Here is a 68,358-nt window from a genome sequence, read left to right on the forward strand (position 1 = left end):
TGTGAAGTGTCTGACATTGTGTACAGTTTAATCCAGCACAAGCTGCTCCCAGGGTGTTCAGTGCTAGTGACCACCCGCCCCACTGCGTTACATTTACTGGAAAAGGCAGAGATCAGTGTCCGGGCTGAAATCCTGGGATTTGATGGTGAGGAACGGAAGGAATATTTCACCAGGTATTTTGAAGATCAGATGGTGGCAGCAGCTGTTTTCAAACATGTGAAGGAGAACGAGATCCTGTACACCATGAGCTACAACCCCTCCTACTGCTGGATCCTTGTCCTGACACTGGGCCCCTTCTTCACACAAACACACCGGGACCCGCAGCGAGTTCCCAAGACCATCACACAACTATATTGCTACTTTATTTACAACATCCTGAAAAACCACGGCCGTGAGATTGAGAATCTCCGTGAGATGTTACTGAGGGTTGGTCAGATGGCCTTCACTGGAGTGGCTGAGAAGAACATTGTGTTCACAGATGAAGATTTGATCAAATACAATCTGCAGCCTTCCCAGTTCCTGTCCGGGTTCCTGATGGAACTTTTGGAGAGAGAGGATTCAGCCCGGAGCGTTGTGTACACCTTCCCGCACCTCACCATCCAAGAGTTTGTAGCCGCACTCGCACAATTCATGACTGTAGATCGCGGGGATATCACGACACTCCTCATTGAAGCCCATGGCATGACAGACGGGCGATTTGAAGTATTTCTCCGTTTTGTCGCTGGTCTCTCCTCCCCACGGGCAGCTTGGATCCTGGAGGAGTTTCTGGGTAAATTCCCTCATCAAACAACCGGCCGAGTGAATGACTGGGTGAAGGAGGAGGTTAAACGTCAGATTAGAAATGCAGGCAGTGAGTTTGGTAAAAGGAGGCTCCTGAACACGATGCACTACCTGTTTGAGTCTCAGAGTCCTATACTGGCTCAGCAGACACTGGGATCTGTGGAAACACTTTCATTCAATGGACTGGGACTGACCCCGATTGACTGTGCAGTCCTGTCTCATGCCATCAGACTCTGTGATACAATCAAACATCTAGATCTGGGGAGCTGCCGCATTCAGTGTGAAGGTCTCCAGCGGCTGGTACCGGCTCTGCACAAGTGTCAGGACTTGAGGTAACTGTCCATTTGACGCTAACACTGAACTGTAAAATTGTTCCACTATTTTGTTATTCCGTCCAGCACCCCTTCTATGGGGCCGAGCGGCCGTCACTGTGCACAGGGTGGGGGGGGACGGCGGCACCCCTCCTATTTTACCTTCCCGTCACCGGTGGTCGACCCCTTCCACCGCGTCACACGCGCGCGTTGCCGGCCTTCTCTGCACGGGGAACATTTCCCGGTCGGTCGGGGAATGAGAATAAATGGTGAGTCACCAAACACCACATCTACAGAGATTTGTTCAATAATGTGCTGAAGTTGTCAGAAGTTAAACCATTCCTCTGCGGCTTGTCAACGAGCCCCCACCACCGCCTGCCGTCCCCTCCCCCGCATGCCATTCGAGGTTGGTCCGGCCACTGTCTTTTCGGTCCTCGATGCCAAGAGCTCTTTCTGGCAGATACCGCTGGACGAGCGGTCCTCCTACCTGACTACCTTCAGCACGCCTTTCGGAAGGTTCCGATTCCTCCGCATGCTTTTCTGCCAGCGAGGTGTTCCAGCGAACGATGGAGCAGCTGTTTGCCGGTCTGCCGTGTGCTATCATTGTTGACGAAATTCTGGTCTCCAATTGGAGGCGTGGGTTCGAATCCCACTTATGACACCATGTAAAGATGGTCATGAACACACTGTGTCTTTACTACTATTTATTGATAATACACAAACGTTGCTGCCCTAGCTGTACGTGTCTGTCACAGGAGCTAGAGAGAGAGATCAACGGGTGGGGAGGTAGCGAATTATACTTCTGATATGGGGAGTGGTTAGTAGTGGTGAGGTCACTATATTAAAGGTACATGCACATGTCATCTACAGGTGTTTCCTGAAATATGTGTTTGTGCTATCTCAGCCTCGCCGGGCGGCCGGGGTTTGTATCAGTTTGTTTCTTACTCTGTCTGTTTGTGTTTAGACTGGGAGACAACGACCTGCGAGATTCCGGAGTGAAACTGGTGTCTGCGGCTCTGAGGAACCCGCACTGTAAAATACAGAGACTGGGGTAAGTCCCAGACTGTGAGAGATTGTGTTTACACTCACCGGGTGACTGACACTGAACATTAATATGATCAGCAATTGTGTCACTGATAAACACTGGGGATTTGCACCGTCTCCTGTGTCCCTCACCCTCACTCTCTCTCATCTCCAGGCTGCAAAGTGTCGGTCTCACAGATTCTGGAGCTGAAGATCTCGCCTCCACTCTCAGTACACACCACACGGTGATGTGGCTGTGGCTGACTGGGAATAAACTTGGAGATTCCGGAGTGAAACTGGTGTCTGCTGCTCTGAGGAACCCGGACTGTAAAATACATAGACTGGGGTAAGTCCCAGACTGTGAGAGATTGTGTTTACACTCACTGGGTGTGTGACACTGAACATTAATATGATCAGTAATTGTGTCACTGATAAACACTGGGGATTTGCACCGTCTCCTGTCTCTCTGTGTCCCTCACCCTCACTCTCTCATCTCCAGGCTGCAACGTGTCGGTCTCACAGATTCTGGAGCCGAGGATCTCGTCTCCACTCTCAGTACAAACCCCTCACTGACGAAGCTGTACCTGACGGACAACTTCCTCACAGACCGATGTGTCCCCGCTCTCTGCCGTCTCATACTGAGCCTCCCGAGTCTGGAGCTAATCAGGTGAGTGTTTGTGTTAATGTTTAATGTGATAAAATATCAGGGGATCCATCCATCTTTCTCCTGTGAATTTGTTCTGTAAGTGTTGTTGAAATATTAACCCCAGTCCCTGTTATTGACACTGTTGTTTCATCTGTTTATTTCCTCTTTATTCCTCCACTTGTTTCAGGCTGAGGGGGAATAACTTCACTGCGACCGGGGAGGAGAAACTGAGGTCGCTGCAGGAACCCAGACCCGGAGTGAGTGTGGACTTGTGAACATCTCTGGGTGTAAACGTCACCGCCCTGGGGACCTGAATATTGTTGGCCGATTCCCCGCCCTCCCCTTTAAATGGCCGCCCTCCCCTTTAAACCCCAACGCTTCCCGGACCGGCCGGGCGGTGACATCAGAGGCGACCCTGCCTGCTGTCACGTGACCCGGGTACGCGGCGCTGCTGCTCCTGATGCCGGATATCCGGTGCTGCCCTCCAGTGGGGGACGGGGAAATTACAGCAGGGGAGGGCGGGGGGGACCTGTAGGATCCCAGATGTGACTTTATCATCAGCAGCCCCCGCTCTTGCTGCGGGTTGATGGTGACAACTGTATCCATTTCGCAGAGATTAAACATGACTCTGGTGGATTCCAGACGAGGGCATCGAAGATGTCCTCATTCTTCAGGGAACGGGGGTTCCCCTCTTCTACTATAGATGAGGCTCTAACCAGGGTCTCTTCTATACCCCGTAACCCTGCTCTCACTCCCCAACCCCCCACTCGTAACAAGGGCAGAGTCCCCCGTGTCCTCACCTACCACCCTACCAGACATCACATACAACAGATAATCCTCCGACATTTTCGCCACCTCCAACGGGATCCCACCACTGGCCACATCTTCCCATCCGCTCCCCTGTCTGCTTTCCGCAGAGACCGCTCCCTCCGTAACTCCCTGGTCCCTTGTGAGTAGCTGCTAGTTACTGTAACACCATGCAGATGAATGCTGTGAGTGAGTGGACTTTAATAAACGTGTGTTGTACATTGACGTGTATACGACTCGACTCATTACAAGCAGGACAGCACAAGAATGGACCCTTCCGCCCACAATATTTGTGCATGAAAACATTTCAGTATCAGCTGAAGTTACCCACTCATCCAATCCTCTCCCTACCTTGTACTCTTGCTCACTGAAATATTTCTCGTATGCTAGAACGAAGACGACATTCTCCACCGCCTCTTGAATCGCCGCTTCCAGCCTCTGGCGGTAATGCTTTGTCAAATCCAGCAGCTGCCAATCATCACACCTTTCCAGGAGCTCCATCATCGAAGACATTGGAGGAGCTGTGATGAATCAAAATAATGGAATTATCAAGTGTGGTTTGTTTTCCTCCACCCATAGCTGTCACCACCCCCACTCTGCTAAAATGCAGACCACATGACGGAGATGAGGCGCTCCGATCAGCGGGTTGCTGTCAGGCCACGAGCCGGATCTACCCGCATATGCACGGAGGGAGGGAGACCCGGCTGTGATCCTCGACTTGCCCTGAGAATGGTCCCCAGGCTGTTGCTGTAACTTATACCCTGCGGCATCTAAACAATGCGCTAACTCACAACAATTGTCCCTCTCCCACTGTTCAATCCCACGGGTGCATTCTCCTCTTGATTCTGGAAGGACACAATGTCGACACAATTTGACAGAATACACCGTTGCGACATTAAACGCGACTTATTCTCACACTTTAGCTTTAGCATTCAGAGTTCAGAGGCACAGTATGCAAACAGGCCCTTCGGCCCAGCGAGTCCATGCCAATCATCAATCGATCACCCGCTCACACTAGTTTTATGTTATCTCACGTTTTGCATATTAGGAGCACATTTACAGAGGGCAATTGATGTTCATGCCAGCATGCCATAGGGATGTGGGAGGAAACACACGCTGTCATAGGAAAAACATGCAAACTCCACGTAAACAGTGGCCGTGGTTAGAATCGAACCCGAGTCTCCGGAACCGTGAGCCAGCGGTTCTACCAGCTGCACTACTGTGCCCACACTTATTATTGTCACATGTACTGAGAAACAGTGAAAATATTGTGTTTGCATGCTGTCCAATCTAATCAGGTAATACTATACATAAATACGGCCAAGCCAAGCACAAGTACAGCAGGTAGAGTGTAGAGAGTGCTGAATATAGTTTTCTCAGCATGTAGCGATACAGTTTCAGAGAAAACATCCAACGTCCGCAATGAAATAGCTTGTAAAAATAAGGACTGTGTCCCCACACAGGCCACAACTCACCAATGGAAGGATCTTTCAGTAGACTGATAACATCATAATAAGAATGCACAAGATTCACAGCAACGTGGTTCTATACATTCAGAACCCGTTAACTGAGAACACATAGAAACATAGAAAATAGGAGCAGGAGTAGGCCATTCAGCCCTTCGAACCTGCACCGCCATTCAATATGATCATGGCTGATCATCCAACACAGTATCCTGTACCTGCGTTCTCTCCATACCCTCTGATCCCTTTAGCCACAAGGGCCACATCTAACTCCCTCTTAAATATAGCCAATGAACTGGCCTCAACTACCTTCTGTGGCAGAGAATCCCACAGATTCACCACTCTCTATGTGAAAAATGTTTTCCTCATCTCGGTCCTAAAAGATTTCCCCCTTATCCTTAAACTGTGACCCCTCGTTCTGGACTTCCCCAACATCGGGAACAATCTTCCTGCATCTAGCCTGTCCAACCCCTTAAGAATTTTGTAAGTTTCTATAAGGTCCCCCCTCAATCTTCTAAATTCTAGCAAGTACAAACCTAGTCTATCCAGTCTTTCTTCATATGAAAGTCCTGACATCCCAGGAATCCGTCTGGTGAACCTTCTCTGTACTCCCTCTATGGCAAGAATGTCCTTCCTCAGATTAGGAGACCAAAACTGTACGCAATACTCCAGGTGTGGTCTCACCAAGACCCTGTACAACTGCAGTAGAACCTCCCTGCTCGTATACTCAAATCCTTTTGCTATGAATGCTAACATACCATCCGCCTTCTTCACTGCTTACTGCACCTGCATGCCTACTTTTAATGACTGGTGTACCATGACACCCAGGTCTCGTTGCATCTCCCCCTTTCCTAATCGGCCACCATTCAGATAAAAGTCTACTGTCCTGTTTTTGCCACCAAAGTGGATAGCCTCACATTTATCCACATTATACTGCATCTGCCATGCATTTGCCCACTCACCCAGCCTATCCAAGTCACCTTGCAGCCTCCAAGACAGAGGGTTGTTCTTCTGGCTGGGGGTCTGTGGCAACACTGGGGTGCACAGCTTTAAGCTGAAAGGGGTGGAATTCAAAGAAGATGTGCGGGTGAAGTTATTTATACACAGAGGATGGTGGGTGCCTGGAAGGCGCTGCCAGATGTGGTGGTTGGGGCATGTACCATCGTGGTATTGAAGCTTTTTGATATGCAGGGAATAGAGAAATATGGACTGTATGAAGGCAGTGGAGATGAGTTTCATTTGTCCCGGGTGCCCCCCCACGGGTGGCCAAAGAGGTCGGCAGTCAGACACGAGATGTACCCCCAGGCCCACAGCCAGCACAGAGAAACAGCCCTAAACCCAGCTCAACTCTGCCTGTCCTGCCAGGTGAACCTGCCTGGACTTGCGGGAAATATGGAAATATGGCCAGCGCGGAGAAGCAGCGCTGGTGTCCCATCAGTCCAGTCAGGGCTGTAGTTAACCCTGCGAGACAGGCAGAGTTGAGCTGTATTTAGCACTGGATTGAGCCTCCGAAGTCTCGCGCGTGTGAGTGTGCCGCCAAAAAATTGTGTCCCCCGTCCCCTCCATGTTTTGATAGCGAGTTCCGCTCTTGATTGTTGGGATATTTATATCTGACGTAATTCTACAACACACCGTCGTCTGTCCTCGTTGCCGAGGCCACTGGATCTCCTCCCTGGTCCGCTCCATCAGCCATGATGGTGACTGCCGTTCACACGTTCCGCTGCTCTGTAATAAACAGATTAAAAGTCGGTATTAGACAACAATTGCAAGGAGCAGGACAACACTTTCAGCTGATGACATCACACGCTGTACAGCGTGTAGGAAGGAACTGCAGATGTTGGTTTAAATCACAGATAGACACAAAATGCTGGAGTAACTCAGTGGAACAAGCAGAACCTCTGGAGAGAAGGGTTTTTTTTTTAAACGGGTGACGTTTCAGGTCAAGACCCTTCTTCAGACTGATCCAGTCCCTCAAACACATGCTTGTCTTATCAATAAATCAACCCCCTAAATTAATGGAACAAATATACATTGGAGACGGCACAAATGGCAAAGTATCTTTCCAGGAAATAAGATGGGGGAACACGTAGTCTGGGTAGCTCTGGAAATTAGGTTTATTTGGAACAATACATGAACATATTAGGAGCAGGAACATGACCCTTTGCCTCAATTGTCTGTAGGGGGCGCTCCTCTGTGTGCAGCCATGTCAGCAGCGCGTCAGTTTTTTCAACTTTTTTTTATTTTTTAGTATGTTTTAAAGTATGTATTTAATGTTCCTTCGTGTGTTTTGTGTGGGGGGGTAAGGGGGAAACCGCTTCGGTCGCCTCCTCCATGGAGAGGCGACCTTTTCCAGGTCGCCTCCCCCGTGGCTTAACATCAAGGATCGGCGCGGCCTTTCCCGGAGACGCGCCCGGGGCTTCAGCGGCGGGCGCAGCGTGGACTCTCGATGTGGAGCGGGTGAGCCCTCGCTGGGGCTCGCTGGAGGGGAGCGCTCCGTTTCGCTGGCGCGGGGCAGCCGGCAGCCTGAAGTCGCAGCCTGAAGCCGCGGTCTGCTGAGCTCCAGCGGGTGCGGCGTCTACAGCCCGGGATCCCTCGTGGGGGACCCGGGGGAAGAAGAAGCCATCACTGCCGGCCCGCGGCCAACTTCTACCGCGGGCCCGGCGTGGACTTACCATCACCCCTGGAGGGGAGCTTCGACCGCCGGCCCTGTAGTCTACGGTGCTTCTGGCTGCGGCGGAGACTTTAAATCTCGACCGCCGGCCTGCGGCCTACACCATCTTAAAGCCACGGTCTCCGGTGAGGAAGAGCCGATCCTGGACTGACTCTGGACTATGGTCCTGTACACGGGGGGGGGGGGGGGGATGGAGGAGGACTGGCCAAATTTTTGTGCCTTCCACCACAGTGATGAATGCTGTGGTGGATGTTTGTGTTACAGTTTTATTGTGTGATCTTTATTATTGTACTGCTGCTGACAACCCAAAATTCCACCGACCCTGGTTGTGTGGCAATAAATTATATCTATCTATCTATCTATCTTGAGTTTGATATGCCTTTTTGTAAGGTTGCAAGGGGTGGGGCATTCTGAGGAAGTGTTAGAGTGGGGCATTCTGAAACCTTGGGTAGATGTTGTATAGAAACATAGAAAATAAGTGCAGGAGGAGGCCATTTGTCCCTTCGAGCCAGCACCGCCATTCATTGTGATCATGGCTGATCGTCCCCTATCAATATCCCGTGCCTGCCTTCTCCCCATATCCCTTGACCCCACTAGCCTCTAGAGCTCTATCTAACTCTCTCTTAAATCCATCCAGTGACTTGGCCTCCACTGCCCTCTGTGGCAGGGAATTCCACAAATTCACAACTCTCTGGGTGGAAAGTTTTTTTCTCACCTCAGTCTTAAATGACCGCCCCTTTATTCTAAGACTGTGTGTGGCCCCTGGTTCTGGACTCGCCCAACATTGGGAACATTTTTCCTGCATCTAGCTTGACCAGTCCTTTTATAATTGTATATGTTTCTATAAGATTCCCCTCCCCCCCCCCACCCCATCCTTCCAAACTCCAGTGAATACAAGCCTAGTCTTTACAATCTTTCCTCATATGAGTCCCGCCATCCCAGGGATCAATCTGGTGAACCTACGCTGCACTGCCTCAATCACAAGGATGTCCTTCCTCAAATTAGGAGACCAAAACTGTACACAATACTCCAGATGTGGTCTCACCAGAGCCCTATACAATTGCAAAAGAACCTCTCTACTCCTATACTGAAACCAAGACCAAAGAGATGGTGGTTAAGTTTGGCAGGTCCAAGCTCCCCCTTCAGCCGGTTAACACTGCAGGGATGGACATTGAGGTGGTGCAGACATATAAATATCTGGGCGTGCACCTGGATAACAAACTGTGTAATATGTGCTTTAAGAATTTCACTGTACAGTTACATTTTGGACTACTGAACTGGTGAACAAACATCTGTTCCTCTCAGCACTCAGCTCTCCAACTGATTCATCCTTAACAAACAGGATTATCCCTTGCTATCTTGCAGACATTCTCTATTATCATAGCTGAAAGATACAATTCTGCATGAAATGGTCCTGAACTATCCCAGCTGTGGACAGGTGATCTCTCCCTACCTTTAAACAACCTCTAGCATCTAAATCAAACGTATTTGTTTATCTAACTGCTGTGTGTGATCTGGCCAAGTACAAATGACTAGCATTTGTTACCAATGTAATAAAGACAATGTGTATTTACTTTATTGATTAAATTAGTGAATGTAGAAAACAGTGGAAGTGCAATGTTGGATGATCCATTATCAGAGCTGGGACTGTAATCAAATGCTGATCAAACTGCTGAGTGTTTCCAGTATGTTTCTCTTTTTCATTCAGATCTTCTGGAAGAGCAATATTTTTTTTAAATGTCCATGCCCAAAAAAACGGTTGTGAAAGTCACACGTCATCCTAAAGTGGTCAATAGATTTGTGCAAATATCATATTTCAAGTCACATACCCAATAGTCAGTCCCAACTCATTTGAATAATGAAATGAGAATTGACATGTACAAAACGCATTCTGTGTTGCAAATCTGAAATCTTCAAAGTATCCTTTCCTTTTACTATCATTCTGCTGCAATTTCTCCAGGGATCACTCAGTCCCTCGGCCTACTCAACATAAATGTTCATGCATGTAGTACATCCGTCAAAGAGAATGCCTACAAGTCCTTGGTCAGGCTCAAATTGGTGTATTGTGGAGCTGTATGGGATCCTTTCAACAACAAGATCACCCTGGAGAAAGTACAATGCCGGGCAGCCCGCTTTGTATGTAATGACCACAAGCACAAATCAAGCCTGAATAATATGCCGACTTCTCTTGGATGGGATACCCTAGAGCTCCGCAGAATCGGGCTAAGACTTATTGCAATTTACAAGCAGATTCACAAAATCACACCATCAAACCTCCCGTCACCCCAGATCACCAACTGCCATGAAACAAGACAAAATAACGGTCCCTACATCATCGACTGGCTAAATTTCAATAAACTTTAGTACCAATGTTCCCTTTACCCAAGGACAATAAGGTAATGGACCCAACACACGTGCTGCTCCCGATGTTAAGTCATTTAAAAAGGGGATTGAGCAACTAGAACTCCTCAACTTGGTGAAAAAGGCCCACTTCAAAATGTAATCACTACTCTACTCACTCCGACTTGCACCCGATAACCACTGATGAGGTGTCTGCGCAGTGATCAACTAGACCTAGAACCAGTCTTATCTGTGACCACAGGGCGAAAAAAATGGGCAACTCTCCGTATAGAAGGCTCAGAAAGGCCTTTACTCTGGTAATTGAGGACGTTTCATCAGCAAAAATATCTGAAAGCGGAAATAACAAGCTGACGGTTTCATCCCAGAACGCAGACGCCCGACTCATCACCCATACCAAATCCTGGCATCACATCACTCCAGTCCTCAAACATCTTCACTGGCTTCCCATCTCTCACCGGATCACCTACAAAATCCTGATCCTCACCTACAAAGCTCTCCACCATCTGGCCCCCCCCCCCATATCTCACTGACCTCCTCTCCCCCTACCAACCCTCACGGTCCCTCAGATCCACATCAGCTGGTCTCCTCTCCATCTACAAGTCCAACCTCCGCAGTTTTGGGGACAGAGCTTTCTCCAGGGCAGCTCCCAGGCTCTGGAAATCCCTCCCCCAACTGATCACAATGGAGCCGTCCACTGGGGAGCGGCGGACAAAATACTCACCGATGTCAATCTGCTGTCGTCGCTCCCCACAGCGGCCCTGAGTCTCCCCGCCCGCCCGCCGGGACAGTGGGGCCCTGCTTTCGACAGCGGGACCCCGCTCCCCCGGCGTGGACAGTGGAGTCCCTCTCCTCTCCCCTCTCCCCTCTCCCCCCTCCTCTCCTCGCCCCGCTGCCCCAGCCCGTGGACTCCCTCTCTTCTCTTCTCTGTTCACCCGCCGCTGCAACAGGTCGGTCGGCAGGAAGGAAGCGACGCCCATCCGGTGACTTGCCAGCTTGTGCACAAACCCACAGATGCTGCAGGTCTAAACTCAAACCCACAGATGCTGCAGGTCTAAACTCAAACCCACAGATGCTGCAGGTCTAAACTCAAACCCACAGATGCTGCAGGTCTAAACTCAAATGGCGGATGACGGTTTCATCCCAGAACGCAGACGCCCGACTCATCACCCGTACCAAATCCTGGCATCACATCACTCCAGTCCTCAAACATCTTCACTGGCTTCCCATCTCTCACCGGATCACCTACAAAATCCTGATCCTCACCTACAAAGCTCTCCACCATCTGGCCCCCGCCATATCTCACTGACCTCCTCTCCCCCTACCAACCCTCACGGTCCCTCAGATCCACATCAGCTGGTCTCCTCTCCATCTACAAGTCCCACCTCCGCAGCTCTCAATGGAGCCGTCCACTGGGGAGCGGCGGACAAAATACTCACCGATGTCAATCTGCTGCCGTCGCTCCCCACAGCGGCCCTGAGTCTCCCCGCCCGCCCGCCGGGACAGCGGGACCCCGCTCCCCCGGCGTGGACAGTGGAGTCCCTCTCCTCTCCCCTCTCCCCCCTCCTCTCCTCGCCCCGCTGCCCCAGCCCGTGGACTCCCTCTCTTCTCTTCTCTGTTCACCCGCCGCTGCAACAGGTCGGTCGGCAGGAAGGAAGCGACGCCCATCCGGTGACTTGCCAGCTTGTGCACAAACCCACAGATGCTGCAGGTCTAAACTCAAACCCACAGATGCTGCAGGTCTAAACTCAAACCCACAGATGCTGCAGGTCTAAACTCAAACCCACAGATGCTGCAGGTCTAAACTCAAACCCACAGATGCTGCAGGTCTAAACTCAAACCCACAGATGCTGCAGGTCTAAACTCAAACCGGATAACACAACCTCAAGTTCCCATTTAGGTTACACACCACGTCTACTTTAAAATCTCGATGAGTCCAAATGGTGAACTCTCTCCCCAACAGATTCTGTCACATGTCATGGGTGGAATTGGCTGCTCACAACTTCTGCTCAAATAAAACGAATGCTGTTCCGACATGTAAACACAACTCAAACATTTACCTCACATTTCTAATTCCAAGAAAGGTTACAATTTGCAAAGTCACGGGCAGTTCGGTGGTTAATTGGAATAAGTCCGGAAATTATTAACTGTATTTGGAACTTTGATAAATGATTGGAAAGGCTAAATTTCACGGAAGCATCAATTGCGGTGTATAGAGTAATGAGATGAGGGATGAAAGGAGGAGGAGCAGTTTAGCACGGTGATACAGGAATTAGCTGAAAGATTGTAGACCTGGTGAAACGTTTCTCCCACCACAGGATCAGTACAGATCTGGAACTCATAGAAACATATAAACATATAAAATAGGTGCAGGAGTAGAGGCCATTCGGCCCTTCGAGCCTGCACCGCCATTCAATATGATCATGGCTGATCATCCAACTCAGTATCCCATCCCTGCCGTCTCTCCATACACCCTGATCCCTTTAGCCACAAGGGCCACATCTAACTCCCTCTTAAATATAGCTAATGAACTGTGGCCTCAACTACCTTCTGTGGCAGAGAATTCCACAGCTAAAATTACCTTTGAAGAAACGTATACACTACAATGTGTGCTTGAAGACTGGTTACCAGAAGGTGGGATCTGACCGATGAACTCTTGCACAACCGGCAAAGACACTGTGGGTCAAATAACTGGCTTCCTCTGTCCTCAATGTATTGAAACCGCAAATGACCAACGGTAGCTGGGGGGTGGAGGTACCACTGGTAGACAGTGATGAAGACAGGAATCCCAAGCACAATTATACTGGGTGGAGCTGGACAGCCCTGCATTGTACCATCGTTCCTCAGAGTCAGAAACAAGCCACCCCAGAAACACACCGACCACCACCCCAGTCACAGATTCTGACCTCTGGATCTGGACTCTTCACTCAGGGGAAAAACCAGGAGTCAAGAGTGTTAAATTCTCACATGTACAATGGAACAATTAAATACTTACATGCAGCATAACATAACACCCAGCATACATCCATTCTATGGACATTTCATTCAGGTCACCCCTCATTCCTCTAAACACTAAAGAACAGAGGCTGAGCATCGGTCTCACTACACACGGCAACACCAGTCTGGTGAAACTTGATGCAATATTATTCCTTATTTATGTCGATAGATGTTATCTAATACTCTTGGTGCTGCTGCAGCAAGGCACCATGTTAATTGTATAATAGTACAAAAACATTCACACAATACAGTATTGCTGCTTCATTGTCTGCTGGCGAGGATGGCCTCACATTTCCCACAGTCACCCCATCTGGCACCATGCTGTCACCCACCCTGTCCCCACCCTGCCGAGCCCCCTCGACACCCCATCCTCCCCTTCTGAACCCTCTCTTCACCCTCCACACCCCATCCTCACCCTCCTGAACCCTCTCTCTATGTCCTCCACAACCCACCCCCTCTCCCAAACCCTGCATTTTCCACATCCCTTCCAAAACCTCTCTGCACCCTCCCCCCTCTCTCCCAAACCCTCTCTGCACCCTACAAACCCCATGCCCACCCTCATGAAACCTCTCTGCACCCTACACACCCCATCAAATCGTGAAAGGCCTGGACAGAGTGGATGTGGAGAGGATGTTTCCACCAGTGGGAGAGTCTAGGACCAGAGGGCACAGCCTCAGAATTAAAGGATGTCCCTTTAGACTGGAGATGATGAGGAATTTCTTGAGCTGGAGGGTGGTGAATCTGTGGGATTCATTGCCGCAGACGGCTGTCATTAGGTATTTTTAAGGCGGAGGTTGACAGAATCTTCATTCGTACGGGTGTCAGGGTTATTGGGAGACGGCAGGAGAATGGGGTTCAGAGGGAGAGATAGATCAGCCGTGATTGAGTCAAAGAAAAAAATCATCGTCTATATCTCTCGTTTCCCTTATCCGTAACCAGACTGAAGACGGGTCTCGACCCGGAACGTCACCCATTCCTTCTCTCCAGAGATCCTGCCTGTCCCGCGGAGTTACTCCAGCTCTTTGTGTCTAACCATGATTGAATGGCAGAGTAGACTAGATGGGCCGACTGGCCTCATTCAGCTGCTCCCCACAGCAGACCCCTCTCTGCCCGGTGATGCATAAACTCGGGGCATCACTGGGCGGCTGTGGCCGCAGGAACCCCTTCACTGATGAGCGGGGACCCGGTTGACAAACGGCGCCACTCTCCCCGGGGTTTCACCGTGGCGGAGCGGTAGAGTTGCTGCCTTACAGCAAAATGCAGCGCTGGAGACCCGGGTTTGATCACGACTACGGGCGCTGTCTGTATGGAGTTTGCACGTTCTCCCCGAGACCTGCGTGGGTTTTCTCCCAGATCTCCAGCTTCCTCCCATATTCCAAAGACGTGCAGGTTAGGGTAATTGGCTTGGTGAATGTAAACATTGTCCCTAGTGGGTGTAGGATACGTTTGTGACATCCAGTGGTGGTGATTATAGGCAAACATACAGATACAGAGCAACGGAGACGCGCTGTATCCCCTTGCTACCCCCTCACTATCTACCACGCTCCTCCTACTCCCCCCCCCTCTCCTCTCTCCACCCTTTCTCTCCCTACCCCCCTTCTCTTTAACCGCCCCCTTCTCCTCTCCCCCCCCCCTCTACTCCTCTCCCTCCCTCTCCTCTACCCCCCTTCTCCTCTCCCTCCCTCTCCTCTACCCCCCTTCTCCTCTCCCCTCCCCTTCTCCTCTCCCCCTCCCCCCTTCTCCTCTCCCCCTCCTCCTCCTCCCCTCCCCCTCCTCCCCTCCCCCTCCTCCTCTCCCCCTCCCCTACCCCATCTCCTCTCCCCCTATTCCTCTCCCCCTCTCCCTCCTCCTCTCCCCTTTCTCCTCTCCCCCGCCACCCCCCTCCCTTCTCCCCTTCCCTTCTCCTCTGCCCCCCATCGCCTCTCCTCTCTCCCCCCTCCCCCCCTTCTCCTCTCCTTTACCACTCTACCCCTCCCCCTTTCTCTGCTTCCCCCCCCCCCCTTCACCTCAGCGCGCGAGGCCAAGCATGCGCGCGCAGCCGCAAGACGCTCGCTCCCGTCCAGCGCCAACGGGCCGACGCTCGCTCCCGCCCCCACGATCTTTGCCCCCAACTGTATTACACTCGCTCCCGGGCGAGATAAACTGTATTACACTCGCTCCCGGGCGGATAAACTGTATTACACCTCGCTCCCGGGCGGATACACTGTATTACACGCGCTCCCGGCGGATAAACTGTATTACACTCGCTCCCGGGCGGATAAACTGTAGTACACCTCGCTCCCGGGCGGCCCAACTGTCGACGACCCGTTAACCTCCCGCCTCCTACTCTTTATCCCCCCCTCTCTTTCCACCCGACCACTGCCCCCCCCCCCCCACTAACCGTTGATCGCCGCTGCTAAGTTGACAGCTGGAAGCGATAGTGAAGTGAAGCATGAATTTGAAGCAGCCAAGTTGCCGCCGCCGCCGCTGCATTGACACCGTGAGCCCGCGCTCGCTCCACCCGGGATAGAGATGGAGCGAGAGCGCGTGCGTGTGGGGCCAGAGCGCGTGCGTGTGGGGCCAGAGCGCGTGTGTGTGGGGCCAGAGCGCGTGTGTGCGGGGCCAGAGCGCGTGCGTGTGGGGCCAGAGCGCGTGCGTGTGGGGCCAGAGCGTGTGTGTGGGGCCAGAGCGCGTGTGTGCGGGGCCAGAGCGCGTGTGTGCGGGGCCAGAGCGCGTGTGTGGGGCCGCTGTCCATCTTCAAACGGCCGCGGGAAACGGCGCGAGGCCGAGTGACGTCAACACCTCCCCCCCCCGCCCAAAGCTCCGGTTGTCGACGCGCGATCCCGGCATTTCCGCCGTCAGTCTCCGTCTCCCTCCATCTGTGTCCCTCTCTGTCTGTCTGTCCATCTGTGTCCCTCTCTGCTCCACCCTCCTCCTACGCTCCCCCCCCACCTGTGTCCGCCCGCACCCTCCCCCCAGCTGTGTCCGTCCGCACCCCCCCCAGCTGTGTCCGCCCGCCCCCCCCCCAGCTGTGTCCGCCCCCCCCCCCCCAGCTGTGTCCGCCCGCACCCCCCCAGCTGTGTCCGCCCGCACCCCCCCAGCTGTGTCCGCCCGCACCCCCCCAGCTGTGTCCGCCCGCACCCCCCCCAGCTGTGTCCGCCCGCACCCCCCCAGCTGTGTCCGCCAGCACCTTCCCCGCCCCACCTGTGCCCGCACCCCCCCCCCCAGCTGTGTCCGCCCGCACCCCCCAGCTGTGTCCGCCCGCACCCTCACCCCCCCCACCTGTGTCCGCACCCCCCACCCAGCTGTGTCCGCCCGCACCCCCCCCAGCTGTGTCCGCCCGCACCGCCCCCCCCCCAGCTGTGTCCGCCCGCACACCCCCCCCCCCCACCTGTGTCCGCACCCCCCCAGCTGTGCAGTGGTGTAGTCTAGTTTTTTGTAGTGGGTATACTGTGATGATTCCCTCCTAGCCTCTTCCACACCCGTCCTATAAACACCGCCACACTCACTGTCGCATACAGTAGCCTACAACCACCATAAGTAATTGAGATTATTCAACACTCGATATTGTCATCAGTTTCTAGGACAATAATCAGTCAAATTAAAATCACCATTAGGCACTAGCATCAAATAAACTATAAAGCATCAATAAATAAATAACTGTTGGCTATATAAACATTGTACTACTGTATATGTAACCGGCCTGGCCTCAGTACTAATGTGCTAAGGAGACGACGGGATACTTGAGTCTTTTGCACAGGACATTTATTGCTGCTGCTGCTGCATGCTCTGTTTAGAGTTTTGAGACAAGAAAAAACAGAGTTAGTCATTTGTCAGAAACAATTACAACTCAATAAAATAAAATACCCTATATAAGAAACAATAAATGCAAAAATACAAAATAAAAACATGTTCTTTAGAATTATGTTTCCCATGCAAAAATACTTAAATAATAAATTAAAATAAATAAAACATCAGCAACTGTTCTAAGACGTCTCACACTCATACGTAATACAGCAAATGGCTGATTTATGGCTGAGAGAAGTTGCCTCATCAATGAGAACAGACAGCTTGCTTGAAGATGACACAATGCTGTCAACTATTTTTGTCTGCATCTTTTTTGCTATGTGTTCCACAATTTTTGTTGAACTGAACCTTGAGTGCAGACTTGTGCCCATGTTGACACCGTTTTTTTCCTGAATCTCAATGAGATCGTCATGGTCAGAGAAAGGTCGGTTCATCTTGGCAAGTTAATATGCTGTTCTGAATACAGCATTTGTCTCAGCTAACAAAGTGTCTGACACAGCTCTCACAAGATTCCCAAGTAAATCCTGTCCACCCTTTTCAGTGAGCTCCTGAGCTATTTCGTGTGCCCTGGACATCTCATGCCGTCTGATCTTGTTTCTCAAGGAGGCCAGGGCTGTTGGTCTGCTTGAGCCTGATGACTGGATCTTAAACATCGCCCACTCCTCAGATATGGAAATTCTTTTCTCTGTTAAGACGCCAGTAGATTTTTTGAGCTGCAAATAGCACAACCTGGAAGTAAACAAAAACATGACTAATTAACATCATACAAGTAGTCTTTTTTGAATCTATATTAGCAATAACACCTTCTGAACTGGATAAGAATCTATTCAAAATAATTGAATGAACTGTAAATAAGCTTCACTGTGACAATATCATTATAATTTAATTGTATAAAAGTGAAATTAATGTATCTTTAAGATGAAAATAAACCAGCTATACTCTCATTTGCATAAAGTTGACCATGTGTTTATACCAGCTTTACAAGTTGGCTGATATTTACCTAACTTTCTGTCCTTCCATTCTAACTAAGAATGCCTGCTTTTAAACTCCCTAGCCTGACTCTCAGTCCATAGGGCTGGCCAGGAGTTATCATCTAGAAGGAACAAGGAGATATTCAGCACACTCACACTCACAGTAAAATGTGTAATAACTACGTTATTTACTACTTTACTACAACAAGATTGAGCTAGCAAGGCCGTTTAGTGAATATATGTGTGGTATTCATTCAGTTTGGGAAATCTCTTATAAGCTAGTAGCTAGTAGTCTAATATCTGCTAAAGTTCACTTGTATACGACTTTCACTTACCCGATACACTGCTGGAATCAGGCTCCGCTGTAGTTCCCCCTTCTTCATCTAACGTCCTAGTGACTGCTGGAGTGTTGTCCGAGGCAGCAGCAGGCTTGTTTTTTTTTTTAAATGGCTAAGGGTAGTTTGTTGCTTCCGCTTCATATTTACTGTTGAGCCGCTGGACATCACCTCGGCGCCGACTGAGTTGATATCGCTGTGGTCTAGGTGACGTGACGTCAGGCCTAGGTCACGGGCGGTCACCACGGGCACGGGCCATGGACGGAAGCCTCTGTATGGCTATTATAATGCTGCGTTCCATTGTACTCGGAACTCGGGAATTTCCGACTTCCGACAAGGAAAAGTGCGACTCTGACAGAGACACAGCGCACAGGTTGAATTTATGAATGAAAGTATGACAGTTCCGTGACAGAACTGTCATACTTTCATTCATAAAATAAACAGAACTTCTGTCACTATCGAAGTGTCATTGCGCATTTCTAAGTGGGCATACGGAAATGCTGGAGCTTTCTGAGTGGGTATACGGCGTATACCTGCGCATCACGTAGACTACACCTCTGCAGCTGTGTCCGCCCGCACCCTCCCCCACCCACCTGTGCCCGCAACCCCCACCCAGCTGTGTCCGCCCGCACCCTCCCCCCCACCTGTGCCCGCACCCCCCCAGCTGTGTCCGCACGCACCCTCCCCCCCCCACCTGTGCCCGCCCCCCCCCCAGCTGTGTCCGCCCGCACCCCCCACCCAGCTGTGTCCGCCCGCACCCCCACCCACCTGTGCCCGCACCCCCCACCCAGCTGTGTCCGCCCGCACCCCCCCCCCCCACCTGTGCCCGCACCCCCCCCCCCAGCTGTGTCCGCCGTTAACCGCCCGGTCGAACTGTTCCCGAACCTTCTTGCCCGTAAACTCCATCAATTGTTCAACGCCCGTTAACCCCGCCCCCAATTGTCGACGCTCCGCCTCCAGCCGTTGACGCCCATTATTTCCCGCCCGCCCGCTCGCGTTGCCCGCTGGGAAGAAGAAGCCGTTTCCAGAAGGTTCTTCACCAAACATGACGTCATTCATTCGGACTTCGCTTCTCCACAACGACGTTCGGATTCCGACTGTAAATGACGTCATAAACACAGGTGTGACGTTTAAATCATCTTGAATCATAACATCCAGTAGACAGACAGACAGACAGACAGAGCGGGACAGGAGGTTGTTAGTTCATCACTACCGCAATACGTCACCAATCTACACCGACTATCACAACACTGGTCCATAAAACACTGGGTTTTTGCTGCTTTTTGTTGTTGTTTGTTTTGAAAATCGTTTTATTTTTGATCACATTCATTATCTCTCCCACCTCCCCCCCCTCCCTCTCTCTCTCTCTGTGGATCTGGTGTTTGGTGACTTTCACCATTTATTCTCCTTTTCTCACTCTCTCTTTCCCCCTCTCTCCCTCTCGCCCTCCTCTCCCTTCTCCCCACCCCTTTTCCCCATCCCCGCACCGTGTGGTTAGTGTGCATGTGAACCCGAATGCCGTGCCCCCCGCAATGGGGGAACCCGTTCTTTCCAGCTGTTCATGCCCGTTATTTCATCTCTCTCCCCTCCATCCAACTCTCTCCCCCCTCTCTTACACCCCTCACTACCCCACTTCATCCTCTCTCTCTCTCTCCTCTCTCTCTCTCCCCCTCTCTCTCCGGCCCTCGAGATAGGGCGGGGGTGGGGTAAAAGGAGCCAATGAATAATATTAATATTTCATTAGACAAGTAATTACTTTTTTTTAAATTAAAAAAAAAACTTTTTTTTAATTATTATTTTTTTTAAAATTAACATTTTAAAAATGTATTTATCTCTAAATTTCGATTTACTGCATTTTTAACAGTTTTTACAGTTCTCCGTTATTTGCTCCGGCAAATTAACGCACATTTTCCTGTTTTTTAAATATTCTCTTTCTCTCCCCTCAACCTCTCTCCACTCTTTCCTTTCTCCCCCCCTCTCTCTCCCCCCCGCTCTCTCCCCCTCTCTCCCCCCCCTCTCTCCCCCCCTCTCCTCCCCCTCTCTCTCCCCCCTCCCTCCCCTCCCTCTCTCTCCCCCCTCTCTCTCCCCCCTCTCTCTCCCCCCTCTCTCTCCCTCCTCGTCCCCCCTCTCTCTCCCCCCTCTCTCCCCCTCTCTCTCCCCCCTCTCTATACCTCGATCTCTCCCCCTCTCTCCCACTATCCCCCTCTCTCTCTCCCCCTCTCTCTCCCCCCTCTCTCTCCTCCTCTCTCTCTCCACCTCTCTCCGCCCCTCTCTCGACCCCCCTCTCTCTCCCCCCTCTCATCTCCCCCCTCTCTCTCCCCCTCTCTCTCCCCCTCTCTCTCCCCCCTCGCTCTCCCCCTCGCTCTCCCCCCGTCCTCTCCCCCCTCGCTCTCCCCCGTCTCTCTCCCCCCTCTCCCTCCCCCCTCTCTCTCCCCCCTCCTCTCCCCCCTCTCTCTACTCCCCCCTCTCTCTCCTCCCCCTCTCTCCGTCCCCCTCTCTCTCCCCCTGTCTCCCCCCCCCTCTCTCTCCCCTCTCTCTCACCCCTCTATCCCCTCTCTCTCTCTCTCCCCTCTCTCTCCTCTCTCTCTCCCCTCTCTCTCTCCCCCCACTCTCTCTCCCCCCTCTCTCTCTCTCTCTCCCCTCTCTCTCCCAGTCTCTCTCTCTCCCCCTCTCTCTCTCCCCCTCTCCTCTCCCCTCCTCTCTCCCTCCCCCTCTCTCTCCCCCTCTCTTCCCCCCTCTCTCCTCCCCTCTCCCCCTGCTCTTTTGCATTTCTGCAACAGCATTTCGTTGTCTCTGTACTATACACTGACAATGACAATTAAAGTTGAATCTTTGAATCTGAATGTGAATCTCTCCCCCTCCCTCTCCCCCTCCCTCTCCCCCTCCCTCTCCCCCTCCCTCCTCTCTCTCCCCCTCTCTCTCTCCATCTCTCCCCCTCCCCTCTCGCCATCTCCCTCTCCCCATCTCTCTATCCCCCTCGTCTATTCCTCCTCTCTCTCTCTCTCTCTCTCATCCCCTCTCTCTCTCTCTCACCTCTACTATCTCCCCCCCTACCACCCGCTGCCTTTCCCCCCCTCCCCCTTCTCTCTCTCCTCTCCTCTCTCCTCCCCTCCTCTCCTCTTCTCTCTCCCCCTCCAATCTCTCTCCACCTCCCCCTCACCCCTCCCTCCCAACTCTATCACCCTCTCTCCCTCCCCCCCCCCACCTCTACCACCCTCTCCCCCTCTGCTCCCATTCCCTCTACCCCCTCCATCTCCTATTCTCCACCCCCTCTCCACTCCCACTCTCTCCCCCACCCACTCTCTCCCCCACCCACTCTCTCCCCCACCCACTCTCTCCCCCTCCCACTCTCTCCCCCTCCCACTCTCTCTAATGTTATCCCACTTTAAAAAAAAAGGCGGGAGAGAGAAAACGGGGAATTATAGACCAGTTAGCCTGGAGTCAATTATAAAAGATGAGATAGCCGCACATTTGGATAGAAGTAACATGATCGGTCCGAGTCAGCATGGATTTACAAAGGGGAAATCGTGCTTCACTAAACTTCTGGAATTTTTTGAAGATGTGACTAGGAAAATGGACAAGGGAGAGCCAGTGGATGTAGTGTACCTGGACTTTCAGAAAGCATTTGATAAGGTCCCACAAATGAGAATAGTGGGTAAAATTAGGGCACATGGTATTGGGGGCAGAATGCTGACATGGATAGAGCAGCGGTTGGCAGACAGGAGTTGGGATTAATGGGTCCCTTTCAGAATGGCAGGCAGTGACTAGTGGTGTACAGCAAAGATCGGTGCTGGGACCGCAGCTATTTACAATATACATCAATGATTTGGATGAAGGGATTCAAAGTAACATTAGCAAATTTGCAGATGACAAAAAGCTGGGTGGCAGTGTGAACTGTGAGGAGGATGCTATGAGAATGCAGGGTGACTTGGATTGGTTGGTGGAGTGGGCAGATGCATGGCAGATGAAGTTTAATGTGGATCAATGTGAGGTTATCCACTTTGGTAGCAAAAACAGGAAGGCAGATTACTATCTAAATGACGACAAGTTGCGAAAAGGGGAGTACAAGGTGATCTGGGGGTCCTTGTACATCAATCTATGAAAGTAAGCATGCAGGTCCAGCAGGCAGTGAAGAAAGCGAATGGCATGTTTGGCATTTATAACAAGAGGAATTGAATATAGGAGCAAAGAGGTCCTTCTGCAGTTGTACAGAGCCCTAGTGAGACCACACCTATAGTATTGGGTGCAGTTTTGGTCCCCTAATTTGAGGAAGGACATTCTTGCTATTGAGGGAGTGCAGCGTAGGTTCACCAGGTTAATTCCCGGGATGGCTGGGCTGTCATATGCTGAGAGAATGGAGCGGCTGGGCTTGTACACTCTGGAGGCTAGAAGGATGAGTGGATATCTCATTGAAACATATAAGATTGTTCAGGGTTTGGACACGCTAGAGGCGGGAAACATGTTCCCGATGTTGGGGGAGTCCAGAACCAGGGGCCACAGTTTATGAATAAGGGGTAAGCCATTTAGAACAGAGACGAGTAAAGACTTTTTCTCACAGAGTGGTGAGTCTGTGGAATTCATGCCTTAGAGGGCTGTGGAGGCAGGTTCTCTGGATGCTTTCAAGAGAGAGCTAGATAGGGCTCTTAAAATTGCGGAGTCAGGGGATATGGGGAGAAGGCAGGAACGGGGTACTGATTGGGGATGTTCAGCCATGAATGGCCTCTACTCCTGCACCTATTGTCTATTGACCGTCAGCGGTGAAACTGCGAACGGATCGACCGTCAGCGCACACACACACACACACACACACACACACACACACACACACACACACACACACACACACACACACACACACACACACCGCAAAGGCGGGGGCCAGGAAAAGTGGGGGAGCACTGTCTGAAATTCACAACCATGATGAACAGGCAGGTAAAAGGCGGCTGGCACAGTTATGGTAAGTCCTTTAGAGTGGGAGGGGGGAGAGAATGGGAGAGAGGGGGAGAAGGGGAGGAGAAGGAGTGGAGACACTTTTAAGAAGCCAGACAACTTTTAATAAAGTTTAGCGCCATTTAACATTACCGGTCGGTTTACTTACCTTTTTTTCCTCAATGAGCTTTACCTTCGACTACCTTCGATTACCTACGATAGCATTGCGAACTACTACGACTAAACCTATGAGTAAAAAAAATATTGATTTTTTCCATGGTGACCTTTTTTTACTCGCGGGCATTTTTCAGCTTGCTGAAAAAAACGCCGCGACCTAGCCGAGGCCTTGAGTACGCGGGGACTACTCTCGGGCATGAAGGAGAGTTACAAAGACCTCCTAGGACCTCGTGTCGACCATGCTGCGAGTACGAGTCGAGGGTAAACTCTTCTAAAGTCGCGAATTAGGTCCGCGCAGTGGGGCAGGCCCATTATACCTCTCGGCCATGGACCTCCGAACTAAATGAAGTAAAGAACAGCTTCTGCACAAGAAGCCCAGCAGCAAACACGCCACTGACTACGTAATAAATCCAACCACATAATTACCGGCAGACTAAAATTTAACGGCAAATGACCATAATTAATGACACACAACATAAAGCCAAATGGCCACTACAGAAGGGTTGGGGAAATTTGCAGATGGGGAATAGGATGTGTATTGGGATAAGGAGAGAAGGAAAGGGAATAAGAAGTATTGAAAGAGGTTGGAGAATTCTATCTAAACTAGCACACTGCAGTACAAGAACAGACACTTCGGCCTATGCTGTCTGTGCCCAACATGATGCCAGGTTAAACTAATCTGCTCACGTGAAGTTTGCAGGATAATGTAGAACTAGTGTGTATGGGTGACCGATCGCAGGGAATAAGTTACAGCAACAGCTTGGGGACCATTATCAGGGCAAGCCGAGGATCGCAGCCGGGTCTCTATCCGTGCAGTGTGCGGGTAGATCCGGCGCTTGGCCTGACAGCAACCCGCTGATCGGAGCGCCTCATCTCCGTCATGTGGTCTGCCTTTTAGCAGAGTGGGGTGGTGACACTCCCAAGTGCAGCTTTCGGTGGAGGAAAACAGACATCCCTTGATAATTCCATTATTTTGATTCATCACAGCTCCTCCAATGTCTTCGATGACGGAGCTCCTGGAAAAGTGTGATGATTCATAGCTGCTGCATTTGACAAATCATTACCGCCAGAGGCTGGAAGAGGCGATTCAAGAGGCGGTGGAGAATGTCGTCTTCGTTCTAGCATACGAGAGATATTTCAGTGAGCAAGAGTACAAGGTAGGGAGAGGAATGGATGAGTGGGTAACTTCAGCCGATACTCAAATGTTTTCCTGCACAAATATTGTGGGCCGAAGGGTTCATTCTTGTGCTGTACCACTTGTAATGAGTCGAGTCGTATGCATGTCAAGGTACAACACATGTTTATTAAAGTCCACTCACTCACAGCATTCATCTGCATGGTGTTACAGTAACTAGCAGCTACTCACACTAATTACCAATAAATATAATATTACATAGTGTCCAAGCAAAGATACTATAAACATAGTAAACACAAACTGTTCCCCCGCAACGCTGATTACACTGCGAGAGGCATAACTGAAGTTGGGCTTACTGAAATGGCGGAAGTTGCGCTCCGTTGCGTACTACACGTCAGTCGATTGGATTTGCAGGAGTAGTCTATTTGCTCCGCCCTAGTATCTTTGCTAATTACTAAAGCAGACTTCTGATAATATAAACCACATAGTAGGCCAAGCTTCTACCAACAAGCACTACAAGTAGTTAGTAAGAAGTAACCAATCTACACTTCTCTCTATAATTACAGCGCAGTCACAAAGATTATAGTATAATGCAGTATAATGTGGATAAATGTGAGGTTAGCCACTTTGGTGGCAAAAACAAGAAAGTAGCCTATTATCTGAATGGTGGCCGATTAGGAAAGGGGGAGATGCAACGAGACCTGGGTGTCATGGTACACCAGTCATTAAAAGTAGGCATGCAGGTGCAGCAGGCAGTGAAGAAGGCAAATGGTATGTTAGCATTCATAGCAAAAGGATTTGAGTATAGGAGCAGGGAGGTTCTACTGCAGTTGTACAGAGTCTTGGTGAGACCACACCTGGAGTATTGCGTACAGTTTTGGTCTCCTAATCTGAGGAAATACCTTCTTACCATAGAGGGAGTACAGAGAAGGTTCACCAGACTGATTCCTGGGATGTCAGGACTTTCATATGAAGAAAGACTGGATAGACTCGGTTTGTACTCGCTAGAATTTAGAAGACTGCGGGGGGATCTTCTAGAAATTCTTAAGGGGTGGACAGGCTAGATGCAGGAAGATTGTTCCCGATGTTGGGGAAGTCCAGAACAAGGGGTCACAGTTTAAGGATAAGGGGGCAATCTTTTATGACCGAGACGAGGAAATTTTTTTCACACAGAGAGTGGTGAATCTCTGGAATTCTCTGCCGCAGAAGGTAGTTGAGGCCAGATGGAGCCGACCCGCACTGGACTAGAGGGAGTGAGAAAGATAGAGAGGGAGGGAGAGGTAGAGAGTGAAAGAGAGAGGGAGAACGACTGATTCCTGGGATGTCAGGACTTTCATATGAAGAAAGACTGGATAGACTCGGCTTGTACTCGCTAGAATTTAGAAGATTGAGGGGGGACCTTATAGAAACTTACAAAATTCTTAAGAGGTTGGACAGGCTAGATGCAGGAAGATTATTCCCGATGTTGGGGAAGTCCAGAACTAGGAAGAGGGAAGTCTTTTAGGACCGAGATTGGAAAATCATTTTTCACACAGAGTGGTGAATCTGTCGAATTCTCTGCCACAGAAGGTAGTTGAGGCCAGTTCATTGGCTATATTTAAGAGGGAGTTAGATGTGGCCCTTGTTGCTAAAGGATTCAGGGGGTATGGAGAGAAGGCAGGTACAGGATACTGAGTTGGATGATCAGCCATGATCATATTGAATGGCGGTGCAGGCTCGAAGGGCCGAATGGCCTACTCCTGCACCTATTTTCTATGTTTCTAATATCCCATACATTGGTGGTGAGTTTCCCAACACGCCATTATATTCAGGATGTGGTACAATACACTGACACAACCCAAAGTGTTTCAATGATTCACATCGCTAGCAAATTTTCAAAACACTCGTGACACAATAGTTATATGCGCATTTTACATTTTTGTCATAATTAATAGGTGATCAACTTCTCTTTACAGTCTTACATCCTTGCTTTCCACCAGGTAGACACAAATGCTGGAGAAACTCAGCGGGTGAGGCAGCATCTATGGAGCGAAGGAAATAGGTGACGTTTCGGGTTGAGACCTTTCATCCGACTGACGTGAGGGTGGGGTGGGAGTGGAGCGGGAAGAAGAAAGGAAGAGGCGGAGACTCAGAGGCTGAGGGAGAGCTGGGAAGGGGAGGAGAAAGCAGGGACAACCTGACATTGGAGAAGTCAATGTACATTCCGCTGGGGTGTAAACTGCCCAAGCGGAATATGAGGTGCTGCTCCTCCAATTTTCGGTAGGCCTCACTCTGGCCATGGAGGAGGCCCAGGACAGAAAGGTCGGATTGGGAATGGGAGGGGGAGTTGAAGTGCTGATCCAGCGGGAGATCAGGTTGGTTATTGCAAACCGAGGGGAGGTGTTGGGCGAAGCGATCGCCAAGCCTACACTTTGACCTTCGTGGGATTTTACTCCGGGTGTTCCGGTTTCCTCCAACATTTCAAAGACGTTCAGGGTTGTAGATTAATCTACTGCTGAATTTTCCCTAATGTGCGTGGGATAGTGCTAGTGTACGGGGTGATCGCTGGTCGGCGCGGACTCCGTGGGCCGAAAGACCTGTTCTTTTCGCGCTGCATCTCTAAACTAAACTAAACCAAAGAAGGGTGTTGACCCAAAACGCCACCCATGCCTTCTCTCCACAGATGCTGCCGGACCCGCTGAGTTACTCCAGCACTTTGTGTCTCTCTTCTCCACAGATGCTGCCTGACCCGCTGAGTTACTCCAGCACTTTGTCATAGAGTGGTACAGCGTTGGAAAGAGGCCCTGAACGTTTTGAAATGTTGGAGAAAACCGGAACACCCACGAAGGTCAAAGGGAGAACGTACAAACTCCGCACAGACGGCACCCGTAGTCAGGATCGAGCCCGGGTCTCTGGCGGTGAGGCAGCAACTGTACCGCTGCGCCAGTGTGCCGCGCAGAATTATATAACGGTTTCCTCCGCCATAAACACACTCAATATGTGCTAGTAATGTCCTGTTGGCCAGCTTCTTGACCCTCTGTGTTCCCCTCCTGCAGTGTTTAGGAGCCGTTGCTGTGGACGGAGAGAAGGGGACGTGAGCGACCATTGAGGGCAGACAGGGTGCAGGTGAGCCCCCCATCTGTTCGGTGTGCGGGCTGAGCTTCGAGGGGCTGAGCTTCGATGGAGGACCAGATGACGGGGCACAAAATGGAAAAGCTTATGAGTGCGACGTGTGTAGCAAGGCCTGCCGGAGCCCGAGCGAGCTGGAGATCCACCGGCGGGTGCACACGGAGGAACGCCACTTTGACTGCTCAGACTGCGGCAAGAGCTTCAAGACGGCGATGGTCCTGAAGAGACACCGGCGGGTGCACACGGGCGAGAGGCCCTATGACTGCTCCACATGCGACAAGAGCTTTACCCAGTTGTCGGGGCTGTTTGAGCACCAGCGGGTGCACAGCAGTGAGCGGCCCTTCACCTGCCCCGACTGCAGCAAAGGCTTCAAGTCGCCCAAGGACCTGAAGGTGCATGCACACCGGGGAGCGGCCCTTCACCTGCAGCGACTGTGGCAAGGGCTTCACCAAGTCCAGCAACCTGCTGGTGCACCAGCGCACCCACACCGGCGAGCGCCCCTACACCTGTGCCCAGTGAGGCAAGGGCTTCCCCCACTCCAGCAACCTGCTGAAGCACCAGCGCACCCACACTGGCGAGCGCCCCTACACCTGTGCCCAGTGTAACAAGGGCTTCACCCACTTCAGCAGGCTGCTGGGGCACCAGCGCACCCACACTGGCGAGCGCCCCTTCACCTGCGCCCAGTGCGGCAAAGGTTTCACCCGCTCCACCTTTCTGCTGTCCCACCAGCGGGTGCACGCCGGCGACCGTCCCGTCCCCAGCCTGGTGTGTGGAGAGCGCTTTGCCACGGCCTCCCACGCCCTGTCTCACCAACACGTGCACACCAGTGGCCCGCCCTACGACTGCCCGTACTGTGGTGAGTGTTTTGACAGCTCGCGGGGGTTGCGGCAGCACCGGCGGGCCCACGTCGGCGAGCAGCTGCTCCCACTGTGACAAGAGAGCATGGGGGCTGCGGGAGCACCAGCGGATACACACCAGAGAGAGACCCTTTGTGTGCGCTGAGTGTGGCAAGGGTTTCACCCGTGAAGCCGGCGGTCTCCGGTAAGAAGAGGCCGACTCGGGAGCTCCATGCTGCGGAGTGTTCCAATCCTTCCCGACGCGACGGTTTCGGACGTCGGCAGCGGCGACTGCGGAGGTTTCAACAGCCCCGACCACAGGTGAACAAACGAGAAAGATGATTGAACTTTATTACCTTCCATCAGTGAGGAATGTGGATTCCGCTGTGGTGGATGTTTCTGATCATTTTTATTTTATGTGGCTGTGTGTCTTGTTAACTTAATATGGCTGTATGGGAACTCAAATATCACTGTACCTCAATTGGTGCATATGACAGTAAATGTGAACTGAACTAACTCTCTCTTGAAAACATCCAGTGAATTGGCCTCCACTGCCTTCTGTGGCAGGGAATTCCACAGATTCACAACTCTCTGCTTGAAAAAGTTTTTCCTCATCTCAGTCCTATACTATGTACCCGTTATTCTTAAACAGTGGCCCCTGGTTCTGATAATATCCTAGTTATATAATACAAATTATAACATAAGGTATTTTATTAAGTAAAGATTAATTTGACTTCTTTGGGTTTTGGGTTCTGAAACTTTGTAATTCTGTGCTGTAGATGAGCTGGGTGATCAGGAAATTGGAGGCCAGCATTCAAACTGCATCCAAGCTGCTTCCTGTTGTGCCCAGGCAAAAGATATTGACAGCGGTGGGAGAGGATGTGTTTCCTGAGAAGGTGCTGGCTTCTTCCAACAGAAGCCTTGAGAGAGGATGTGTTTCCTTTGGAGTTGGGTCTCCGTAAACAGGAACCTCTGCAGGTAATTGATACAGATCCTTACATTGTTTAAGAAGGTACTGCAGATGATAGACCTTTGACTAAGTTCCTGCTGTTGGGGGGTTTGTAACTAAAGTTTGTGATTGATATAAGCATAGCATGAGGAGTATTGTGTTCGTGGCAAGACTGCTTTGAATGGGTATACTCTGAGATTGGTGTGTTAGATGTCATTGCTCCAACTCTGTATAAACATATGACTATGTTTCCAAAATACTATAAAAAAAGATGCTGTATGTCTTTGTTCATTAGAGTGATGGCCCAGGAGGGTTAAGTATGTGTTGTATACATGACTTTGTATCCCCTGCCACTCTCGCCGGCTAAATGATCAGTAAAGCTTGTGTTGGTTGATCTAACTTATTGTGAGTTGACTGTTTTAAGAAATGGACCTTAACAGTTCTGGGCGCCCCCAACATGGGGAACATGTTTCCTGCATCTACCATGTCCAATCCCTCACTAATTTTATATGATTCTATAAGAAACCCGCTCATCCTTCTGAATTCCAGTGAATACAAACCCAGTCGACCTATTCTTTCAACATATGTCAGTCCCGCCATCATCATCATTTCCTGAGAAGGTTGGCATTTTTTTTTCATTATTGATAACACAACATGAATTCTGAAGAATTCCCAAGAACACAGTCAGGTCAGGAAAAACTTGCTTTATTTGTTAGGCAAGGCACAAATGCGTCAAGACTTTCTTTAAAAAAAAACACTTAAAAATGCTTTTAAGTTATTGGGCCAGTGGCAGCCAGCTGGTACTGTGAGCAGTCGGCTGTGTGCAGCTTGGCTCACTTTTGCATTTTCACTTGGGTACAGTATGAATGAGAAGATGCTGGTACTGTTGCTTGTCTGCTCCTCGACAGGGCCAAGGAGGGCTTGTATTAGGAACACTTCTCCATCCGTTCCCCATCACGGATGGCTGACCTGCTGAGTTCTACCAACACTTTGGAAGGGAATGGTCAGGCGACGTGTCGGGTCTGGACCTTTCTATGGACTACTGGAGCCGGGAGGAGGGGAGCTGGAAAAAAGAGTTGGGGTCGGGACAGACTCCAGGATTTAATTTGGATGAGGGGAGAGTCTCCTCAAAGTGGAGAATTCTGTGTTCATGTCATTGGGCTGTAAGCTATGAGGTGCTGTTCCTCCAATTTGTGTGTCACCTCACTCTGGCAATGGAGGAGGCCCAGGACAAAAAGATCAGTGTAGGAGTGGGAAGTGGAGTTAAAGTAGTTGCCAAACGGGAGATTCAACAGGCCTTGGCAGACCGAGCGCAAGTGTAGGGTGCAATGCACGCCTAGTCTAGATACTACTCTAGATACAAAGATTTCACAGAGTACTGGAGTAACTCAGCGGGTCAGGCAGCATCTGTGGAGAACATGGATAGGTGACATTTCACAGAGTGCTGGAGTAACTCAGCGGGTCAGACAGCATCTGTGGAGAACATGGATAGGTGACATTTCAGGTCTGGACCTTTCTTCAGACTGACACTGTGTTAACAGATGAGGGGGTGATCGGCAGATGCGTGAAGTAAGTGACAGAGGCGAGGGAAAATAAGGAGATAAAAGGATGTGAGATAATAATAATAATAATAATAATAATAATAACTTTATTTATAGAGCACTTTAAAAACAACCACTGTTGCAACAAAGTGCTGTACATGACTAATCATGGACAAAAAATTATTACACGACAATAAAAACATTAAAATAGAGAGTAAAAACAATGAAAAAACATTAAAAACACTAAAACAGGAGCAAAGTCTCATGCAGGGTCAAAAGCCAAGGAATAGAAATGGGTTTTAAGACTGGTTTTGAAGATGGACAGTGAGGGGGCCTGTCTGATGTGCAACGTCAGAGTGTTCCATAGTGTCGGAGCAGCAACAGAGAAGGCTCTATCCCCTCTGAGCTTCCGCTTAGACCTCGGTACCTCCAGGAGCAGCTGATCAGCTGACCTGAGGAACCGGGCAGGAGCGTAGGGATGAAGCAGCTCAGAGAGGTAAGGCGGGGCGAGGCCATTTAAAGATTTAAAAACGAATAAAAGAATCTTAAAATGAACTCGAAGGTACACCGGCTGCCAGTGGAGGGAGGCCAGAATTGGCGTTATGTGCTCCCTCTTTCGAGTTCCAGTTAAAAGGCGAGCAGCAGCATTTTGAACCAACTGGAGACGAGCCAGGGAAGATCGAGTAACTCCAAAATAGAGTGCGTTACAGTAATCCAGCCTAGACGTGATAAAGGCATGGATTACTGTTTCAAAATGCTGCCGCTCAAGAATGGGCTTCACCTTTGCCAGCTGCCTTAAATGAAAGAAGCTGGACAACTACCGCGCCTATAAGGAGAGAGGAATGTATATGTGCAGCTTTAAGGGACATTGTTCAGGTAGCATTTGGAGTATTGCATACAGTTCTGGTCACTCCATTACAGGACTGATGTGGAGGCTTTGGCGAAGGTGCGGAGATGGTAACCCAGAATGGTTTAAAAACAAGGAACTGCAGATGCTGGTTCACAAAAAAGGACATAAGATGCTGGAGTAACTCAGCGGGACAGGCAGCATCTCTGGAGAGAAGGACTGGGTGACATTTCGGGTCGAGACTGTGGGGGGTCTCGACCAGAAACGTTACCCATTCTTTCCAGCATTTTGTGTTTACCTAAACAGCGCCTATCTATCCTTGTGGCGGTGTGCCAGCAGGCTGGAGGAGCGGGCAAAGGCCTTGCCACAGAGCGAGCAGGTGAAGGGGCGCTGGTCGGTGTGGACTCGCCGGTGCTCCAGCAGGTGGTTATGGTGGGTGAAGCCGTTACCACAGGACGGGCAGGGGAAGGGACGCTCACCGCTGTGGGTGCGCCGATGCTGTCACACGCTGGACATGCGGGTGAAACATTTGCCACATTCAGCGCACACAAAGGGTCTCTCTCTGGTGTGTATCCGCTAGTTCTCTCGCAGCCCCCATGCTCTCTTGTCACAGTGGGAGCAGCTGCTCGCGGACGTGGGCCCGCCGGTGCCGCCGCAACTCCCGCGAGCTGTCAAACGACTCACCACAGTACGGGCAGTCGTAGGGCGGGCCACTGGTGTGCACGTGCTGGTGAGACAGGGCGTGGGAGGCCATGGCAAAGTGCTCTCCACACACCGGCCTGGGGACGGGACGGTCGCCGGCGTGAACCCGCTGGTGGGACAGCAGCCTGGAGGGGCGGGTGAAGCCCTTGCCGCACTGGGTACAGGTGTAGGGGTGCTCGCCGGTGTGGGTGCGCTGGTGTGTCATCAGGCTGCTGGACTGGGTGAAGCCCTTGCCGCACTGGACGCAGGTGTAGGGGCGTTCGCCGGTGTGGGTGCGCTGGTGATCCAGCAGGCCGCTGTACTGGGTGAAGCTCTTGCCGCAGTCGCTGCAGGTGTAGAGCCGCTCCCCGGTGTGCACGCGCCTGTGCACCTTCAGTTCCGTGGACGACTTGAAGCCTTTGCCACAGTCGGGGCAGGTGAAGGGTCGTTCACTGCTGTGCACCCGCCGGTGCTGCCGCAACCCCGGCAACTGGGTAAAGCTCTTGCCGCAGGTGGAACAGTCATAGGGCTTCTCGCCCGTGTGCACCTGCCGGTGTTTCTTCAGGACCATCGCCGTCATGAAGCTCTTGCCACAGTCCGAGCAGTCGAAGGGGCGTTCCCCTGTGTGCACCCGCCGGTGGGTCTCCAGCTCGCTCGGGTACTGCCAGGCCCTGCCACACACGTCGCACTCATAACGCTTCTCCTTGTTGTGCCCCGTCATGTGGTCCTCCACCGAAGCTCAGCCTCTCAAAGCTCAGCCCACACACCGAGCAGATGGGGGCTCACTGGCACCCTGGCCGCCCTCAATAGCCGCTAACGTCCCTGTCTCTCCGTCCACAGCAACGGCTCCTATACCTTGCAGGAGGGGAACACAGAGGGTCAACAAGCTGGCAAACAGGACATTACTAGCGCATATTGAGTGTGTTTATGGCGGAGGAAACCGTTATATAATTCTGCGCAGCACACTGGCGCAGCGGTAAAGTTGCTGCCTCACCGCCAGAGACCCGGGCTCAACTCGTACCCGCACTCCTAGATCCCTCGGCTCTACACATTCCGCCAGGCTCAGATTTGTACAGAGTCCTAGTGAGACCACACCTGGAGTACTGTGTGCTGTTTTGTTCCCCTAATTTGAGGAAGGACATTCTTGCTATTGAGGGAGTGCAGCGTAGGTTTACAGGGTTAATTCCCGGGATGGCGGGAATGTCATATGCTGAGAGAATGGAGCGGCTGGGCTTATACGCTGGAGTTTAGAAAGATGAGAGGGGATCTTATTGAAACATATAAGATTGTTAAGGGATTGGACATGCTAGAGGCAGTAAACATGTTCCCGATGTTGGGGGAGTCCAGAACCAGGGGCACAGTTTAAGAAGTAGGAGTAGCCATTTGAACGGAGACGAGGAAACCTTTTTCTCACAGAGAGTGGTGAGTCTTTAGAATTCTCTGCCTCAGAGAGCAGTGGAGGCCGGTTCTCTGGATACTTTCAAGAGAGAGCTAGACAGGCTCTCAAAGATAGCGGAGTCAGGGGATATGGGCAGGAACGGGGTACTGATTGGGGATGATCGGCCATTATCACATTGAATGGCGGTGCTGGCTCAAAGGGCCGAATGGCCTACTCCTGCACCTATTGTCTATTGCCCCAGCGCCCCACCATTCACAGTGAAGATCTTGCCCTGGTTTGACTTCCTAAACTGCAACACCCTCCCCACCCCCAAACAATGTGACCTCCTCCCTGTGGCTCCCTGCCCCTTACCCCTGCCGCCTCCTGCTCCTTACCCCCCTTTGCCCCCTCCTCCCCACCCCCAAACAGTGTGAACCCCCACCAGGCTCCCTACCCCTTCCTTGACTCACTTAACCCTTTCTCTCGCCCCAGTTCCCTGCCCCCCCCCCCCATTCATCCCCCTCGGCACCAAACCCACTTCCCCTTGAATCCCTCCCCCCTCCCTTTGCTCCCTGCTTCCCCCCGCTACTCACTTCATCCCTTTTCCAACCCCCAGCCTCTCACCCCCTCCCAACTCTCTCCTCTATCTCTGACTCTCTTCCTTTATTCCTGCCCCTCTCAGCCTCACCCCCCCCCCCTCAGATCTCTCTCTCTTCTCTCTCCCCTCCTGACTCTTTCACTCTGCACCCCTCCCCACCCTCTCTGACTCTCCCCTTATTAGAAACATAGAAATTAGGTGCAGGAGGCCATTCGGCCTTTTGAGCCAGCATCGCCATTCATTGTGATCATGGTTGATCGTCCCCTATCAATAACCCGTGCCTGCCTTCTCCCCACATCCCTTGACTCCACTAGCCCCTAGAGCTCTATCTAACTCTCTCTTAAATCCATCCAGTGATTTGGCCTCCACAAATTCACAACTCTCTGGGTGAAAACGTTTTTTCTCACCTCAGTCTTAAATGACCTCCCCTTTATTCTAAGACTGTGTGTGGCCCCTGGTTCTGGACTCGCCCAACATTGAGAACATTTTTCCTGCATCTAGCTTGTCCAGTCCTTTTGTAATTTTATATGTTTCTATAAGACCCCCACCCCCATCCTTCTCAACTCCAATGAATACAAGCCTAGTCTTTTCAATCTTTCCTCATATGACATGGAAAGACATTCTTGCCATAGAGGGAGTACAGAGAAGGCAGGGATGGGAAACTGAGTTGGATGATCAGCCATGATCATATCGAATGGCGATGCAGGCTCGAAGGGCCGAATGGCCTACTCCTGCACCTATTTTCTATGTTTCTATTACAGTCCCGCCATCCCAGGGATCAATCTCGTGAACCTACGCTGCAATGCCTCAATCACAAGGATGTCCTTCCTCAAATTCGGAGACCAAAACTGTACACAGTACTCCAGATGTGGTCTCACCAAAGCCCTATACAACTGCAGAAGAACCTCTTTACTCCTATACTGAAATCCTCTGGTTATGAAGGCCAACATTCCATTAGCTTTCTTTACTGCCTGCTGTACCTGCACGCCAACTTTCAGTGACCGGTGTACAAGGACACCCAGGTCTCGCTGCACCTGCCCCTCACCTAACCTAACCCCATTGAGATAATAATCTGCCCCCTTGTTTTTGCCGCCAAAGTGGATAACCTCACATTTATCTGCATTAATCTGCATCTGCCACGCAACTGCCCACTCACTCAACCTGTCCAGGTCACCCTTTTATTGTCCTATGTCCCGGATGGGACAATTAAATTCTTACTTGGTGCAACACAAACAGAACATGTGAACATGTAAATATAGTACATAAACACTACAACCTCATAAGCTCTGAACTACAATAGACTATTGTTATTATTGTTGCATTGTTATTGTTTGTTCTTTTTTCTCTAAGTTTCTATTATATTATTTATTATGTTTACAGATTCTGTTGTGCTGCAGCAAGTAAGAATTTCATTGTTCTGTCTGCGACAAATGACAGTAAACTCTATTGACTCTTCTCGCCTCCTCACTCCGCTCTCTCCCCCTCCTCTCACTCTCTCCACACTCTCTTTCTCTGTCCCTCTCCCCTTATTCATGTCACTCCCTCAGCTCTCTGCCTCCCCGCTCCACACTCTCCCCCTCTCTCCCCCCCGTGTCCCTCTCTCTGTCTCTGTGCGTGTGTCTCTCACTCTATCCCGTTCTCTCTCTGTTTGTGTCTCTCTCTCTCCCTGTCTCTCTCCCCTGTCTCTCTCTCCCCTCTCTATCTCCCTCTCATTCTCTCTCTCCCCCTCTCACTCTGACTCTCTTTTTCTGTCTCCCTCTCTCTCTCTCTCTCTCTCTTCCTCCGTCCCTCCTTCTCCCGTTTTCTCCCTGTTTCTCTCCCTCTGTTTGTGTGTGTGTGTGTCTCTCTCTCCCCTCTCTCCTTCCCCTTCGCTCTCTGTCTCTTTGTGTGTCTCTCTCCCCTTATCTCGCTCTCCCTCCCTCTCTCTCCCCCCTTCACTCTGTTTCACTCTCCCTGTCTGTGTGTGTCTCTCTCTCCCCTTATCTCTCCCCGCTTATCTCTCCCTTCCTCTGTTTGTGTGTGTGTGTCTCTCTCTCTCTTTCTCTCTCTCTATCACTGTCTCTCTTTTTCTGCCTCCCTCTCTCTCCCCTTCTCTCTGTATCTTCGTGTGTCTGTGTGTGTGTCTCTCTCTCTCCCATTATCTCTCTCTCTCTGCCTCCCCTCTCTCTCTCTCTGTCTCTCCCTCCCTCGCTCTCTCTCTCCCTCACTCCCTCCCTCCCTCCCCCCCTCTCTGTGTCTATCCCCGTCTCTTTTTCTGCCTCCCTCTCTCTCCCCTTCTCGCTCTGTCTCTTCGTGTGTCTGTGTGTGGCTCTCCCATTATCTCTCTGCCTCCCCCCCTCTCTCTCTCTATCTCCCCTTATCTCCCTCTGTGTGTGTGTGTGTCTCTCTCTCTCTATCCCCCTCTCTCTCTCTCTCTCTATCTCCCTATCTCTGTCTCCTCCATTTTCCCCCCCTCTCTGTCTCTCCCTCTTTCTCTGTCTTTTTCTGTCTCCCTCTCCCTCCCTCCCTCTCTGTCCATTTCTCTCTATCCCTCTCTCTCTGTCTCTTTGTGTCGGTGTGCGTCTCTCTCCCCTCCTTATCTCACTCTCTCTCCCTATCTATCTCTCTCCCCTTCCCTCTCTCTCTCCCTCTGTGTCTCTCCCCCCTCTGTGTGTGTGCGTGTCTCTCTCTATGTCTCTCCCTCTCGCTCGTTTTTTCTATCTCTCTCTCTGTCTGTGTGTGTGTCTCTCTCCCCTTATATATCTCTCTCTGTCTCTCTCTATCTCTCTCTCTGTCTTTTTCTGTCTGTCTCTCTCTCTCTCTCTCTCTCTCTCTCTCTGTCTCCCTTCCTCTCTCTCTGACTCCTCTCTCCCTCGTTGTCCATTTTTCTCTATCCCTCTGTGTGTGTGAGTCTCTCCCTCCCGTTATCTCTCCCTCTCCACCCCTGGTTCCTCTCTGTTTAAGAAGGTGCTGCAGATGCTGTTCCCCTGCATCCACGGGGCCTCCTCCTCCCCCTCTCCCCGCGCGCCCGCCCGCGTCACCCGCGTCACCGTCCAGTGCGGCCGCGGCCCCGTCTCTGTCTCTGTCTCTGTCTCGGCTCCATCTTGTCCCAGGATCCGGTCGCCCCCCGCACACGTCACCGAACCCCGCCCCCCGCACACGTCACCGAACCCCGCCCCCCGCCCGCGTCACCGAACCGCGCCCCTCGACCGCTAGTCCGAACCCCGTCCCCCGCCCGCGTCACCGAATCCCGCCCCCGTCACCGAACCCCGCCCCCCCGTCCGCGTCACCGAACCCCTCCCCCGCGCTCATCACCGAACCCCGCCCCCCGACCGCGTCACCGAACCCCGACCTGCGCCAGACAGCCTGTCTCACTTGGGCGTCATTTACGCGACATCAATGATGATTGCGACCACCTACCGACCTGGGTACACATGGAAAAGGCGAGTTCACGTCTCCCGTTGCGGTCTGTCCTATGCTCCCAACTCCACCTTTCTATAACATCTGTGGGTGCAGGCCCAATTGCGTCCCTCTCGCTCAAGATATGGAGTCAACTCAGGAAAAACTTCGGTTTACAAGGCCCTTCCATCTTCACCCCACTGCTTAAAAATCACATCTTTAAACCTGCAAGTACAGACCACGCATTCAAAACCTGGCATAGCAACGGTATCAGTAGTATCAAAAACCTATACAAGGATGGCATCTTTTCGTCTTTTGCGGAGCTCTCGTCCAACTACAGCCTCCGAAACTCCCACCTTTTTCGTTTTTTCCAGATTAGAGATTTTGTGAAGAAGACATTCCCCCATTTCCCAAATCGTCCCCCTGAAACCCTGACCGATACCATCTTAGCTCTAGATTCCAACCGGAAGAAATGCATCTCTGTTTTGTATAACTTGTTAGGGTCGGTTATATTGAAACCTCATACCTCATTAAAAGCTGCGTGGGAGGGTGAGCTGAATACGAAACTAACAGACCAGCAATGGGACTCTGACTGGGATTTGATCCATTCTTCCTCCATATGTGCCCGTCATGGCCTAATCCAATGCAAAGTCCTTCACAAAGTCCACTACACAAATGCAAGATTATCTAGAATTTACCCCGCTGTTAGGGACACCTGCAACAGATGTAATCAATCCCCTGCCAACCATAGCCATATGTTTTGGTCTTGCCCTAAGCTAGTAGCCTTTTGGAGGAGTGCTTTCGACTTGATAAGCAGTGCCTACGGCCAGACTATTCCTCCAAACCCACTGTCAGCCATATTCGGTACCCCTCCCAACACCAACCTCTCTGTTGCGGTGAAACGAGTCCTAGCTTTTACAACCTTGTTAGCCCGGAGACTGATCTTGCTTAACTGGAGGCTCACCTGTCCCCCGACACACGCCCGCTGGATTAAGGAGGTGCTTTACAATTTAAAGCTTGAAAAACTTAGGTTCTCTCTCAAAGGCTCTACCAAGACATTCCTCGATACATGGAACCCTTTCTTGGAACTTGTTAACTCTCTCAACTTGGCCCCGGACTCGGAAGAGGACTGAGTTCTTTCCACCATTGTTCGGCTCTACTGCAGCTGCTCTCCCCTTAACACCCCCCCCCACACTTATTTATTTAGTTACCTACTTATTTACTGTTATTAGCGACCCTTTTTTTTTGTACTTTTTGTTTCGTTTATCTTACCATATTTGTGTGGATGTGTACGTATGTGAGTGTTGTTTTTGACCCCGTTTGGTTCCGACCTGATTCGGGTGGGTTGAAGGTGGGTAAGGGTAAGGGCTTTGAGGGTCGCTTACATACTGTTGCACAATTATGCATTGACTGTCACTGTCTGTTATCATTGTATGTATGCAAATTGCTGTGAAATTCAAATAAAAAGATTTCAATAAAAATCAGTAATCTTTACGGTACTGCTGCATCACATGATTCCAAAAAGTCGATGAAAGGGGACCAACTCTTTAAGAATTGGTCATATTTATCTATTAGTCGGAGTCTCTACTTTTCCTCTACTTGCTAAATTTTTGTAAGGTGTCCTTGACACTCTTGAAAGACGCCCATAAATAAAATGTATTATTATTATTATTATTATCTCATTTCTTCAAGGTGTGCTATGTCCATCATATTCCTATTCCACATTTTAATAGTTAGTATAGCTGTATTTTTCCAAAATGTTAGTATCAATTTCTTTCCAATTATTAACCCATAATTAAAAAAAACGTTTTGGTCTTTATTTAAATTGATATCTTCTACTATTATTCCAAACATAATCCATTCCGTATTAGGTTCTATTCTTGACTTGAAAAGCTTTGTAAATATATCAAATTAGATTAGATTAAACTTTATTAATCCCCTTATTCAGGGGAAATTCTGATGTCCTTGCAGCACACTAATAAAAATACAACATAGCATTCAAAAAGAAGTTCAACACAAAAACATCCCCCCACAGTGATTCCCACTGTGGGGGAAGGCACAAAGTCCAGTCCCCATCCTCTTGTCCACCCAAAGTCGGGCCTATTGAGGCCTCCACAGTCGCCGCCATATATATCACTCCAAAATGTATTCAACTTTATACATCCTACAAATGAATGTGTTATATTAGCATTTTGAAACAAACATTTATCGCATCTGGGAGAGACGTTTGGGTAGAATTTATTCAACCTCGTTTTTGAATAATATAGTCTGTGTAATAGTTTAAATTGAATTAAATGATGTCTTGCATTAATGGAACAATTATGTGTGTTCATCAGATACTTTTCCCATCTATCTTTCGGGATCTTTATCATTAGCTCAAGATCCCAATCTTCTCTAAGTGCCTCTGTTGAGGGTAATTCTCTATTAAATATATTATTATAAAAGTATGATATTAGTTTTTGTATGATATCAGCCTTAATATTCATTGCTTCTTCTAAAGCGTCTAAAAATATAGTTTGAAATCTATGTGTATATTTCTTCATAAAGTCACATATCTGTATATATTTAAAATATTGATTATCATTCCGTTTAAACTTTGATTTTAATTGTTGAAATGATAACAATTTGCCCAATTCATACATATCTCCTACTTTCCTAATCCACAGTCTATCCCATTGTTTATATGTTTTGTCGATAAGAGATGGTTTGAATGGGGGGTTGTTCAATAATGGGGTTAGTACTGACAGATTATTTAATTTCATGGATAATTTTATTTGTTTCCAAATTCTTATTGTATTGTGAATAATTGGGTTCTTCTTATATATTATACTATTCAATTTTATCGATGAGAACAAGATCGTTCCTATATCGTATGGGAAACACTCCTCTTTCTCCATTCTTATCCACTCCGACTGGTGAGTGGAACTATCCAACCAGTACATTCTGATTAACTATGCAATACTGCAAATGCTACCTGAACAATTTCCCTTAAAGCTGCACATATATATTCCTCTCTCCTTATCTCACATCCTTTTATCTCCTTATTTTCCCTCGCCTCTGTCACTTACTTCACTCATCTGTCGATCACCCCCTCATCTGTCAACATAGTGTCAGTCTGAAGGAGAGTCCCGACCCGAAATGTCACCTATCCATGTTCCCCAAAGATGCTGCCTGACCCGTTGAGTTACTCCAGCACTCTGTGAAATGTCACCTATCCATGTTCTCCACAGATGCTGCCTGACTCGCTAAATTACTCCAGCACACTTTGACTAAGTTCCTGTTGGTTGGCGGTTTGTAAGTAATGTTTGTGATCGATATAACCATAGCATGAGGAGTATTGTGTTAGTGACAAGAATGCTTTGAATGGGTATATCCTGTGATTGATATGTTAGACGTCATTGCTCCAACTGTGTTTAAACATGTGACTACGTTTCCAAAATACTAACAAAAGATGCTGTGTGCCTTTGTTCATTATAGTGATGGCCCAGGAGGGTTAAGTATGCGTTGCATACTTGACTTTGTATCACCTGCCACTCTCGCCGGCCAAATGATCAGTAAAGCTTGTGTTGGTTGATCTAACTTATTGTGAGTTGTCTGTTTTAAGAACTGTACCTTAACAGTTCTGGACTCTCCCAACATGGGGAACATGTTTCCTGCATCTACCCTGTCCAATCCCTCACTAATTCTATGTGATTCTATAAGATACCCGCTCATCCTTCTGAATTCCAGTGAATACAAACCCAGTCGGCCCATTCTTTCAACATAGATTCATAGATACATAGAAAATAGGTGCAGGAGTAGGCCATTCGGCCTTTCGAGCCTGCACCGCCATTCAATATGATCATGGCTGATCATCCAACTCAGTATCCCGTACCTGCCTTCTCTCCATACCCCCTGATCCCTTTAGCCACAAGGGCCACATCTAACTCCCTCTTAAATATAGCCAATGAACTGGCCTCAACTACCCTCTGTGGCAGAGAGTTCCAGAGATTCACCACTCTCTGTGTGAAAAAGTTTCTTCTCATCTCGGTCCTAAAGGATTTCCCCCTTATCATTAAGCTGTGACCCCTTATCCTGGACTTGTGTCTACCTGGTGGAAAGCAAGGATGTAAGACTGCAAAGTGAATTTGTTCACCTATTAATTATGCCAAAAATGTAAAATGCGCATATAACTATTGTGTCACTAGTGTTTTGAAAATTTGCTAGCGATGTGAATCATTGAAACACTTTGGGTTGTGTCAGTGTATTGTACCACATCCTGAATATAATGGCGTGTTTGTGAAACTCACCACCACTGTATGGGATATTAGAAACATAGAAACATAGACAATAGGTGCAAGAGTAGGCCATTCGGCCCTTCGAGCCTGCACCACCATTCAATATGATCATGGCTGATCATCCAACTCAGTATCCTGTACCTGCCTTCTCTCCATACCCCCTGATCCCTTTAGCCACAAGGGCCACAACTAACTCCCTCTTAAATATAGCCAATGAACTGGCCTCGACTACCCTCTGTGGCAGGGAGTTCCAGAGATTCACCACTCTCTGTGTGAAAAAGTTTCTTCTCATCTCGGTCCTAAAGGATTTCCCCCTTATCCTTAAGCTGTGAGCCCTTATCCTGGACTTCCCCAACATCGGGAACAATCTTCCTGCATCTAGCCTGTCCAACCCCATAAGAATTTTGTGCGTTTCTATAAGATCCCCTCTCAATCTCCTAAATTCTAGCGAGTATAAGCCAAGTCTATCCAGTCTTTCTTCATATGAAAGTCCTGACATCCCAGGAATCAGTCTGGTGAACCTTCTCTGCACTCCCTCTATGGCTATAGAAACATAGAAACATAGAAATTAGGTGCAGGAGTAGGCCATTCGGCCCTTCGAGCCTGCACCGCCATTCAATATGATCATGGCTGATCATCCAACTCAGTATCCCGTACCTGCCTTCTCTCCATACCCTCTGATCCCCTTAGCCACAAGGGCCACATCTAACTCCCTCTTAAATATAGCCAATGAACTGGCCTCGACTACCCTCTGTGGCAGGGAGTTCCAGAGTTTCACCACTCTCTGTGTGAAAAAAGTTCTTCTCATCTCGGTTTTAAAGGATTCCCCCCTTATCATTAAGCTGTGACCCCTTGTCCTGGACTTCCCCAACATCGGGAGCAATCTTCCTATAATGTCCTTCCTCAGATTTGGAGACCAAAACTGTACGCAATACTCCAGGTGTGGTCTCACCAAGACCCTGTACAACTGCAGTAGAACCTCCCTGCTCCTATACTCAAATCATTTTGCTATGAAAGCTAACATACCATTCGCTTTCTTCACTGCCTGCTGCACCTGCATGCCTACTTTCAATGACTGGTGTACCATGACACCCAGGTCTCGCTGCATCTCCCCTTTTCCTAATCGGCCACCATTTAGATAATAGTCTGCTTTCCTGTTTTTGCCACCAAAGTGGATTACATTTGTCAGTCCCGCCATCATCTCAGGAATTAACCTTGTGAACCTACGCTGGGCTCCCTCAATAGCAAGAATATCCTTCCTCAAATTTGGAGTCCAAAACTGCACACAATTTTCCAGGTGTGGTGTCACTAGGACCCTGTACAACTGTAGTAGATCCTCCTTGCGCCTAAACTAAACTCCTCGCCCTATGAAGCCCAACATGCCATTGGCTTTCTTCACTGCCTGCTGTACCTGCATTCTTACTTTCAGTGACTGATGTACAAGGACACACAGATCTCGTACTTCCCATTTTCCTAACCTGACACTATTCGTATATACAGAGTGCTGGAATAACACCTTACACTTCCTTATCTCTGTGTCACTCTCCTGTGACTCTCAGTCTGAAGAGAGAGAAGCCAGTGTCACCAAACATCTGAATTTTCTGGGATGGAACCCTGTCCAAGACAGACGTGAAGCTCACCGTTTAACCTGTTTTTACAAAATGTTAAATGGTCAGCTCAACATAGATTACAAGAACTACACCAAACCCAAACCAATTAGGAGCAGACGAGGGCATTCGATCCAATTTGTGATCCCAGCTACAAAGACAGATGTGAACAGCAATTCGTTCTTCCCCCGCACAATTAATGCATCGAATAATCTCCACCCTACTATAGTTACCCAACCAGATGCAACTAAATTTAAAGTAGCTTTCTTCCAAATAACCCTTTCTGGCTTAAGCCCTCCCTCCACCACTTCCAGTTTAAATTCCATTTGGAGTATTTTGGTGGACAAAGAAACCAAGAAGAACCAAGAATAGAAAAATAGAAAATAGGTGCAGGAGTAGGCCATTCGGCCCTTCGAGCCTGCACCACCATTCAATATGATCATGGCTGATCATCCAACTCAGTATCCCTTTAGCCACAAGGACCATAACTGACACCCTCTTAAATATTGCCAATGAACAGGCCTCAACTACCTTCTGTGGCAGAGAATTCCACAGATTCACCACTCTCTGTGTAAAAAATGATTTCTCATCTCGGTCCTAAAAGACTTCCCACTTATCCTTAAACTGTGACCCCTAGTTCTGGACTTCCCCAACATCGGGAATAATCTTCCTGCATCTAGTCTGTCCAACCCCTCAAGAATTTTGTAAGTTTCTATAAGTTTCCTCAATCTTCTAAATTCTAGCGCGTACAAGCCGAGTCTATCCAGTCTTTCTTCACATGAAAGTCATGCCATCCCAGGAATCAGTCTGGTGAACCTTCACTGTACTCCCTCGTTGGCAAGAATGTCTTTCCTCAGATTAGGAGACCAAAACTGTACGCAATACTCCAGCTGTGGTCTCACCAAGACCCTGTACAACTGCAGTAGAACCTCTCTGCTCTTATACACAAATCCTTTTGCTATGAATCTATCCATTTCTTAAGAAAATATTTAACATTTTTAAATAGCCTAAGTGTCCAAATAACATTCACACACGAATTCACAATATAGCATGATTTTTAAATCTCATTGTTGTGGATTCATGGGCCAAATGGAAGGAATTTAGTGTTTGATTCCTGTAAATGAATGGCCATTTATTAGGTCACTAATGGCTCCTTCACCTCCAGTTGCCTTTTATCTAAGCAGGTTCACTGCAATACACTGAACAACCAGACGTGCCTTCTCCCTGTGTTCAAAGGGGAACTGCAGATGCTGGAATATCGAAGGTACACAAAATTGCTGGGGAAACTCAGCGGGTGCAGCAGCATCTATGGAGCGAAGGAAATAGGCGACGTTTCGGGCCGAAACCCTTCTTCAGACTTAAGGGTTTCGGCCCGAAACGTCGCCTATTTCCTTCGCTCCATAGATGCTGCTGCACCCGCTGAGTTTCCCCAGCAATTTTGTGTACCGTGCCTTCTCCCTGGTCAGCTGCTGTACAAGCTGCTCTGGGAATCCATGAGGGAGGGAGGGAGACAGACAGACAGGCACTCCACTAACTCCTCGTCCACTTGGCCTTTCCCTCCTGTCCCACACTGCGCCTTCCGCCCCGCTCTTGACATCACCGCTTGCGGCGGGGCTGCGGGGCAGCGACGTCATTTCCGGGCCATTGCCCCTCTCCCCCGAGTTGCACGGACTCTCTTTCTGCGGGGCAGCGGGGCAAGACGTCATTTCCGGGCTGATGCCGCTCTCTCCCCCCGGGCCCCACAACTGTATTACACTCGCTCCCGGGCCCCACAACTGTATTACACTCGCTCCCGGGCCCCACAACTCTATTACACTGGCTCCCGGGCCCCCACAACTGTATTACACAATCTCCCGGGCCCCACAACTGTATTACACTCGCTCCCGGGCCCCACAACTGTATTACACTCGCTCCCGGCCCCCACAACTGTATTACACTCGCTCCCTGGCGGATAAACTGTATTATACTCGCTCCCGGGACCCACAACTGTATTACACTCGCTCCCGGGCCCCACAACTGTATTACACTCGCTCCCGGGCCCCACAACTATATTACGCTCGCTCCCGGGCCCCCACAACTGTATTACACTCGCTCCCTGGCGGATAAACTGTATTATACTCGCTCCCGGGACCCACAACTGTATTACACTCGCTCCCGGGCCCCACAACTGTATTACACTCGCTCCCGGGCCCCACAACTATATTACGCTCGCTCCCGGGCCCCCACAACTGTATTACACAATCTCCCGGGCCCCACAACTGTATTACACTGGCTCCCGGGCGGGTTAACTGTATTACACTCGCTCCCGGGCCCCACAACTGTATTACACTCGCTCCCGGGCCCCACAACTATATTGCACTCGCTCCCGGGCCCCCACAACTGTATTACACAATCTCCCGGGCTCCACAACTGTATTACACACGCTCCCGGGCGGATTATCTGTATTACACTCGCTCCCGGGCCCCCACAACTGTATTACACAATCTCCCGGGCTCCACACCTGTATTACACTCGCTCCCGGGCGGATTAACTGTATTACACTCGCTCCCGAGCCCCACAACTGTATTACACTCGCTCCCGGGCCCCACAACTGTATTACACTCGCTCCCGGGCCCCACAACTATATTACGCTCGCTCCCGGGCCCCCACAACTGTATTACAAAATCTCACGGGCAACATAACTGTATTACACTGGCTCCCGGGCGGATTAACTGTATTACACTCGCTCCCGGGCCCCACAACTGTATTACACTTGCTCCCGGGCCCCACAACTATATTGCACTCGCTCCCGGGCCCCCACAACTGTATTACACAATCTCCCGGGCTCCACAGCTGTATTACACTCGCTCCCGGGCGGATTAACTGTATTACACTCGCTCCCGGGCCCCACAACTGTAGTACACTCGCTCCCGGGCCCCACAACTGTATGACACTCGCTCCCGGGCCCCACAACTGTATTACACTCGCTCCCGGGCCCCACAACTGTATTACACTCGCTCCCGGGCCCCACAACTGTATTACACGCGCTCCCGGGCCCAACAACTGTATTACTCTCGCTCCCGGGCCGATAAACTGTATTACACTCGCTCCCGGGCCCCACAACTGTATTACTCTCGCTCCCGGGACAACACAACTGTATTACACTAGCTCCCGGGGCCCACAACTGTATTACACGCGCTCCCGGGCCCCACAACTGTATTACTCTCGCTCCCGGGCCGATAAACTGTATTACACTCGCTCCCGGGCCCCACAACTGTATTACTCTCGCTCCCGGGACAACACAACTGTATTACACTCGCTCCCGGGCCCCACAACTGTATTACACTCGCTCCCAGGTCCCACAACTGTATTACACTCGCTCCCGGGCGGATAAACTGTGTTACACTCGCTCCCGGGCGGATAAGCTGCAGCTTTCGACGCCCGTTAAGCTCCCGCCTCCGAATCTTTCTCCCCGACCAACCCCCCCTCACCGTCCATCCGCCGATGATAACATTTGCCGCCGCCGCTGACCTAAGGCTCGGCCTCCAGCTGTTGACACTCCCGCCCTTCACCCTCTCAATTGTCGACGGCCATCGACCCCCCCACCCCACACTCACCCCTCCTATTCCCCCCTTCCCTTCCCTCCTCCTCTCCCCAACCTCCTCTTCCCCGTCCTATTCCCTCCCTCCTATTCCCGCCTCCTATTAGCAATGTTACAAAATTTTGAGATTTTAAAAATCAAGTCTGCAATTTATCCCATCAGATAATGCATAAAAATAAGTTTAATTTGACACCTAATTCACTTTCATATCTCAAGTATTTAAAAAGTTATGGCCATTTTCATACTGGGAAATGAGCATCTTGTTCCCTATTGATTTTCTATGGACATAACAAAAAAGCTGTGATCGTGAACAGTCAAACGCCCATAACTTTCTTAAAAATTAAGAGAACTGAATGAAATTTTCAGTTATCATAGATTGAAGCATTCTGAAACAAATATAAAATAATCTTACTTGGATGACCTGAAATTAAAGCATATAATTAGTTAGTTACCTAATTGTAGCTAATTTCAGACTTCAATTACTAGATCTAAACATCTATCCATTTCTTAATAAATGATTAACATTTTTAAATAGCCTAAATGTCCAAATAATATTCACAAATAATTCACAATAAAACATGATTTTTAAATCTCATTTACATTAATTTATAGACCAAATGGAAGGAATTTAGTGTTCAATTGCTGTAAATAAATGCCCATTTAAATCAGCTTTCCAGTGGGTTCCTGTGAACGCGCTGGTTTAGAACGTTCACATTGCGGTAGATTTGTGCCCCAAATGCCCAGAAAAATACTGCGGGATATAATGGGGCCAAAATGAGCTACTCGCAATATTAAACTTTGTATAAAGGGATCTTTAGAAGCCCTTTTTAATGTAAAAATATACAGCATACCTTCAATTATTTGCTTTATGAGACCTTGCGGTTGCCGGTGGTCGCGGGTTTAGAGATTGATTTTTAAACTACTATAACTATTATACGAGGCCTTTAAAACTAATAATAGCTTTTGCGACGGGGTCTTTCAGCGATTTTTCGTTAATAATTAACTAGGCTGCACATTTTCGATTTGAACAGCCTGGAGAAAATCGCGTTTTAAACCCGCCCCCCTCTAAACGGCGCCAAAATCGCGCACACCCGCAGCGACAGATTTTCAGCGACGCTTCAGGTAGGCTTTGCAACATACCTACTCCTCTTCTCCTCTCCTCTCTCCACCCTCCTCTCCCCACCCTCCTCATCCCCCCCTCCTCTCCCTACCCTCCTCTCCCCTCTCCTCTCTCCACCCTCCTCTCCCCTCTCCTCTCCCACCCTCCTCTCCCCACCCTCCTCGTCCCCCCCCCTCCTATCCCCCCCCCCTCTTCCCCCTAACCGTCCATCCGCCTCACACACACAACTGTATTACACCCGCCCCCCCGCCCACACCTACTCTGACTGTCGACCATCGCTCCCGGGCGGGCGGACACAGACCACACTGTTGACACAGATGGCCGCCTCTGGCTTCACTCGCATTGACGTCAATGGGAGACTGACTGACTGACTGCCAGTAGTCAAGATGGCCGCCTCTGGCTTCACCCCCATTGACTTCAACGGGAGACTGACTGACTGACTGCCAGTAGTCAAGATGGCCGCCGGGATCCCACCAACTGTCGCCGCTCGCGCTCCCTCAGCCGTTGCCGCCCGTTATTTCCCGCCGTTTCCAGAAGGTTCTTCACCAACGGTCGCTCGCTCGCGCGCTCGGTCACTGGGAGTTCGCTTCTCCACGACCGACCTTCACATTCCCGCTGGAAATGAGTTGAATAAACACAGGTGGGAAGTTTAAATCATCTTGAATGACAACAACATGTAGTAGACAGACAGAGGGGCCAGGTGTGAAGTTTAAAGCCCCCCTCCCTCCCTCTCTCTCTCCCCCCTCTGTCTCTCCCCCCCCCCCCTCTCCTCACCTCTGAACATTAATAGCCCATTTATCTGGGGGCAGTGTTAGCTGTGAGGAGGATGCTAGGAGGCTGCAAGGTGACTTGGATAGGCTGGGTGAGTGGGCAAATGCATAGCAGATGCAGTATAATGTGGATAAATGTGAGGTTATCCACTTTGGTGGCAAAAATAGGAAAGTAGACTATTATCTGAACGGTGGCCGATTAGGAAAGGGGGAGATGCAACGAGACCTGGGTGTCATGGTACACCAGTCATTGAAAGTAGGCATGCAGGTGCAGCAGGCAGTGAAGAAGGCGAATGGTATGTTAGCATTCACAGCAAAAGAATTTGAGTTTTGGAGCAGGGAGGTTCTACTGCAGTTGTACAGGGTCTTGGTGAGACCACACCTGGAGGATTGCGTACAGTTTTGGTCTCCTAATCTGAGGAAGGACATTCTTGCCATAGAGGGAGTACAGAGAAGGTTCACCAGACTGATTCCTGGGATGTCAGGACTTTCATATGAAGAAAGACTGGATAGACTCGGCTTGTACTCGCTAGAATTTAGAAGATTGAGGGGGGATCTTATAGCAACTTACAAAATTCTTAAGGGGTTGGACAGGCTGGATGCAGGAAGATTGTTCCTGATGTTGGGGAAGTCCAGAACAAGGGGTCACAGTTTAAGGATAAGGGGGAAATCTTTTAGGACCGAGATGAGGAAAACATTTTTCACACAGAGAGTGGTGAATCTGTGGAATTCTCTGCCACAGAAGGTAGTTGAGGCCACAGTTCATTGTCTATATTTAAGAGGGAGTTAGATGTGGCCCTTGTGGCTAAAGGGATCAGGGGGTATGGAGAGAAGGCAGGTACAGGATACTGAGTTGGATGATCAGCCATGATCATATTGAATGGCGAATGGTGCAGGCTCGAAGGGCCGAATGGCCTCTACTCCTGCACCTATTGTCTATGTTTCTATGTTTCTGTCACTAACTAACCGCAATGTAACCAATCTACACCAACTACACTGGGCCACAAAAACAACGCCTTTTGTTGTTGTTTGTGTAGAAAATCTGTTTATTTTTGATTACATTCATTATTTCCATTTGAATCATTTTAAAAAGGTCAAGGCTTTTCTGTTTTTTTCAAAAAATTTCGACATTTATTTATATTTGGATAATTCTTTGTGAAAAGATTATTGCATAAATGTTTAAAAACGTCGCGTTTATTAGATCCGCTGTTTTATACTGAAAATGCTTTTCCAAAAATTTACGTTGAACGATTAATTATTTACAAAATTGCTTACTTTTGAATGTTAAAATCCCCACTGCTCTCTACTTTCTATTTTCTGTTACAAACGTTGCCATTATTGATGTTATTTCCCGTTTATATCCCCGCTGCGATCTGTCGTCAAAGTCACAAAACTCACGTGTGGCGGCCGCTCGGCAGCGAGTAAACGGATTGACGGCGACACAGAGACGTGGATCTCCTCTCCTCCCCCTCTCTCTCTCTTCCCCCCTCCCCCTCTATTCCCCCCCTCCCTCTTTCTCCCCCCCCTCTCTCTCTCTGTCTCTCCCCCCCTCCCTCTCTGTCTCTTCCCCCTTCCCTCTCTGTCTCTCCCCCCTCCCCCTCGCTCTCTTCCCCCTCTCTGTCTCTCCTCCCCCTCCCTCTCTTCCCCCTCCCTCTCTGTCTCTCCCCCTCCCTCTCTGTCTTCCCCCTCCCTCTCTCTTCCCCCTCTCTGTCTGTCTCCCCTCCTCCCTCTCCCCCCCCTCTCTCTGTCTCTCCCTCCCCCTGTCTTCCCCCCTCACTCCCCCCTCCCTCTCTGTCTCTTCCCCCCACTCTCTCCCCCTCCCATTTCTCTCCCTCCCTCTCTGTCTCTCCCCCTTTTCTGTCTCTACCCCCCCCCCTCGCTCCCTCCCCCTCTCAGAGACATGGATCTCCTCTCCCCCCTCCCTCTCCTCACCTCTGAACATGAATAGCCCATTATTATCTGTTATTTCCACTTTATCAGTTTATTTATTCATGTGTGTATTTACATATATAATGGTATATGGACACACTGGTCTGTTCTGTATTCATGCCGTCTATGTTCTGTTGTGCTGAAGCAAAGCAAGAATTTCATTGTCCTGTCAGGGACACATGACAATAAACTCTCTTGAATCTCTCACTCCCTCTCTCCCTCCCCCCTCTCTCTCCCCTCTCTCCCCTATCCCTCCCCCTATCCCTCCCCCTCTCTCCTCTATCTCCCTCCTTGCCCCTCGCTCAGACATGGCTCTCCTCTCCCCTCTGTCTCTCCCACTGTCACTTGCCCCCCTCTCTCTCTCTCCTCTCCCCCCTCCCTCTCTCCCCTCCCTCTACCCCCTCCCTCTCTCCCCTCCCTCTCTCCCCCCCTCTCTCTCCCCTCTCCCTCTCTCTCTTTCTCTCTCTCCCCCTCTCTCTCTCTCTCTCACCCCTCTCTCACTCCCGCTCCCCCTGTCTCCCCCCCTCTCTCTCTCTATCGCTCTCTCTCTCACCCCTCTATCCCTCTCCCGTCCCCTCTCTCTCTCTCTGCCCCTCGAGATAGGGCGGGGATAGGGTAAAAGGAGCCAATGAATAATATTAATATTTCATTAGACTCTCTTCGCTCTACCTGCTGTACTTGTGCTTGGCTTGGCTGTATTTGTGTAGAGTATTACCTGATTAGATTGGATAGCATGGAAACAAAATATTTTCACTGTTTCTCAGTACATGTGACAATAATAAGTGTGGGCACAGTAGGTAGAACCACTGGCTCACGGCACCGGAGACTGGTTCGATTCCAACCATGCCCACTGTTTGTGTGGAGTTTGCACGTTTTTCTTATGACAGCGTGTGTTTCCTCCCACATCCCTATGGCATGCTGGCATGAACATCAATTGCCCTCTGTAAATGTGCTCCTAATATGCAGAACGTGGGATAACATAAAACAAGTGTGAGCGGGTGATGGATTGATGATTGGCATGGACTCGCTGGGCCGAAGGGCCTGTTTGCATACTGTGCCTCTGAACTATGAATGCTGAAGCTAAAGTGTGAGAATAAGTCGCGTTTAATATCGCAACGGTGTATTCTGTCAAAATGTGTCGACATTGTGTCCATCCAGAATCAAGAAGAGAATGCACCCGTGGGATTGAACAGTGGGAGAGCGACAATTGTTGTGAGTTAGCGCATTGTTTAGATGCCGCAGGGAATAAGTTACAGCAACAGCCTGGGGACCATTGTCAGGGCAAGTCGAGGATCACAGCCGGGTCTCCCTCCCTCCGTGCAGGGTGCGGGTAGATCCGGCTCGTGGCCTGACAACAACCCTCTGATCGGAGCGCCTCATCTCCGTCATGTGGTCTGCCTTTTAGCAGAGTGGGGGTGGTGACAGCTATGGGTGGAGGAAAACAGACAACACTTGATCATTCCATTATTTTGATTCCTCACAGCTCCTCCAATGTCTTCGATGATGGAGCTCCTGGAAAGCTGTGATGATTCACAGCTGCTGGATTTGACAAATCATTACCGCCAGAGGCTGGAAGAGGCAATTCAAGAGAAGGGGATAGAGAGAGAGAGAGGGGGAGAGAAGGGGATAGCGAGAGAGGGAGAGGGTGGGGAGGGGGAGAGATGGAGAGAGATAAGGGGATAGAGAGATTGAGGGTGGGGAGGGAGAGATGAAAAGAGAGAAGGGGAAAGAGGGGGGGAGGGAGAGATGGGAGAGTGAGAAGGGGATAAAGAGAGAGAGAGAGAGGGTGGTGAGGGAGAGATGGAGAGAGATAAGGGGATAGAGAGATAGGGGAGGGAGATAGGGTGATGGCGTGACTGACATATGTTGAAAGAATATGAAGGTCCGGGAACAGCTTCTTCCCTGCGGCTGTCACACTACTCAACAATGTACCTCGGTGACTGCCAATCACCCCCCCCCCCCTTCCACTCCTTCCACAGGCAAAACACTTTGACTGTATACATGTAAATAGGTTTATTTATTGAAATCATATTCTATGTCGCTCTTCCAGGGAGATGCTAACTGCATTTTGTTGTCTCTGTACTGTACACTGACAATGACAATTAAAGTTGAATCTGAATCAGAATGGGTCGACTGGGTTTGTATTCACTGGAATTCAGAAGAATGAGCGGGTATCTTATAGAATCGTATAAAATTAGTGAGGCATTGGACAGGGTAGATGCAGGAAACATGTTCCCCATGTTGGGGGAGTCCAGAACTGTTAAGGTACATTTCTTAAAACAGACAACTCACAATAAGTTAGATCAACCAACACAAGCTTTACTGATCATTTAGCAGGCGAGAGTGGCAGGGGATAAAAAGTCAAGTATGCAACACACACTTAACCCTCCTGGGCCATCACTTTAATGAACAAAGGCACACAGCATCTTTTGTTAGTATTTTGGAAACGTAGTCACATGTTTATACACAGTTGGAGCAATGACGTCTAACACATCAATCACATACCCATTCAAAGCATTCTTGTCACTAACACAATACTTCTCATGCTATGGTTATATTGATCATATGTGGAGAACATGAATAGGTGACGTTTCACAGAGTGCTGGACTAACTCAGCGGGTCAGGCAGCATCTGTGGGGAACATGGATTGGTGACATTTCGGGTCGGGAACCTTTTTCAGACTGACACTATGTTGACAGATGAGGGGATGATCGGCAGATGAGTGAAGTAAGTGACAGAGGCGAGGGAAAATAAGGAGATACATGGATGTGAGATAAGGAGAGAGGAATATATATGTGCAGCTTTAAGGGACATTGTTCAGGTAGCAAACCAAAGAACTGCAGATGCTGGTTTACAAAATAGGACACAAAATGCTGGAGTTACTCAGCGGGTCAGGCAGCATCTCTGGACAGAAGGACTGGGTGACATTTCGGGGCGAGACTGAGGAGGGTCTCGACCAGAAATGTTACCCATTCCTTCCAGCATTTTGTGTTTACCTAAACAGCGCCTATCTATCCATGTGGCGGTGTGCCAGCAGGCTGGAGGAGCGGGCAAAGGCCTTGCCACAGAGCGGGCAGGTGAAGGGGCGCTGGCCGGTGTGGACTCGCCGGTGCTCCAGCAGGTGGTCAAGGCGGGTGAAGCCCTTACCACAGGACGGGCGGGGGAAGGGACGCTCACCGCTGTGGATACGCCGGTGCTGCCACAGGCTGGACATGCGGGTCAAACTCTTGCCACACTCAGCGCACACATAGGGTCTCTGTGTGTATCTGCTGGTGCTCCCACAGCCCCCATGCTCTCTTGTCACAGTGGGAGCAGCTGCTCGCCGACGTGGGCCCGCCGGTGCTGCCGCAAACCCCGCGAGCTGTCAAACGACTCACCACAGTACAGGCAGTCGTAGGGCGGGCCACTGGTGTGCACGTGCTGGTGAGACAGGGCGTGGGAGGCCTTGGCAAAGCGCTCTCCACACACCGGGCTGGGGACGGGACGGTCGCCGGCGTGCACCCGCTGGTGGGACAGCAGCTTGGAGGAACGGATGAAGCCCTTGCCGCACTGGGCGCAGGTGTAGGGGCGCTCGCCTGTGTGGGTGCGCTGGTGCTTCAGCAGGTGAGTAGACTGGGTGAAGCCCTTGCCGCACTGGGCAGAGGTGTAGGGGCGCTCGCCGGCGTGGGTGCGCTGGTGCACCAGCAGGTTGCCGGACTGGGTGAAGCCCTTGCCACATTGGACGCAGGTGTAGGGGTGCTCTCCGGTGTGAGTGCGCTGGTGCACCAGCAGGATGCAGGGTCTGGCGAAGCCCTTGCCGCATTGGGCGCAGGTGTAGGGGCGCTGGTGCTTCAGCAGGCCGCGGGACTGGGTGAAGCCCTTGCCGCAGTGGCTGCAGGTGTAGGGCCGCCCCCGGTGTGCAACCGCCTGTGCACCTTCAACTCCGCGGACGACTTGAAGCCTTTGCCGCAGTCAGGGCAGGTGAAGGGCCGCTCACTGCTGTGCAACCGCCGGCGTTCTCTCTCCCTCTCTCTCACCGTCCAGTGTGGGTCGGCTCCACCTTGGGCCGGCGTAGCCGTCAATTCCGGGCGGAGTGAGGCCGCCCCGCAGCCTGCGGGGCAACGGGCGGGGTCAGTCCACGACGTCATTTCCGGGCTGATGCCTCTCTCTCCCCCCTCCCTCTAGAATCTTTCAGCGGGCGGCCTCACTCAGCCCGGAAATTACGTCGACGCCCCGGCCTCGTTGCCCCGCAGGCTGCGGGGCGGCCTCACTCCGCCCGGAAATGACGCATCTGTCGCGGCCCCAAGATGGAGCCGATCCGCACTAGACGGGGAGAGAGGGGGAGAGGGGGAGAGGGAGAGGGAGAGGGAGAGAAATTCAAGTGCAGTTTCATACAATTTCAAGCAGGGTGCAAGGCCACTAAAGCGAGTCATGACCTCTCCCTCCTCCCTCTTGCAGAGACCGAGCCACTCGCACACTTCTGGGTTTTATAGTTCCTCACTCCTCCCACCAGTAGGGCGCGTGGCCTTCATGGTGTGATTGATAGGAAAGAGAATCTCAACATTTTTTAAACACTAATAACTGTTATATTTTTCATCGATGGGAATAATCCTCGGCACCTAATGAACGGAGGGGGACTCCGAGTAAGATGGCCAACATTTTTTTCTAAAATCAATATAAAGGGCAAACAGGAAGTGGTCAAGATTAGACTTGTAATTAGATAGAAGGCAAGGCGCCTTTAATTAGGCAAGGCAACTTTAATTAGGCAGCACAGCTTTAGCATTTCCAAACCAAAGGCAACACAGCTTTAGCATTTCCAAACCAAAGGCAACACAGCTTTAGCTTTAGCATTTACAAACTATATTTTCAAACCACATTAAGGGCACTGACAGGTCAGTAAAACCACTCACAGTTTAGTAGACATGTGTTCAGTGTCACTCACAGCTCAGACTGCGAGACGTGACCCTCTCGCTCCCCCAACTTGCAGACACTGACTGAGGCACTCAACACTTCCATGGTTTATAGTCCCTCCGAAAGGGGCATGGCCTTCAGGAGAGAGAATCTCAATTTTTTTTAAAACACTAATAACTCTTTTATGTGTCATCAATGGGGAAAATCCTCTTGTCCTGCACAGCGGAGGGGGATTCTGAGTATGATAGCCAAAAATCACAGCTGTAAGTGGCAGCGTTTTTTCTAAAATTAATATACAGAACAACAGAAAATGGTCAAGATCATACTTTAGTAATATCTATATTACTAAATATCTGTTCTTGACCGCTTTTGGCCATCTGTGCTGTGATTTCCGAGAGAACGCCGCCACCTACTGCCGTCATTTTTGGCCACCTTGCTCAGAGCCCCCCTCCGCCGCATGTGTGCTGAGGATTTTTCTTGTCGATGAAAAATGACAGAGATATTAATGTTTTTACAACATTCACCATTCTCTCTGCTGCCCCTGCTGGAGGGAGGGGGAGGGACTATAAAACCAGGAAGTGGTCTGGATTTCATCAAGTAAGGCATTATTTGTGCTTTTTCTTGATTCCTTTGGTATCTAAAAATTCTCAGAAGTGATAAATCTGGCTGTAAATCTTTCTTCAGATGCGTTTTCATTTTGTATGTAAAAACCCACTTGGGAACCATGGGCGATTTAAAAAAATTACAGCCAGATTTATCACTTCTGAAACTTTTTAGATGCCAAAGGAATCATGAAAAAACACAAATATTGCTTTACTGTTGATGAAATGCAGTGAGCAAACGGCCAATGTTCGCCAAGCACTCTGTCTGTTGTTGTCCCTTCAGCTCTCTTTTCTATCTACCGTCATTTCTCGGGCGATCCGGCTCGGGGCTGGAACGGTGCTCCGGTGGCTGGGACGGCGTTCTGGCGGCGGTGAGCTGAGTCCGGGGTTCTAATTCTAATTCTCCTCACTTTTGGAATTCTGAAGTAGGATAAATGTCTCTCACGCTTATCCCGATTTCCATAATTATTTACAGCGCAAAAATGGACAATTTCAGCGGTGGGGTTTTAACGGGCCCGCTACGCTGGAAACAATGGTAAGTGCCTACCTGCAGTTCATCGCGTGTAATCCATTTGGAGTAGCCTAGCAACAGTACGGGTCATGGGTCGTGACCCCACTGCCGTGAAACCTCCCTATAGATTGAAGCATTCTGAAACAAATATGAAACAATCTTACTTGGATGACCTGAAATTAAAGCATATAATTAGTTAGTTGCCCAACTGTAGCTAATTACAAAATGCAATTACTAGATCTGAACATCTATCCATTTAAGAAAAGATTTAACATTTTAAAATCTCTCTCCCTCACTCTCCCCTCTCTCCCTCCATCTCTCTCTATCCCTCTATCTCTCACTATCCCCTTCTCTCTCTCCCTCCATCTCTCTCTTTCTCTCACTCTCCCTCCTCCTCTCTCTCTCTCTTTCTCCCCCTCTCTCTCTCTCTCTATCCCCTACTCGCTCTCTCTCTCTCTCTCTCTCTCTCTCTCTCTCCATCTCTCTCTTTCTCACTCCCTCTCACTCACCGTCTAGTGCGGATCGGCTCCATCTTGGGGCCGCGACAGATGCGTCATTTCCGGCCGGAGTGAGGCCGCCCCGCAGCCTGCGGGGCAACGGGGCCGGGGCGCCGACGTAATTTCCGGGCTGAGTGAGGCCGTCCGCTGAAAGATTCTAGAGGGAGGGGGGAGAGAGAGAGGCATCAGCCCGGAAATGACGTCGTGGACAGACCCCGCCCGTTGCCCCGCAGGCTGCGGGGCGGCCTCACTCAACCCGGAAATGACGGCGATGCCGGCCCAAGGTGGAGCCGACCCGTATTGGACGGTGAGAGAGAGGGAGCGAGAAAGAGAGAGATGGCGAAGAGAGAGGGAGGGAGAGCGAAAGGAAGAAGAGAAGGGAGAGAGAGAGAGAGATAGAGGGGAGGGAGAGGAGAGAGTGAGAAAGAGAGAGGGTGTAGTCGCATGCGCGCTCGCGGGCTCTCCAGATCTTTCTTGTCGGATCTGCTGGCTGGTCCTTGTTGTTGCGTGGTTCTTCGCTGTCTTTCTCAGCCTTTGGGTCCTTTTGGGCGGTCTCTCTGCTCGCTCGTTGCTCTCCCCGGCGGCTCGTTCTTTTCTTTCTCGTCTGTGCGCTCTGGGGTGCTCCGCTCTCGCTCCTGTGTTTGTGTCGCCTTGCCCGCGTCCGGTGCTCGTCGCTGTGCCCCGTGGTCGCGCTGGCTCGCTCCTGGCTCTCCCTCGCTGCCGTTGTGCCTGGGCGCGCTGGCTCGCGCGGTGCTCGCGCTCTGGTGCCTCGCTTTCCGGCCGCGCTCGCCCGCTTGGGTGGCCCCGCGCGCTCGTGGTGCGCTGGGCTCGCGCCGCCCTCGCGCGCGCGCTGGTTGGTCGTGCGCTGGCCCGCGCCTGGCTCGCGCCGCGCGGGTGGGCGGCTCGCTGGCGCCCGCTCGTGGTCGCCCCCGGCTCGGCTTGCGCGCCGGGCTCGCGCGCGTCGGCCCGTGGTGCGCGCTGTGCGCGCGCGCCGGGGCTCCCGCGCGGCTTGCGTGCGCGCGGTGCGGGGGCAGCGTGGAGCGATCGGGGGGTGCGAGAGACGCGCGGGAGCGCCCAGCGGGGCAACATTGGGAGAGAAAGTTTGGAATGGAGAGGGAGAGAGATATATATAGAAACATAGAAATTAGTTGCAGGGGTAGGCCATTCGGCCCTTCGAGCCTGCGCCACCATTCAATATGATCATGGCTGATCATCCAACTCAGTATCCCGTACCTGCCTTCTCTCCATACCATCTGATCCCTTTAGCCACAAGGGCCACACCTAACTCCCTCTTAAATATAGCCAATGAACTGGCCTCAACTACCCTCTGTGGCAGAGAGTTCTAGAGATTCTCCACTCTCTGTGTGAAAAAAGTTTTTCTCATCTCGGTTTTAAAGGATTTCCCCCTTATCCTTAAGCTGTGACCCCTTGTCCTGGGCTTCCCCAACATCGGGAACAATCTTCCTGCATCTCGCCTGTCCAACCCCTTAAGAATTTTGTAAGTTTCTATAAGATCCCCTCTCAGTCTCCTAAATTCTGGAGAGTATAAACCAAGTCTATCCAGTCTTTCTTCATAAGACAGTCCTGACATCCCAGGAATCAGTCTGGTGAACCTTCTCTGTACTCCCTCTATGTCAATAATGTCCTTCCTCAGATTAGGAGACCAAAACTGTACGCAATACTCCAGATGTGGTCTCACCAAGACCCTGTACAACTGCACTAGAACCTCTCTGCTCCTATACTCAAGTCCTTTTGCTATGAAAGCTAACATACCATTCGCTTTCTTCACTGCCTGCTGCACCTGCATGCCTACTTTCAATGACTGGTGTACCATGACACCCAGGTCTCGCTGCATCTCCCCTTTTCCTAATCGGCCACCATTTAGATAATAGTCTTCTTTCCTGTTTTTGCCACCAAAATGGATAACCTCACATTTATCCACATTATACTGCATCTGCCAAACATTTGCCCACTCACCCAGCCTATCCAAGTCACCTTGCAGTCTCCTAGCATGCTCCTCACAGCTAACACTGCCCCCCAGCTTCGTGTCATCCGCAAACTTGAAGATATTGCCTTAAATTCCCTCATCCAGATCATTAATATATATGATTATATCTGAGCGGTGGGGGCCGAGAGAGGCAGGAATAAGTGGAGAGGGTAGGAGAGAGAGAGGAGACAGTCCGGGGGAGGGAGGGGGTGAGAGGCAGGAAGGGTTTGGACAGGCGAGATGCAGGAAGATTGTTCCCGATGTTGGGGAAGTCCAGAACAAGGGGTCACAGTTTAAGGATAAGGGGGAAATCCTTTAGGACAGAGATGAGGAAAACATTTTTCACACAGAGAGTGGTGAATCTCTGGAATTCTCTGCCACAGAAGGTAGTTGAGGCCAGTTCATTGGCTATATTTAAGAGGGAGTTAGATGTGGCCCTTGTGGCTAAAGGGATCAGGGGGTATGGAGAGAAGCCAGGTACAGGATACTGAATTGGATGGTACACACATTTGCTGGGGAAACTCAGCGGGTGCAGCAGCATCTATGGAGCGAAGGAAATAGGCGACGTTTCGGGCCGAAACCCTTCTTCAGACTGATGGGGGGTGGGGAAAGAAAGAAGGAAAAGGGGAGGAGGAGGAGGAGCCCGAGGGCGGGCGGATGGGAGGGTGGGAGGAGACAGCTAGAGGGTTAAGGAAGGGTAGGAGACAGCACGGGCTAGCCAAATTGGGAGAATTCAATGTTAATGCCATAAGGACGCAAGGACCCCAGACGGAATATGAGATGCTGTTCCTCCAATTTCCGCTGTTGCTCACTCTGGCAATGGAGGAGACCCAGGACAGAGAGGTCGGATTGGGAATGGGAGGGATTCTGAATTGGATGATCAGCCATGATCATATTGAATGGTGGTGCAGGCTAGAAGGGCCGAATGGCCTACTCCTGCACTGAATTTCTATGTTTCCCTCTCCTAACCCCTCTCCATCTCCCACCCATCCCTCTCGCCCCCACCCCCCTTCCCTCTCAACCACCACCCCCTTACCCCTACCCCTCTGTCCCTCTTTCACCACTCCCCCTACCCCTCCCTCCCCACTCTTCCACTTCTATCCCTTACCCGACGCCTCTCCCTCCCCCACCCTCTCTCTTCCGCTCCCTTCCCCTCTTTCCCCCACCCTTTCCCCTACCCCTCTGTCCCTCTTCCTCCACTCCCCCGTCCCTCTTCTACCACTCCCGCTACCCCTCTACCCCTCCCTCCCCACTCTACCACTTCTCCCACTCTCTCCTCCCCCTCTCCTCACCCCTCTCTCCCCCATCCCCCTTCCCTCTCTACCCCATCCCCTTCCCGCTTTCCTCCCACCCCTTCCCCCTATCCCTCTTCCATCACTCCCGCTACCCCTCTCCTTCTCCCTCCCCACTCTCCCCCTTCTCCTCCACTCTCCCTCCCCACTCTTTCCCCTCTCTCCCCCCACCCCTCTCCCCCTCCCTCCCTCCTCCCCTCCCTCCCCATCCCCCCTCCCCCACATCTGTCTTCCCATCTCACACCCCCTACCCCGCTCTCCTTTCCCTCCAAAATCTATCCCGTTTCCTCCTCCTCCTCTCCCCTCCCCTCTTCTCCCCCTCCCCTCCCCCCCGCAAACGCCGTTCGGGAAACGGACCCAACGGGTCTGCACTTGATCTAGTGTCCCTTAAAGCTGCACATATACATTCCTCTCTCCTTATCTCACATCCTTTTATCTCCTTATTTTCCCTCGCCTCTGTCACTCATCTGCCGATCACCCCCTCATCTGTCAATATAGTGTCAGTCTGAAGAAGGGTCCCGACCCGAAATGTCACCTATCCATGTTCTCCACAGATGCTGCCTGACCCGCTGAGTTACTCCAGCACTTTTTTATGTAAAAATAAACAGCCTACCTTGCCTTGTCCCCTACGTGAGATCCGTCCCTTTGACTAAGTTCCTGTTGTTTGGGGGTTTGTAACTAAAGTTTGTGATCGATATAATCATAGCATGAGAAATACTGTGTTAGTGACAAGAATGCTTTGAATGGGTATACTCTGTGATTGATGTGTTAGACGTCATTGCTCCAACTATGTATAAACATGTGACTATGTTTCCAAAATACTAACAAAAGATGCTGTATGCCTTTGTTCATTAGAGTGATGGCCCAGGAGGGTTAAGTGTGTGTTGCATACTTGACTTTGTATCCCCTGCCACGCTCGCCGGCTAAATGATCAGTAAAGCTTGTGTTGGTTGATCTAACTTATTGTGAGTTGTCTGTTTTAAGAAATGTACCTTAACAGTTCTGGACTCCCCCAACATGGGGAACATGTTTCATGCATCTACCCTGTCCAATGCCTCACAAATTTGATACGATTTTATAAGATACCCACTCATCCTTCTGAATTCCAGTGAATACAAACCCAGTCGACCCATTCTTTCAACATATGTCAGTCCCGCCATCATCTCAGGAATTAACCTGGTGAACCTACGCTGGGAATATCAAGAGCAAGAATATCCTTCCTCAAATTTGGAGACCAAAACTGCACACAATTCTCCAGGTGTGGTGTCACCAGGGCCCTGTACAACTGCAGTAGCTCCTCCTTGCTCCGAAACTCTACCCCTCTCTCTATGAAGGCCAACATGCCATTAGCTTTCTTCACTGCCTGCTGTACCTGCATGCTTACTTTCAGTGACTGATGTACCAAGACATACAGATCTCGTTGTACTTCCCATTTTCCTAACCTGACACTATTCATTGAATACAGAGTGCTGGAGTAACACCTTACACTTCCTTATCTCTGTGTCTCACTCTCCTGTGACTCAGTCTGAAGAAGGTTCCTTCACTTCAGAGATGCTGCCTGTCCCGCTGAGTTACTCCAGCATTTTGTGTCTGTCTATGGAGAACATGGATAGGGGCTATTTTTTTCGGTCATGACCCTTCTTCAGACCTGAAACATCATCTATCCACTTTGGCCACAGATGCTGCCTGACCCGAATTACACCAGCACTCTGTGAAACGTCACCTATCCACATTGACCACAGATGCTGCCTGACCCGCTGAGTTATTCCAGCACTCTGTGAAACGTCACCTATCCATGTTCTCCAGTGATGCTGCCTGCCCCCTGAGTTACTCCAGCACTCTGTGAAACGTCACCTATCCATGTTCTCCACAGATGTTGCCTGAACCGCTGAGTTACTCCAGCACTCTGTGAAACGTCACCTATCCATGTTCTCCACAGATGCTGCCTGACCCGCTGAGTTACTCCAGCACTCTGTAAAACGTCACCTATCCATGTTCTCCACAGATGCTGCCTGACCCACTGAGTTACTCCAGCACTTTTTAATGTAAAAATAAACAGCCTACCTTGCCTTGTCCCCTACGTGAAATCCGTCCCGTTGTCGGCGTTCACGGCTTTAGAAGATGATTTTTAATTTACTATAACACTTAAATTATCCAACTCAGTTTAAAAATAAGTGTAGAGAACGGCAGTCGGAGCGATTTTTCTTGAGCAATTAAACAGGCGGATGAACATCGATTTAATCAGCCTGGAGGAAACGCCATTTTAAACCCGCCCCCCTCTCGAAGGTACCAATGTCGCGCACACGGGCAGTGACAGAACTGCAGCGGCACTGATGGTAAGTTTTTTAACATACCTAAAATATGAAACAATCTTACTTGGATGACCTGAAATTAAAGCATATAATTAGTTAGTTACCCAATTGTAGCTAATTACAAAATTCAATTACTAGATCTAAACATCTATCCATTTCTTAAGAAAAGGTTAACATTTAAAATATATATATTTTTATTTATTAGAAGCACAGTAAATTACAATAGTACAAGCCAGATATATCTTATTACATTTATTGTACCCCTTCATTTTTTAAGCTTTAAGGAAAGATATAGATAAAGAAAGTAGAGAAAGTGAGAGAAAAAAAGTCGTGTTCGTGTAAAAGAGTGATTAATGAGAGAAAAAAAGAGAGCCATTGGTTAGAGAAAAGAATTAAGAAATAGACCCTAGAAAAGAAAGAAGAAAAAGGAAAAAAAAACAAAAAAAACCAAAGCTCTATAATAAAAACCACGCAAAAGGGATATAGCAAAGGTTAACATTTTTAAATAGCCTAAGTGTCCAAATAACATTCACACAAGAATTCACAATATAACATGATTTTTAAATCTCATTGTCATGGATTTATAGGCCAAATGAAAGGAATTTAGTGTTTAATTCCCGTAAATTAATGGCCATTTAAATCATCTTGCGAGTGGGATTTTGAGGAACGCGATCGTTTGGAACGTTGCGGTGAATTTAAACCCTATATCAGCAGGAAAAACACTGCCGGTTCATATGGGGCCTAAATCACCGTTTCGCAACGTAAAATGTGGATTAAAGGCATCCTAAGAAGCACGTTTATATGTAAAATAAACGGCCTTCCTTTACCTGTCCCGTACGTGAAATCCGTCCCCGTTGACAGTTTTAGAAGCTGATTTTTAAATTACACCAGCGCTGAAATTGTCGGGCGAATTTAAAAAAAAAATTTCACAGAACGGCCGTCGGAACAATTCTTCAGCAAAAGCTTACACTCTGAGAAAATATATCCAGGACAGGTAGGAGAAAAAACGCATTTTAACCCACCCCCCACCCCCTCAAAAGCGGCAAAGTCGTGCACACGGCCAGTGGCAGAACTGCAGCGCCGCTGAAGGTAAGGTTTGTAACAGAGCTATCTATTGTCTATTGTTTGGATGGGGATGTTTTCCACATCTCCGCTGCTCTGTAATGCTGTTTGTTGGTTCGCATCTGCAGTTCCCTTTTGAACACAATATCTTCTTACACATTCAATTGTCACATAGAAACATAGACAATAGGTGCAGGAGTAGAGGCCATTCGGCCCTTCAGCCTGCACCGCCATTCGATATGATCATGGCTGATCATTCAACTCAGTATCCCGTACCTGTCTTCTCTCCATACCCCCTAATCCCTTTAGCCACAAGGGCCACATCTAACTCCCTCCTAAATATAGCCAATGAACTGGCCTCAACTACCTTCTGTGGCAGAGAATTCCACAGATTCACCACTCTGTGTAAAAAATGATTTTCTCATCTCGGTCCTAAAAGACTTCCCTCTTATCCTTAAACTGTGTGTGGCCCCATGTTCTGTACTTCCCCAACATCGGGAACAATCTTCCTGCATCTAGCCTGTCCAACCCCTTAAGAATTTTGTAAGTTTCTATAAGATCCCCCTCAATCTTCTAAATTATAGCGTGTACAAGCCGAGTCTATCCAGTCTTTCTTCATATGAAAGTCCTGACATCCCAGGAATCAGTCTGGTGAACCTTCTCTGTACTCCCTCTACGGCAAGAATGTCTTTCATCAGATTAGGAGGCAAAACTGTACACAATACTCCAGGTGTGGTCTCGCCAATACCCTATACAACTGCAGTAGAACCTCCCTGCTCCTATACTCAAATCCTTTTGCTATGAATACTAACATACCATTCGCTTTCTTCACTGCCTGCTGCACCTGCATGCCTACTTTCAATGACTGGTGTACCATGACACCCAGGTCTCGTTGCATCTCCCCTTTTCCTAATCGGCCACCAGATTAGGATGGCAAGAATGCTTTACACATTCAATTGTCACCTGATTGTTCTGTTAATATTGTTTATTCCAGAGCTACAGAGTTTGTGAACGCCTGTCTTCATCATGACTGAAGGTGGTGACTGTGGAGGTGATTCAGTTGCCTCTACATCAAAGGAACAAAAAGGTTAGTGAGCCTTCTGTGACATACATATGATGCCCTGACAGTGGGTGTACACCTGATGCAAGAAATGATGTTCACATGGAAGTGGGAATAGGGAAGGGGCTGAGCACAGAGAGTTGACATCTACAGGGACATCAGTCACAGGTGGGCGGATACAGGAATTATCTATCAATCCAACAACATATGAATAAAAAAAGAGATTTGCTATTGTATACCGATTTAGGTGTTTTAACCATATAACCATATAACAATTACAGCACGGAAACAGGCCATCTCGGCCCTTCAAGTCCGTGCCGAACACTTATTTTCCCCTCGTCCCATCTACCTGCACTCAGACCATAACCCTCCATTCCTTTCCCATCCATATACCTATCCAATTTATTTTTAAATGATAAAATCGAACCTGCCTGCCTCCACCACTTCCACTTTCTATCAACTTCTTGTTGTGCCGCTTGTCCCATGCTGTCCTTGCTTTATTTCAGTATTCAGTATTTCTTTAATATCATTTCACTGAGTACTCGCATACACAGAGGAAACGAAAAAACGTTGCTCAATCGGTTTCCATTCAATGTATAAATTAAAAAAACGGATAATACATAGAGCTTTAAAAACAAATTAAACTTACCATGTTTAAAAGAAAGTAGGCCTAAGATTAACAATATAATACAAACAGACATTCCGATCGACAGTGGCTTTACTTTGACAGGTGCCTAACTGTCAAAGTATGGGCGGGGTTGGATGTGTTGGTGAGCGATATTTTGGGAGGGGACAAAGTCCGTTAACCAGTCTTATTGCCTGTGGGAAGAAGCTGAGGAGCATCCTGCTGGTTTTTCAGCTGATGCTCCTGTACCTCTTCCCAGATGGCAGAATGGAAAAGATGTGATGTGATGGGTTGTAGGGGTCCTGGATGATGGAGATGGCTCTACTGATGCTCCTCTTCTTGTATATCTCCAGCAGGAAAGGGAGTGGGGCACCAATAATCCTGCTGGCGTTCTTCACTATCCTGTTGAGTTGATATTGTTCGTAAGCCTTGCAGCTCCCGAACCAGGAAGTGATGCCGTAGGTTATTATGCTTTCAATTGTGCCCCTGTAGAAGGTTCTTAGATGGGCAGTGGGGAGACCTGCTTTCCTTAGTCTCCGGAGAGGGTGGAGTCGCTGTTGTGCTCTTTTGACCACTGCTGTGGTGTTGGTCATAGGATTTCTTGCAAATCCCAAAGACGTTGAGTCTAAATATCTGGGATCGAGAAATGAGGTGAGAGTGACAGCTGTAGACAAAAAGGCAGCATTTGAACTGCATGGTTTTAGGGCATTCTGACAAAACGGAAGTACATATGTATCAAAGATTTTTTTTAAACACTGCACGGGGCCCAAATATTTACAAATACTGACCTTTCATCCATCTTAAGATCCGAAGTTGATATCCACTGATGGTTACAGAATTTCAATTCCACTGCAACTCCTGTGAAAATGCAGTCAAGTCAAGTCAAGTCACATTTATTTATATAGCACATTAAAAAAACAACTCTGTGTTTAAGAAGGAACTGCAGATGCTGGAAAATCGAAGGTACACAAAAAAGCTGGAGAAACTCAGCGGGTGCTGCAGCATCTATGGAGCGAAGGAAATAGGCAACGTTTCGGGCCGAAACCCTTCTTCAGACTGATGGGGGGTGGGGAGAAGAAAGGAAAAAGGAGGAGCCCGAAGGTTGGGGGATTGGAGGAGACAGCAGGAGGGCTGAGGAAGGGCAGGAGACAGCAAGGACTATCAAAATTGGGAGAATTCAATGTTCATGCCGCTAGGGTGCAGACTCCCCAAGCGGAATATGAGGTGCTGTTCCTCCAATTTCCGGGTGTTGCTCCCTCTGGCCATGGAGGAGACCCAGGACAGAGAGATCGGATAAGGAGTGGGAGGGGGAGTTGAAGTGCTGAGCCACCGGGAGGTCAGGTTGGTTATTACGGACCGAGCGGAGGTGTTCGGCGAAACGATCGCCCAGCCTCCACTTGGTATCACCGACACAACTCTCGTTGGCCAAAGTGCTTTACATTTGTTATAAGAATAGTATAAACAAACAAACTACATACATATATACATATAGCCCTCGCTCAGTGGACATCAGCAAAGGCTTGGGAGTATAGATAAGTTTTGCAGTCAATGCTTACATACCAAATAACTCATCAATAGACCAAAGTGGAAAGTAACACTCATGTCAAACAACAAGGATTTGAGTATAGGAGCAGCAAGGTTCTACTGCAGTTGTACAGGGTCCTGGTGAGACCACACCTGGAGTATTGTGTACAGTTTTGGTCTCCTAATCTGAGGAAAGATATTCTTGCCATAGAGGGAGTACAGAGAAGGTTCATCAGACTGATTCCTGGGATGTCAGGACTTTCATATGAAGAAAGACTGGGTAGTCTCGGCTTGTACTTGCTAGAATTTAGAAGATTGAGATCTTATGGAAAAGCACAAAATTTTTAAGGGTTTGTACAGGCTAGATACAGGAAGATTGTTCCCGATGTTGGGGAAGTCCAGAACAAGGGGCCACACACAGTTTAAGGATAAGGGGGAAATCTTTTAGGACCGAGATGACATTTTTTTTCACACACAGAGAGTGGTGAATCTGTAGAATTCTCTGCCACAGAAGGTAGTTGAGGCCACAGTTCATTGGCTATATTTAAGAGGGAGTTAGATGTGGTAGAAAGGGGAACAGGGGGTATGGAGAGAAGGCAGGTACGGGATACTTTGTTCGATGATCAGCCATGATCATATTGAATGGCAGTGCAGGCTCGAAGGGCCGAATGGCCTCTACTCCTGCACCTATTTTCTATGTTTCTATCTTGTTCCCTATTGCTTTCCATTGACTTAACACAAAAGCTGTGATCGAGGACAGTCAAATGGCCATAACTTTCTTAAACATTAAGATAACTGAATGAAATTTTCAAATATGAAACAATCTTACTTGGATGACCTGAAATTAAAGCACGTAATTAGTTAGTTACCTAATTGTAGCTAATTACAAAATTCAATTACTAGATCTAAACCTCTATCCATTTCTTAAGAAAAGATTTAACATTTTTAAATCTCTCTCCCACTTTCTCCCCCCCTATCGTTCTCTTTCTCCCCCTCTTTCTCTCTCCC

General features: G+C 49.7%; 1 protein-coding gene and 3 long non-coding RNA genes across 4 annotated transcripts in view; 2 read left to right on the forward strand and 2 right to left on the reverse strand.

Moving 5' to 3' along the window:
- LOC116969039 (ribonuclease inhibitor-like) overlaps positions 1-3,268 on the forward strand; it is a 451,987-nt gene extending 448,719 nt beyond the window's left edge. Inside the window, exons 4-6 of the mRNA XM_033016012.1 lie at positions 2,290-2,460; positions 2,614-2,781; positions 2,948-3,268. Of these exons, the coding sequence (XP_032871903.1) occupies positions 2,363-2,460; positions 2,614-2,781; positions 2,948-3,035 (354 nt within the window). The 5' untranslated portion in view covers positions 2,290-2,362 and the 3' untranslated portion in view covers positions 3,036-3,268. The remainder of the gene's footprint in view (positions 1-2,289; positions 2,461-2,613; positions 2,782-2,947) is intronic.
- An 802-nt stretch (positions 3,269-4,070) lies between these two features.
- On the reverse strand, positions 4,071-10,929 carry LOC116969055. Its single transcript, XR_004410609.1, has 3 exons — positions 10,784-10,929; positions 6,663-6,755; positions 4,071-4,088 (listed from the first exon to the last, which is right to left on the reverse strand). It is a non-coding gene; the product is annotated as an uncharacterized LOC116969055 (long non-coding RNA).
- A 19,415-nt stretch (positions 10,930-30,344) lies between these two features.
- Positions 30,345-45,113, forward strand: LOC116969052. The gene is made up of 3 exons (XR_004410606.1): positions 30,345-30,445; positions 37,849-37,855; positions 45,104-45,113. It is a non-coding gene; the product is annotated as an uncharacterized LOC116969052 (long non-coding RNA).
- LOC116969047 lies at positions 31,662-54,393 on the reverse strand. The gene is made up of 3 exons (XR_004410601.1): positions 54,160-54,393; positions 40,770-40,772; positions 31,662-31,818 (listed from the first exon to the last, which is right to left on the reverse strand). It is a non-coding gene; the product is annotated as an uncharacterized LOC116969047 (long non-coding RNA).
- Between the last annotated feature and the right edge of the window lie 13,965 nt (positions 54,394-68,358).

The sequence above is a fragment of the Amblyraja radiata genome (assembly GCF_010909765.2).
Source record: "Amblyraja radiata isolate CabotCenter1 chromosome 42 unlocalized genomic scaffold, sAmbRad1.1.pri SUPER_42_unloc_2, whole genome shotgun sequence".
Classification (NCBI taxonomy): Eukaryota; Metazoa; Chordata; class Chondrichthyes; order Rajiformes; family Rajidae; genus Amblyraja; species Amblyraja radiata.